The 61,939-nt window shown below is 48.5% G+C and overlaps 1 protein-coding gene across 11 annotated transcripts; it reads left to right on the forward strand.

Moving 5' to 3' along the window:
- Window positions 1–15,616: 15,616 nt before the first annotated feature.
- TBC1D9B (TBC1 domain family member 9B) lies at window positions 15,617–59,803 on the forward strand. 11 transcript variants are annotated; one of them, XR_003430707.1, is made up of 22 exons: window positions 15,617–15,796; window positions 18,812–18,922; window positions 23,151–23,269; window positions 27,798–28,026; window positions 29,069–29,327; window positions 30,825–31,032; window positions 33,518–33,730; window positions 43,509–43,670; window positions 43,982–44,132; window positions 44,616–44,830; window positions 46,601–46,718; window positions 47,871–48,156; window positions 49,887–50,016; window positions 50,147–50,245; window positions 51,020–51,088; window positions 52,096–52,336; window positions 52,751–52,816; window positions 54,493–54,564; window positions 54,828–54,878; window positions 56,647–56,752; window positions 57,290–57,396; window positions 58,502–58,614. XR_003430707.1 is itself a non-coding variant. In XM_027096473.1 (22 exons), the coding sequence occupies exons 1-22, from the start codon at window positions 15,679–15,681 to the stop codon at window positions 59,189–59,191; spliced, it is 3,774 nt and encodes a 1,257-aa protein (XP_026952274.1). In that variant the 5' UTR covers window positions 15,617–15,678; the 3' UTR covers window positions 59,192–59,803. The 11 variants fall into 11 exon arrangements, 9 of the variants coding, with proteins under 9 accessions (XP_026952274.1, XP_026952281.1, XP_026952282.1 ...); XR_003430706.1 differs by having other exon boundaries at window positions 56,647–56,738; window positions 57,258–57,396; XM_027096473.1 differs by having other exon boundaries at window positions 56,647–56,706; window positions 58,502–59,803.
- The last annotated feature ends 2,136 nt before the right edge of the window (window positions 59,804–61,939 follow it).

The following is a 61,939-nucleotide window of genomic DNA, read 5'->3' on the forward strand; positions in this document are numbered from 1 at the left end:
AACCTCTGCTGATCAAGAAAAAAGACCCAAATGACCCATAAGAAGAACAAAAAAGAGGACATCAGTACAGAGCTTACATACATTAAAAATAAGAATAATAAAGTTCATAAAAGCAGAAAGTAAAATGGTAGTCACCAGGGATCAGAAGGAGGGGGGGAAATGGAAATTGTTGTTTAATGGGTATAGATTTCAGATTTGCAAGGTGAAAAAGTTCTTCAGATGTTTCACAACAATGTGAATATACTTAACACTACTCAACTATACACTTAAAAATGGTTAAGATGGCAAATTTTATGTTATGTTTTTTACTATAATAAAAAAATTAATAATAAGAGTATTATGACAGCTTTGTGTTAAGAATCTCTGAAATTTAAATGAAAATGGACAAATTCCTTGAAAAATACTAATTACCAAAATTGACACAGAAGAAACAGGAAATCTGAATTCTCCTACATCTAAGTAATAAATTAAAGTCATATTTTAAAATCTTCCCTCAAAGAAAAACTCTAGGGGTAGGAGATTAACAGGTACAAACTACTATGTATAAAATAAGCAAGATACAAGGATATAGTGTACAGCACAGGGAATATAGCCAAATTTTATAATAATTTTAAATGGAGTATAATCTATAAAAATATTGAATCACTATGCTGTATACCTGAAACTAATGTAACATTATAGATATTATATTATTAATGTTATAACATCAACTATAATTTTTTAAATAATTAATTAATTTAAAAAAAATTTTTAAACTCTAGGCCTAGGTGGTTTCACTGATGAATTGTTTATAACATCTAAGGAAGAAATAAAACAGTCTTACACAAATTTGTCCAGAGAAGAGAAAAAGAGGAATACTTCCAAGTCCTTCACTGAGAGCAGCATAACACTAACACCAAATCATGACAAAGACATTACAAAAAGGAAAATTACAAGTTAATTTACTATATGAATATAGATACAAATATTCTAAATAAAATATTAGCTAAATGAATCTGACAATATATAAGTAGGAAAAATTACAGCCAAGTTAGATTTGTTAAAAAATGCAAGGTTGAAAATCAGTGCGATTCAACACATTAACAGAATGAAAGTGAAAAGTCGTATTTTTATCTTAATAGATACAGAAAAGACATTTGCTGTAATTCAGCACCCATTCTTCCTTATCTAATAGTGAGTATTTTCAAAACTACAGCAAACATCATACTAAATAATGAAATATTTAAAACTTTTCCCTAAGATTGGAAATCAAGATACCTCCTGTGATTTCTCCAACATTTTATTGGCAGTCTTAGCCAATATGAAAAGGCAAGAAAAAGAAATAGATGTAAGGATTGGAAAGGAAGAAATAAAACTGTCACTATTTACAAACAACATAGTAGTATATGTAAAAACTCCAAAAGACTCCACAAATCAGCTCTTAAAATGAATAAGTAAATTTAGCAAGGTCAATTTTCTTTCTATATGCCAACAATAAGCAATTAAAAATGAAATTTTTTAAAAGATACCATTTACAAAAGCATCAAATATACATCAAATACTGAGGAATAAATCTAAAAGAATATGTGCAAGATTTCTACACAGAGAACTATAAAGCATTGAGAGAAATTAAAGATGACTGAAATAAATGAATATACCAGGTTGATAGGTTATAAGACTCAATATTATAAAGATGTTAATTCTCCCCAAATTGACCACTGCAGGTTCAAACAGACCCCAGTAGGGGGGTGTGTGTGTGTGTGTGTGTGTGTGTGTGTGTGTGTGTGTGTGTAAAATTTGACAAGCTGATTGTAAAATTTACATGGAAATTTAAAAGGCCAAAAATAACAAGACAATCTTGAAGAATGATGAAGTGGAGGAATTACTGAACTCGATATTAAGACTTTTTATAAAGGTACAGTAATTAAGATTGTGAGGTATTGATACAAGGATGGACAAATAGCTGAATAGAACAGAATATGGTCCTAAAACGACCATGCATTTATGAACACTTGAATCATACAAAGGTATCACTGTACCATAGTGAGTATAAGGATGGTCTTTTCAATAAGTGGTGCTGCATCAACTGAATATCTGTAAAGAAAGAATGAATCTTGATTCCTACTTCACACCATACTCAAAAATGAATTTGAAGTGGAGCATAGACCTAAATATGAATGGTAGAACAATGAAGCTTCTGAAAGATAAAGTAGAATATCTTCAAAACCTTGGGATAGGCAGTTTCTTAAACAGGACTCAGAAGAGCACTAACCATAAAATAAAAGATAGATAAATTGGTCCACACTAAAATTAAGAAATTCTGTTCATCACAATACACTATTTTAGAAGAAAACCTATAATACTTATAGCAAAGTAATAACTAATACATATATTACTTACATAATGTCATAAGTAATACTTACGACAAAGGACTCATACTCAGAATAAAGAAGGAAAAGACTGACAACCTGATAGAAAAATGAGCAAAAGAAATAAATACATGTTTCAGGATGAGCAAGATGTATAAACAGCCTAAAAACATATTAAAAAGTGCTCATCCTTTTTAGACATCAGGGGATGTAAGTTAAAACCACAATGAAATACCATTATATACCCACCAGAAGTGCAAAAATTTAAAAGTCAGAAAATATCAACAATTATTGTAGATATAGAACAACTGGAATTCTTATCCACTGGTGGGGGTAAAAATTGTTACAGCCACTTTGGAAAACTGCCAGTATCTGCCAAAACTGCCAGTATATGCATACCCTAAGACCCAACAATTTCACCCCTAGTTTACCTAAGAGAATTGCATACACATGTACAAAAAAGAAACACAAGAATATTCCTAACAGCAATATTCATAATAGCTCCAAAATGGAAACAAAGCAAACGTCCATCAATAGAAGATTGGATAAATAAATTGTGGGGTAGTCATACAATGGAATATCATGCAGCAGTGAAAATGAACAAACTACTGCTATATTCAATGACATGGATGAATGTCACAACATAATATTGTCTGAAAGAATCCAGACACAAAAGAAGATATACTCTGTTTCTATTTATGTAAAATTGAAAATAGGCAAAACTAAACCATGGTCTGAAAAGTTTGGATTGTGGTTTCCTTTGGAGGAGAAGAGAGGGCCTAGTGACTGGGATCAATAGAGGTCCTTGTGGGGTGCTTGTAGTGTTCTAGTTCTTGATCCAGTGATTTCATGGGTGTGTTCTCTTTGTAAAAATTCACTGAGCTGTATACTTATACTTTGTGCACATCTGTATATAGGTTATACCTCAAGAGTTCACTTAATAACATTACATAGCCAATAACAAAAATAATAATAATCAGTTAATCAGTAAATAGGATGTTTCCAGGTGTTGAAAAATATGCTGTGCTTTCTTGGCAAAGCCAGCATCATGCCTTTCTCTGAAATTCAGCTGCTTGTGTGTTCCTCTCTTGATATTATATTTTTCTCAAGTAAACTGGTTAATAGCTGGGTAGATTACTGAGTAAATTCTGACCCATTATTTATTACCAAAGATTTAGTGTCAGCTGATCAGTACACTAACACAAAAACTTAGGTCATTTCCACTTCTGGCAGCTTTAGTTCTTCCTGCAGAGCAGGAAGCCTCTTCTTTTGCTGGGTTTCTTTTGTTTGTTTGGTTTGGTTTTTAAATCTTTAACCCTGGGACTTCCCTGATGGCACAGTAGATAAGACTCTGCCCAATTCAGGGGGCCCAGGTTGGATCCCTGGTCAGGGAACTAGATCCCACATGCGTGCCGCAACTAAGAGTTCACATGCCACAACTAAGGAGCCCACATGCCACAACTAAGGAGCTTGTGAGCCACAACTAAGGAGCCCTGGAGCCACAACTAAGGAGCCTGCCTGCTGCAACTAAGACCCTGTGCAACCAAATTTAAAAAAAAATCTTTAACCCTTTAGCCCTGTTGGACTATGCAGATTCCTCTGAGGGTTGAGACTCAGCTGTCAGAGATCAAAGATCCCATCTTTTACTTGGGACTCCTCTAAGAGGTCTGCTTATACAGATGGTAAGCATCTTTGAATTCATCCCAGTTTTTTAAATGCAGAAGTTTTTAATATAGGAAAGTTAAACAAGAAAATAGAAATGGTCCTACTACTCATACTAGTGCATGAAATGCTTTCATTTAATACTTGTCTATACTCCTTATAACAGCCTTCCTCTCCTCCCTGCCCATCATATCATTTGAACAATAAGAACAAAGTTACAGAACTTATAATACCTGATTTCAAGATTTAAAAAGCTGTAGTAATCAAGACAGTGTTATATTAGTGTAAAGATAGACAAACGAATTGCTGGAATAATGCCCAGAAAAAGACCATACACATTGATCAATGGATTTTCAACCAAAGTGCCAAGGCAATTCTGTTGGGAAAGGATAATCTTATAAACAAATGATGCTGGAACAATTAAATATCCATAGGCAAAAGCTGAACTTCAACCTTTATTTCTCACCATATACAAAAATGTATTTGAAGTGGATCATCTAAATGTAAGAGCTAAAAATATAAAACATGAACACATAGGAGAAAATTTTAATGACCTTGGATTTGGCTAATATTTTTTTATTCAGACACAAAAAGCACAAACTATAAAAGGAAAAATCAATAAATTGGATTTTATCAAAATTCAAAACTTTTTCCTTTTCAAAGGGCATTGTTATAAAAATTAAAAGGCAAGCTACAGACCAGGAGAAAATATTTGCAAAACATATATCTGACAAAGGACTTGTTTCTAGAATTTTTTTCAAAAAAATCTTACAAGTCAATAATAGGAAGACAACTCAATTTTTTTAGTGGGCAAAAGATTTGAACAAAAGCCTTCACAAAAGAAGGCTAATAAGCACAGGAAAAGATGCCAAATATCAGAGAAATGCAAACTAAAACCACAATGAGATACTACTACACTCCTACTAGAATGACTGAAATGTAAAAAATTGACCATGTAAATGCCGACGAGGAGCCAAGGAACTGGAGTTCTCATTCACTGCTGGTGGGGTACAACCATTTTTGAAAAGTAAACATACTTTTCCAGTGATTCCACTCCTAGGTACCTACCAGAGAGAAAGGAAGGCACATGTCCACACTCAGACTTGTACACAGATGTTCATAGCAGCTTTTTATTTGTAAAAGCCAATAAATTACCATATGATTCCACTTAAATCAAATTCTAGAAAGATGCAAATTAATCTGTGGTCTACCTGGAGAGATAGGAGTAGAGTTGGAGAAGTGCAAGAATTATCAGAGACACCAGGAAACTTTTGAAGGTGATGGAGGTGTCCACTATCTTGATTCAGGTGATGGCTTCAGGGGTGCATACATATGTCCAAACTTGTCGAACTGTACACCTTAAATATGTGCATTTTGTTGTATTTTGTTGTATTTCACATATACTTCAATAAGGCTGTAAAAACAAACAGTTGTTCAGAAAAGGAAGGACCAGAGTAAGCATGGCTCAGCTCTGAATAGCACAAATAGTCAAATAATGTAGACACAATCTTTTAAATCTTTTTTTTAATTTATTAATTTATTTGTTTGGCTGTGTTGGGTCTTCGTTGCTGCCTGCGGGCTTCCTCTAGTTGCAGCAAGCAGGGGCTACTCTTCGTTGCAGTGCAAGGGCTTCTCATTGTGGTGGCTTCTCTGGTTGCGGAGCACGGGCTATAGGTGCGCGGGCGTCAATAGTTGTGGCACGTGGGCTCAGTAGTTGTGGCTTGCCGGCTCTAGAGCACAGGCTCAGTAGTTGTGGTGCACGGGCTTAGTTGCTCCACAGCATGTGGGATCTTCCTGGACCAGGGCTCAAACCCGTGTCCCCTGCATTGGCAGGCAGATTCTTAACCACTGCGCCACAAGGGAAGCCCTAAATCTTTCTTTAAATTGAAGTATAGTTGATTTTCAATGTTGTGTTAGTTTCTGGTATGATTCAGATATATATATGGATATATAGGTATGTATCTATATATATACTTTTTTATATTCTTTTCCATTATAGTTTATTATAAGATATTGAATATAGTTCCTTGTGCTATACAGTAGGACCTTGTTGTTAACACTGAATTTTTTAATCAAAATATAGTTATATTGGGGCAATGGAAAATATGTGTGGATGTGGTAGAGGGGAGGGGAAAAATCCTCATTTTCCATAGGAGGAGTGTAGTAGATAAAGTCTAAGACTGAAACAATTAGGAAGGATCAACACAGGCATATTATTTAGGGACATGGATCAGCGCAAAGTGGCTGTCTGAGAAAGGAGGACTGGAGATTACTGGTCTTAACATGTGTAGAATTAACAATGTAAATGAACTTTGATATAAATAAAAACTTCTTAATGCATTATCAGAGCTTCAAAGTCACATCTGTCAGTCTGCTCAGCTGATGACTCTGTGCCCACCCTACCCCCACCATCGGGCTCAGCCCAGAACAGGTGCTCAAACAGGAGGTTTGACAGTTCTCCACGTGACCGTGTGTCCCCAGACAGAAGTCTTCAAATGTATAAGTGGAATCTTTTTCTCTTAAGAAAAAGACAGGCAGCTTTTGCTTGAAGAACTCCAGTGGTTAATCTCTTGGGGATCCAAGCACTGGAATTTATGTGTTTAAAGTGTGCTTACACTGAGGGATGCCTGTATTCTTTTCATGATAAGAGCCCAAAATGGAGATATTTGAGAAAATGTGATCGTTTGAAGTAGTCTGTGTTCTTTCCTTCAAGCCATGTGGGGAGTATAGGCCTGACGACCTATTAAGTCTGTTTTTCTTGTTCCTTTTTTAGGCGGTCACTTCTTTCATCGGAACTCTCTGTCCCCTCGGAGCCTGGTGTATGAAAGTGAATTCTCCACAATCGAACCTTCTTTGGACATGTATGATGAGAACAAAACCTGATTTTTAAAAATGGGCTGTCACCTCTTTTGTGATTTGATTTATGATCACCTTTCTTATTTTGTATTCTTCTGTCAGTGTCCATTTTGGAAGAATGGCAGTGCTTTCCAAGCACAGGTTGGGGCTTAGGGTTAAATTGCCAAGTTCCCCCAAGGTGAGGCTTTGAGGACAACGTTATTGCCCAGGTAGCCTCATGGCACCGAAAACCTACCCAAAGCTAGCCACTGAGTATGGGCCCCAGCAAGCCTGGCTGTTTCCAGAGAAGAGGCGGGGCCCAGGGGTTAATGTTGCATTGCCAACGTGTCTCTGAATAATCACATGCTATTCTGTGTTGGGGTGCCGCTGGGGGTTTTTAAATACCTTTTGTGCCCCCCACTTATAATGCATACTAAAGCCTGCAGGCACTGCTTCTTACTGATGTAGGGCACAAATTGCTGCTCCTTGGCCCCCTCTGTATTTTCCTGTCTCTTACTTTACTTCCTGTTAAAGGACCTCTTTCTAAAGGTTCCTAAGAGAAAGCCTTGCCTTTTGTCCCTCCTCTGAGACTGACCCAGCGCACTGCAGTGGAGCTGCAGGCTGTGCAGGATGGGCAGTTGTCTGTGTTGTTGCCAGCGTCCCTCATAGAGCATGACATAAGGTGACAAGTGCTTATGTGACCACTGAAACACTGAAGGCCCTGTCCCTGAGGCCAGTGGACTTGTCTTCTTGGCAACTGCTGAGGTGTATGGGGAGATAGTGCCCAGGAGGCCAGCTGGGCATGGTGATCCCCAGGTGACGGCCAGTGGTTGTCAAAATCAGAATGTTCTGAGTGCTTTCTTGAGAAAACCAAACCACCTCCTTGCTGTTAGATACCATATAAGCACCCGTCTTCAGTCTTCACACATCCAGCCCAGTCCCCTCCCACCAGCCTCAGCTTCAGCATGAAGCAGGCACAGGAGCTTACAGGAAAGCCTTGGTAGCCAACGTGGCAGACATGAGGGACACACATGCTCTTCCCACATGCCTGGGATGACGTCAAGTTAACATCGCAAGAAACATGTATCTTAAGAGTAATCCCAACACAGAACCACAGTGAGTAAATTTATAAAAATTACGCATCCTTTTTGCTTAAGGACACATCATAGTTCAGCCTGTTCCTCCCATCGATATAAGCTATGGAGAGATGTAAATGTAAATCCTCACATCCTTGTATGAGAGTGGAAACTTCAGTTCCATATGCCTAGATCCAGCAGCAAGCCATGCAGAGTTGCCCTGTGATTTGTATTGACTCTGTAGGACAGAGTTTGAAGTGAACACTTGCCATTTTTCGTGTGCAGCTGGCTTCTCCTCTTGTGATGTGTTGCTAAGATGCCTCAGACACAGTTGTGCCTGGAACAAAACCCCTCAGAGAACCAGGGAGTGACGTCACCTCCGAGTGACCAGCAGCATGTTATTATCATTTGAGGCTGGAACAGTGCAGAGTTTTAAGGTTGTAGCAGCTTTTTCTTTTTACCTTTAACCAAGGGCTTTTGTTTGGTTTTCCTTTGTACTATAGTCTTTGTACTGTAAAAATATTTTTGATAAACAGTTCCAAGAGAACACTATTCAGAAAGACAGGTTTGTCCCACTGGCTTTACAGTGAGAGAATATGTCTCAAGGAGATTAGAACTCAGTCTGCCAGAGGTTCCAGACACTCACCTGCGTTTATCTTTGGTTTGGCTCACCTGAGAGAGAAAATGGCTTAGTTCTGACTATGTCGACCCTACCATGACCTTGTTTTCCTGAACCAGAACTCAGATCCGAATGGAGTGTTTTCTTCTGATTAGTAAAATCTTATAAAAGCATATACAGGGGCTTCCCTGGTGGCGCAGTGGTTAAGAATGCACCCGCCAATGCAGGGGGCACGGGTTTGAGCCCTGGGCTGGGAAGATCCCACATGCCACAGAGCAACTAAGCCCGTGCGCCACAACTACTGAGCCCACGCACCTAGAGCCCGCGAGCCACAACTACTGAGCCCGCTTGCCACAACTACTGAAGCCCGCGTGCCTAGAGCCCGTGCTCCACAACAAGAGAAGCCACTGCAATGAGAAGCCTGCGCACCACAATGAAGAGTAGCCCCCGCTCGCCGCAACTAGAGAAAGCCCAGGCGCAGCAACGAAGACCCAAGGCAGCCATAAATAAATAAATAAAACAAATACTACATTTCATATATATTTTAAAAAAAAAGCATATACATTAAATTTCACTCCAGATATTACTGAAAAGAAGTGAAATTACTTGAGATGAAATTAAATATTCAGGTGCCTAAAAGTCCACCTATTAATATAATATTTGAATTTCTGGTAAATCTAGGCACACATTCACTGTCAAATAACCAAGGAGGCATTTCTGACAGGGGAATTCTCTCAGCATAGTGCTTTAGATCCCAGCTCAACACCCTTTTCCTAAAAATTGGGGCCACTTTCCTGCTCAGCTAGAGAATGTCCTGCCTTTGTCAGGAGAGGCAGTAACTTCTCTGGGGAGGTCATATACTCCAGGAATAGCGAGGGTAGCATTTTTCATCCCAAACAACAGAGCTTTGCTGTCTGCTGAGCCGAGGGGAAAGCCTCGGCCCAGCCGCCCCCAGGACCCTGGCAGGGGATAGGGCACCAGGGCTGCTTGTCCTGTGAGCTTTGTGAGAAGGCATTTCTCACCGTGGGCAGTCCTGCCCGTGAGAAGCTTGCGGTGCGGGGAGCCGAGTGCCTTGGCCATGTGGCAAAGTTGGGGTGTGGAGAGATGCTTCTGCCCTGTATGAGTATCTCAGTTGTTGCAAGTCTTCCGGCTGCAGTGATCATTAGCCAGGAATAATATGATAACCTCTGATTGTTTTTTGTAGGCTTTGGGGGGAAGGGGGTGGGGAGTACTATTTGAAGAGTGGAAGGGGCAGAGGAGTGAGCTTCTTACACCATAAACCCTCTGTCCCTCCAGTGGACTGCTCTGAGCTGGGCCTGACTCCAGCCTCTTCCTCCTGGCAAGGCCTCTACCTTGTCTCCAAGCTGAGCTGGGTACAGAACCAGCAGGCACCACAGGACGAGGGTGGAGCAGGGTCCGGAGCAGCCAGAACCGTCAGCTGATCTGCGAGGAATTCGGTTGTGACAGTTAAAATGCAAACGCTTACAATTTGGTGATTTTTAACTTCCTAAGGGAAGAACTGCCCATAGCCCTCCTTTCCTGTTATTTTCAGGAGAGCAGAGAGGCGGCTGGCCAGATAACAGCCAAACTGTCCGCAGTACAAGGGTCGGGCTTGGTGGTGTGAGTGGGCAGCATGTCTGTCCAGGGCTGCCTGCCTCTACCGCCTCAGGGGAAGACACGTTCCACCACCAGGTGGTTAATACCCCCTGACAAAGTCTGGTGAGTCCCACTTTTGAAGAAAGGCTCCATCTCCTGGTCCCTCCTCAGCCCTGTCTCAGAGGAACATCATGAAGCACTTCCCTGAACACCGGTTTGAACTGATGCATGCAACAGCCTAGCTTCCGAAAGATGCGGCCGCAAAGGGTTTAAGCAAAATAGGATTACTAAATTTGACTAACTTGATATTTCCTGTGGACTTCATAAGCTCTTCTCCTATTTTTATTATCCCTCACATCCAGTTCTTTCCTTGATCTACATGTTAAATGAAACTGGTTTTAATTGAAGAAAAATCAAAATGTTATCTTGCTTGCTGTTCACCTTTATTATCTAGGCAGTGGTTCTGCTGTAGGAAAACAAGGAGATGGTGTTAATGTCAGGTCACCTTGACAATGGTTGCTGCTCATAAATGTCGTGAAACAAAAGCACTATTTCCAGGAAGCAGCATTTAGAAGGAAAAAAGTAGTAAGTTCTCACTATGTACCAAACACACATACAGGGAGTTAAGTTGAATCCAGTGATTATTAAAATTTTAGCTGTTATGGGAACTGGCACATTAACAACCAACTGGGATATAAGCCCAAATGAAATGATGGTGAATGGTGAAGAGGGGGTTTCAGGGCATAGATGGAAGGGCACGGTGCAGCACAGGGACCCCACCAACAGGACCTGTGGTTGCCGAGGATGCTACACCCCCAGTGAAGACAGGCCAAGAGAAGCTGAGACCAGCAAGGCCGTGGGTTGTTACAAGTGGGATGCATCTAGTGTTGCCTTTTCTTTTGGCTTTGTTGGTAAATCATTCCAAAGTCCATTTGGAAAAGGATGAAATGAATGTCGAGTATACAGGTTCATTTGACATCTGTAGATGGTTAAGATCCTTTCAGCAGGACTGGAAAATGCCTTAAAGATTTTGCTTCATAACATCAGAGAAAATTCAGAAAGAAGGATACAGAAGTAAGGTGCCTGTGTTTCCTTCGTGGAACTGTGCTTTTTTTTTTACTGTCTTGCAAAGCAGCAGGAAAAGCAAAGCATGCCAGTTCCCACAACCAGGGAGAAGGGTTTCTCCCACAGGGGCCGTGTCCCCAACTGGCCAGGTTCTATCACTCCTCTGGGAGTCAAGTCAGGAGGTTTGCCCTCTTTCTTAGGGGTGCCCTGAAAGATCCCAAAAGACTGAGCCTTGAAGAAGAGAGTCCAGTGGGTCCTCACCAGACATAGGGTAAAAGCAGTCACCTGTGTTCTCCAGAGCTGCGTCCCACCAGCCTTCAGTGACCACGGAGGGGAGGCGATGCCAACGGTCTCGACTGCTAAAAGGACACGTCTGCCCAAGACTTGGTTCTAATGGTCTCACAAGGCCCTGGTGGGGGGGCCCAGTCCGTAACCTGGGACTTATCTGGGGTTTTACCTCTTGCAGTTCCACCATAGCTCAAGCCATTTTTTTCTTCACTCTGATTTGGGGAAGAGGGAAGATAATTTATGACAAACAAAAAACAGAGAAACGTTGAACTTCATACAAACTTGAGAATTAAAGTTTCATAAGGATTCAGTGCAGTTGGAGTCACTCATACCTGTCCCAGGCTTTCCTGGTCCCTCCCACTGACTCTTACACATACACATACACAAAAAAATGGAGGTTTGACGTGACACAGACCCAGTTTGGCAGCCTGAAAGGAGTGACTTTCTCAGAAACAACAGGCCTGGGGAAGCATTGCTGGTGGCTCAGAGGCAGCTGCCAGAGCATGCATGCTGAAGCCAAGGCTGGCGTCCAGCTCAGCTGTAAACACCTTTACAAACCACACACATTCTTCTGTGGAAAAGCCAAGAGCTGGAGGATGTCATTAGCACATTTTTCTCAGCTGCAGTGGGCCCTTGATCCCCTGGGACACAGCTTCTAGGGTCCCCCCCTCGTTTAATGCTGGGCTGAAACGGCTTATTTGTCACCAGTCCATTTGGGCAGGTGTGTGTGTAAGGAAGGGTCATGCCGGTCATCTGGCAAGTCTGACTGGCCTTCATCAGCTCCTTATCCCTCAGCTGATTATCACCCTCTCTCTCCAGCTCTCTTTACAGCTATTAGTTACAGATGAATGTTCTGAGCTATTTTTTACAAATTTAACCCAACACAAAGTGAACTCTAATTTGCTCTTAGAATTATCCTTCATCCATAATTTGGTCCAAGGATATTTACACTATGTGATATTAAAGGAGTTTTCTAGTGACTCGGAGGTACTGAGCCAAGATGTTTGTGGAATACAAAAGATGTGGGATAGGTAAACTATCACACCTCAGGCCATATCTTTCCCAGGTGAGTAAGCTGTTCCTAAGCAGAAAGGCTAACTGCCTACTGCTTACTGCCACTGCATCCCACGTGGACCAGGTCAGTAGGTGCGGCCCGTGCCAGAGTCCTAGCTCCTTTGCTGGGTGCCCAGCCTGAGATGACATGTGCCATCCTAGAGAGAAGTGGAGAGGGCACTATGTCTGTTCATCCCCTAGAAGCCCAGGCCTGTCTTGCTGACCCAGCTGGATGAGGGGTACCCTCGGACCATGCTTGGGGCCAGAATCTGGTGTCTTAAGCTGAGAATGGAAAGCAGGGTCTACTTCTGAGCAGCAATGGCTCTGGCTAAGGAAACTTGACCAGTGTGATTACAGAAACAGGAAAAGACTCCAAGCTAGGACATGCTATTTGGAATATGGGGAACACCATCACCTAATAGAACAATCCTGTTCCTGTACAAGAGAAGGAGTTGGTCCAAGTCCTAGGCCACATATGTCACAATTGTTTTTTTACCTTCAGTAGCTTTTATACTCATATCAAAGTTACTGCTTTCATATTTAGGTCACTCAAAGAGTTCCTCTTACTCTGGGTTCCTGCTAACTATGCACAACATCTCAGAGGGTGAGTTACAAAACTATTTTTCTAACTGTAGCAAAGGTAATTTGGGGTGGGGGAGGCTTGGGATATACCTAAATGTAGCTAATGACATTGTCCACCTTGAGGGATGAAAGGGAAACTGCACTTAAATTTAATTCACCATTGGATAGCTCGTGCCGTAAAGAACACACATCAAATATCCAAGAAGCAAAATTGATCATTAGCTTAATTTGGGAGCTCACTATAGGGGGGTTACTTTGTCTAGAACACAGGCACCTGCAAGTAGAATGTGAGCTGGCTTCTTGGCAATCAGATCTTAGCCCTTTGAAATGTATGGTTGATGTAAGTATAATTAAGTAGTAAACTTGTATGGTATATACCTATATTCCAATAGTGTATACCTGTATGTGTGGGATTTGCTAATATAACCATTTCAATAAAAACCTATTGAAAAAGATGCATTGGCCACATGGAGTACTGTTGGTGGTAACCTGTATCAGTGAAGACTCCTGGTTGCAAATGTCAGAAACCCCAACCCAAACTGGCTTAAGCCAAAGAGAAGTATGGTGTCTCACAAAAGCTTAAATGCCATGGGTATGCTTACGTCACTTATAGCATGGTTTGGCCCTCAGACACTGACACCAGGACACATTTGCTAGCCTTGCTTCCTCCAAGTAAACTGCATTCTCAGGCTCAGAGAGGTCATAGCCCCATCAGCACAAGAGCTGGTTTACTTCCCCAGGAGACCAGAATGGCATCTCCTTGACCCTGATTGGCTTGGTTGGAAGCACATGGACATCACCGAACCACTATGGTCACAGAGGTAGAATGTGCCATTAGCTAAGGCCAACATGGGCTCTACTTCTGCAGCCCAGGAGTGCATTCAGCTTCACCTGAAAGATAGGAGCTGAGAGTTGTAAGGTGTGGTTGCCACAGCAAAATCATGATGCTGCACAGGAAGAAAAGGATGTTGGGGCAAAAACAGCCAATGTCCAATACATGTAGAATAGAGTTGGAACCTTAAAGGTCTGGACATTAATATTACCTCTGCCACTTATTAGTATGAAATTGGCAAATCACTTCACCTGTCTGGATTTCAGTTTTATCTCTTTAATATGGATCTTAAAATATCTACCTCGTAGGGTAAATGAGTGGGGATTGGATTTAAAATAATGAAAGTAGGCTTAATATCATATATCCAATAACAGTCTAGTATCTGGAATATATAAATAACTCTTACAGTTCAACAATCAAAACGACAGCCAGGGTTTCCTTGGTGGCGCAGTGGTTAAGAATCTGCCTGCCAATACAGGGAACACGGGTTCTGAGACCTGGTCCAGGAAGATCCACATGCAGCAGAGCAACTAAGCCCGTGTGCCACAACTACTGAGCCTGTGCTCTAGAGCCCGCGAGCCACAACTACTGAAGCCCGCTCGCCACAACTACTGAAGCCCGCTCGCCTAGAGCCCGTGCTCCGCAACCAGAGAAGCCACCACAATGAGAAGCCCGCGCACTGCAGCGGAGTAGCCCCCACTCAACGCAATTAGAGATAAGCCCATGCAGCAACAAAGACCCAACCAGCCAAAAATAAATAAATTTATTTTAAAAAAAAACACCTTAAGCCTCCAGGGATGATTCTAAAGTGCCCCCTTCCCTCTGGCCTCCTTCCGGATTCTGGCGGCCTCAGGCCAGATCCTGCATCCCAATTAGCCCTGGATATTCTGGATTCATGCCTATTGCCCCAGACGGCATTTAACTGCTCTCTCGTTCACTCAAAAGGGTCAATGTTTGGACTGTGAGGCGGTCGACCCCTACAGGCCAGCACTGGGAGAGCAGGGATCCACATCCCCAGCCTCCCTTTGCTGCCCGCCCCATACCCGTTCAGAAGCCCCTGCTGGCCCCAGGGCAGGCCCTGTCCCCGACCCCAAGACCACTCAGCCTCAGTGATCCCATCTATAAAGTGAGGGACTGCACTGGTTTCTGAAGACCCTGCCAGCCTCAGAGCTTCCTGACAACCTGTCCTGGACTCCCGGAGGTTCTCTTTGTCTTAGGCCCAAGTGCCAAAATTGAGTTACCAAAATCGACTAACCCTTTTCCAGCCACCCTTTCCAATGTTAACACGCACTGGCTTGCCCTGCACAATCAGCCAAAACTGTATCTCCAAATGCTGTTTCTCTACATTTTCCCCGCAAACCCTGGATGGGTTTTTACAAAAGGCCAGAAGCCCTGCTATCTGTGGACCATGGACTCAACCATTCCGGCCAGAGGCGCGTGGCCCCGGCACCTGGCCGCTCCTCCTAGATGAGGCTGCAGCGCAGGGGCCTGCAGCGAGAAGGGCGAAAGTGAAGCGGACACGGCCGGGCTAAGCCGGCCTGTGGCCCGAGCACTGGGCGGGTGGGCGGGGCCGGGTGGGGAGAGCGAAGGGCCCGCTGGTCCCGGCGGCCGCAAGGGGGCGCCGCCCGCTCGCCTCGCCCCGCCCCGCCCGCTCGGCTCCGCGCGGCGACTACCGCGGCGCTTCCGCCTGGCCGGCCACGGCCCGGTGTGAACGGCGCCGCGATGTGGCTGGCCCCGGAGGAGGTGCTGGTGGCCAACGCGCTGTGGGTGACGGAGCGGGCCAACCCCTTCTTCGTGCTACAGCGGCGCCGGGGCCACGGCAAGGGCGGCGGCCTTACGGGTGAGAGGCGCGCGGCGACCGGGCCTGTGGGCGTCGCCGCGGGGCGGGCGAGGAGGGGGCGCCGGGCGGCGGGGCCCAGGACTAGCGGCCCAGGACTAGCGGCCCAGGACAGGCCCAGCCTCGGCGCGTCACTGCGGACGCGCACGTCAGCGCGTGCGGCGGGGGCCTGGGGGCGCGAGGCCGGCACTGAGTGGGGGGTGGGAGGTAGGAACGCGAACGGCGCGTGGGAGGCAGGGACGGGGTGGGGTGGTGCGAGGTGAGGACGGGGCCAGGGACTCGAGGAAGACAGATGTGCTCGCGTTAGGAGGCGGATGGGGAGACTTCGGTCAACCAGGGCAGCCAGGAGAAGGCTGGAGGCGGCCTCTGCCCGGACTCGCTGCCCGTGAGCTTCCCGGTGCTTAGCGGAGGCGTGTGCCGCTTCCTGGAAGGGGATTTCACAGCTGAAAGTCTGCGAAATCTTCTGGTCTTCTGCTTCAGTTTCTCCAAGTGCCTCCAAGGAGGGGTCAAGTGATACAAGCATTCGTTTTCTTTTGCCTCCTTCATTCCCAACTCACCAAAGAATTGCCTTTTCAGCAAGATCAGAGTTCTCCCAGCTGCTGCTGGCCTCAGCCCCCATCCCTCCAGCTTCTCCTCACCCACCTTTCCTGCTTCTTGGTGCGTTGGAGCTGCAGACCGAGGCTTAGCCGAATCACCAGTATATGTGTTCCGGTGAACCAGCCAAGGTGCCTCTTTGCCCGTCTGGGTACTACACAGGACTAGACTAGACCGGCACCGCCTGGAGTGTGTGGCATTTGGGATCCAGGGGATGCCTACTGGGCATTCCCTCTACAGGGGTTGTCCAAGGTCCCTCATGCTCCAGGACCTGCCCCAGGCACTCCCAAGCAGACCTGGGTCAGTCTTAGGGCCAGACCAGTGCCTGCGCTCCTCGGGTGGCCCATTGTTGCCATTTAGGACCTCAGGCCCAATGTTGACAGGTCTTCCAGTTATCAAGAGATTTTCTGTGAAATGTCCTAATTTTAAACATTAGCAGCTAATGCAGTCCTACCAGATGCAGATAGAAGCTTCCCATAGGAGACCTCTTCCGTCAGTCTTTCCTGGGCCACACCTCCTGATGTGGAAGAGACTGTACCATTCCCAAGAAACCTGTTCCTTTTGGTGCCTTGAGCTCTTTCCCAAAGGCCTCTAGAATCACAGGAGCCAGTGCTGGACCTGCCTCCTGGACTAGACTGTTCAGTGGAGGTTAGACAGCAGCCCCTCTGGAGAGACTGACCAGTGGTCAACCTTGAAGCCCAAGTAGAAAAGCAATGCTTGGGCGACCAGTATCTTTGGTTGCAGCAGCATACCGTTGTGTCAGATTTCAGGGCTTGTTCTGTGCTCTGTTTCTCCACAGATCATCTCAGCAGGTGGGTGGGTCCCTCTGTGCTCTGCTTTCCTGTACAGAGAAGGCCCTTTCTACCATACTCATCTCTCCATGTCCCCCAAGGCAGAGCTCCCCAGGTCCCCCCTGATAACCACACCTTGAACTCTCTGCTCCAGCTAGGTTTGGTGAGTCCTGGCATGGCCTCTGGCATGACCTTCCCTGTGCCATCATGGACGTAATGGCTTCCTGACCACTGTCTCCCTGGGGGAGGAACAGTTAGTGATGTGGTTTTATTCAAGCTGTCTTTTAAAAACAGATACCAACCTAGATTCTTCATTGAAGAATGTGATGAGATGGCCTGCCCATTAAAAAGTTTTCAAGTCTTGCAGTATGGATATGCCAACAGTATAGGAATTAAAATAAAATTTCTGAGACCAGAAGAGAAACCTCAACACAAACAGTAAAAAGCAGTTTATTCCAAACACTGATAAGGCTTGAATATGCCGCTTTAACTGCAATTTAGAGAGGCATTTTAGAACATTTCAGTAAAACAGGTGAGAGATTACAGACTCCTGACTTGGATGTATGTGAAGAGTACCTTCTTTTGTAACTGGTTATTTTATTTATTAGAGACTGGAGGGGGAAAAATCAAATTAAAAATGGAATATGAAACAGAAATGTTAAAATCGAGCAATAAAATCAATAGAAATTATTCTGATATCAACAGGAAAATGGTAACAAAATATTTTCAGATCATACCAAAAGTAGCTCTTCATGAAAAGCAAAAAATAAGTTTCAAATAGGAACAATGGACAGGCTTTTATGTAGCTGGATAATTCAATAAATAAAGAAGAATGAATCGGATAGTGGTAAAAGGTAGACATTTTCTCTAATTTATTGGGGAAATAGTGACATTGACAAATGTCAATGACATTGTGATGAGAAGGAAAACTTGAAATGCCCTAAAATGCTTCAGTTCAGAGGTGGAAAAAAAAAAAAAAAAAACAGAATCGGTGTTTTCCTAAATTGGACAATTCTAAAAATTTGCATGTTCTTTTTATTCATGACTTTTGAAGCTACATTATCTTCCTGTTGTTGATGTGGAAAATGATGTTACAAAATCGTTGTCTTATGAAGAAGGCATCAGAGTACACAGCCAAAAAGGCCGCACATGTCAGAGAAACATGTCTTAAGAGATGTGTCTGGCAGTTAATAAAACATACTGTATTATTTTTTTGGATTTTGTGATATTTGTAGTATTGTTGTTTTTAATTGTCATTGTTGTACTTTCTTATTCTGAAGAAATACTTGTTTTCAAACCTGATTTTGTATTTTTCTTGAAGAGGGCCTCCCAGATCATCTAAGCTTTGGGCCCCATAAAACCTGAATCTGCCCCTGCCTGCAAGTATTTCTGAGTCAGGAGGACAAGCAGAAGCTTCCAGGAAGAAGTGGGAGGGGAGTTTTTGATAGGGATCAGACACTGGCTGAAGGCCTTTGAGGAAAAAGAAGTAATTTAACGGACCAGGGTAATGTAAGGTGTTTCACCCTCTTGGCTGGGGCTTTGGGGGCACTGCTACCCTCATGGCTGCCTCCAGCCAGGCCCAGCTCTCAGCCCAACCCTCCCTCACCCTCCCCTCTCTCTGCCCTGTTGCCAGGTCTTCTCGTGGGCACCCTGGATGTGGTGCTGGACTCCAGTGCCCGGGTGGCCCCTTACCGCATCCTGCACCAGACCCAGGACTCGCAGGTCTACTGGACAGTGGCGTGCGGTAGGTGCCCTGAATCACAAGGGGTGCTGGGCAGGGCCTGCCCCAGAGAGGGAGGGGACGCAGGCTGCATTCCTGCATTGGACATGGCCCACTGAGAACCTGATGCTGCCCCTTGTTCAGACAGCACAGCCCAGGCCAGCATCCAGCTTAGGAAGGCAGCTCAGCTGTGCACAGATGCAGGGCAAGAGGACATGGGCCCCATGAAGCCCTGCGTGCCTCTCTGAGGGCTTGGCTTTGGGCAGTGTCCATGTTCTCCTGCTAACCTTTTCTCAAGGCGGATACAGCTTATCAGTATTCATGGACTACATATTTTTTTAATTCACCTACTCACTAAAAGTTATCTATAAACCCCAAAATCAGTACTTGTGGTACTTTTGGGGTCATTTGTGGACATCTGTGGAAATGTGTGTCTGCAGAGCAATGAAAAATTTGAGTCACCAGACACACAGGTTCCCAGCTGAGGTGGAACAAGGCATCCTTCTGCCTTCTTGTTTCAGCTCTCAAACCATAAACATGTCTCCTTTTAGAAGTTTAAGCACCATGCTTCTCACATTTTGTGTTATCTGTTGGTGACTTTGCTGTTTAAAATGGCCCCAGGTATAATGCTGAAGTGCTGTGTGGTGTTTTTAAGCGCGGGAAGCTGTGATGTGCCTTATGGAGAAAATACAAGTTAGATGAGCTTCCTTCAGGCATGAGTTGCAGTGCTTCTGGCTGTCAGTTCAATGCTAGGGTATTAAAAATATATATTAAATGAGGTGTCTTTAAGCAGAAAGACATATAAGACAAAGTAGTGTATTGATCGGTTGGTGAAAATGTTGTGACCAGAGGCTCGCACGAACTTAGCCCTGTAGCTCCCCTGGGAGCAGTACTGGCAAATTCAGTGTTCCAGAAGACTTTGTAGAACATAACCACTGTGAATAACGAGAATCGCTGGTAGTTGTCCTTCTCAGAGGACACACCCACCCTCCCAAGAGTCCAGGAGGAAGTCCCCTTTCAGCCTGGCTGAGGTCCCTGGGATAAAACAGCAGTCATAGCTGGCACTCAGACAGCACTTCCTGCATGCCAGACATGTGAACCTCCCAACAACTCCAGAAGGTGGAACTTTGATTTTCCCCATTTTGAAGATGAGGAAACTGGGCCCAGAGGGGTTAAGTAACCCTCCCAAAGTCACACAGAACCACAGATCAGTCCCAGAGCACCTGTTCGTGTCCACTGTGCTGAATATCTCTCTCTGCTAGAAGCCACAGTGTCACTGTCCCCCAGGATAGTGGTTTTCCTTGGAGACCTGAGAAGTGATGGGAGTGTTCACAGCTGGACTCCAGCTTGGGGGGGTGGGGGGAGAGGTCAAGGGGTGAAGGCACCAGGGTGCCCAGAGTGGGGCACTGGCAGGAGAGAGGCTTCCTATGTGGTAGGGCCCAGGGCAGTTGGTGTGTGCCTGGGCTAAGATGAGACGCTTCACTCTAAAATGGGCCCTTGAGATGTTCATCTTTGTCTCAAGGTGTTCCTTCTCAGGAGAAGGGCAGTGGTAGTGAGAGCAGCCTCTCTGTGGGGAGAGAGGAGTATGGCTACTTCGTGGGGCCTTGTGGGAACCCCACTGGTGGCATCAGGGCCTGCTGCTGGGGAGGGACCCAGATGCACTGTGGAGCCCCTGCCCTGGTCAGACCCCTGTGCTCATCTGCTCGTGCCTCTCTGTTTTTACCCACCACCTCTCTTCAGCTCTCCAAAAGCAGACACCTACTGACACCTGCCACTGAATCTCCACTCCTTAGACTGCCGTTAAAGGACTTCTCAGGGTCTGCCTGCCTCCATTTCTGTCTTCCTTCCCCCACCAGCTCACACCTGGCCTTCGGCCAGACAAGACACTTGCAGGGCATGAAGTTCTTAACTGTACCTGTCCTGGCTGGTGTACCTACAGCGTCGCCCCATGTCTACTTTACTTCCTCCTGCTCTGTTGAGTACCAACGCAGATGTCACATCCAATGGAAAACCTTCCCAGATTCCCCGGACTCATGTACCTACCCTTCTCCCTCCTCTAGACTTGCCGTGTCTCCACCAGCACTTTTGCATTGAAGGCTCACTGGCTCTCCCACTAGGCCAGCAATTCCTTGAGGGTGTGGGCAGGTTCTGCAGCTGGGCAGCCTGGATTAGCGTTATGGTGTGGGCACTTCCCAGCTAGGTGACCTTGGGCAACATACTCAACCTCTCTGTGCCTCAGCTTCATCCTATAAAATGAAAATAACTGTACCTGTCTCCAAGGTGCTCTAAGAATCAAATAAGATAATCCATAAAAAGTTTTGGAAAACAGAAATAGCACTTAATAATTTAATTAGCTATTATATTTTTTATTCCCAGTACCTAGCATAGAGATGACATAGTTTCAGTGTTTACTTAGTGCTAAATGAAGATTGAGTTGCTTTTAACTAATAATTATTTTAAGTGAATATATGTAAATATTTATAATTAAAGTGCAGACAGATCCACACAGGCATTGTGGACAAAATTCCTCTGTTTTAGCCTGCTGGGAACATGTGTGTAAGAGGGTTGCATCACATGCAAACTCAACTTCCAAATTCAAATGTGGGTTCTTAGCAAAAAGAGCAAGAAAGAAAGAACTCACTTCACCTAACAACTAGACCTTGGCCTCTGTGCACTAGAGAAAGGAGGCCATAATAGATATACAAAGAAAAATGAAAAAAAAATAATTTATGGATGATTTAGGAACTTCCAGAGGTAATTTCTATTTATAGTTACCTATTGTTATGATTATCACTGTTGTATGATTCTGGGTTTAATCTTTTTCACATGGGCATCCTCCCACAGACCATGGAAGAGGGTCTTTCTGTGGAATCGCTTGTTAGGGTGGTGAGCCTCTTGGGTAAATGTAAAGAAACAAACAAATCAACCCTAACCAAGTCAGGCTGGACTGTGACATGTGACAGAGCAATGAGCAGATGCCTGGGCCAGAGGAGATGACAGGGACCAACTCAGCCTGGCCAGGGCGGGGTCAGAGCTGAGTCTTCAGCTGATGGAAAAGTTGTAGCCAGGTAGTGAAGGATGGGGTGACCAGGGATCGGGCGCCCAGCAAAAAACGTCTGTGGTCCACAGTCATGTCGGACTCACCTCTTTGCTAACGCTCCCTCCATGCCGAGTGTGTGGGCCTGCCGTGGTCACAGAAGCAACTGGGCCTTCTGGGTGCTTACAGTCCACAGACTGTCCCACACTAGGCTGCTGAAAAGGAAGCAGAGCTTTCACTCCTTTTCTTATTCTTGTGTTAATTCATTCAGAGAAGAGTTCTTAAGTGCAAAAACCCCATGCCAGACACATGAAAAACCCCAAAAAGTGGGGTGCCAGAGGGGCAGGGGAAGCCAGGCCTGGAAGGGACTTCCCTCATCCCTTCAATTTTCCTCCTGGGGCCCCTTTTCCCAATTCCCTGATAGAGGCAGAGAAAACAGCTGCCTCACTCTTTGGGAGTGGCAATGGGCCGCCTCTCTGAGTTCTCCCATTTCCACTGGGCCTACAGTGCCCACAAGAACCCCTCCCTGAGGAGGGCAGGGACCCCCTCCTAGGTGGGGCAGACACTGGGGGCCAGCCAGACACTGAAAGGTCAGACAGGGGTTCCTGGAAGAGACGGGATCCAGGCTGGGATGTGAACTGGGATGAGGAGGAGGAGGCAAAGACCTGGGTGGGGCATCTGGCTTCAGAGAGAGGGATGAGCACCTCTGGCCCAGCAGGAGACCAGCCAGCCAGGGGCCTGGAGTCCTACAGGAAGCTCCAGCTGCCATCTGTGGATGCCTACATTCTCAGGAGAGCCACAGTCACCTATACCAAGTCTGACTGTGTCTGGCTAATCAGCTGTACATGGAAGACCACATTAAGTCCTTTTATCTCGAAGAAAAGTAAGTAAGCAAACCTGCAAATGTATAGACTATTTCTGGTAGGGCACAGAGGAAACTAGCAGTCACTCTTACTCTGGGCATTAGAGGGAAGTTGAGGCTTTATTTTCCTCATGACTCTGTAATTCTATTGGAATTTTTTTATTTTGTGTTTTTATCAGGACCATTTATGACTTTTGTCATACACATGAAGAAGGAAAGAGTAAGCAGCTCAAAGGTTGTAGTCACTTTGGTATAGCAAATTAGGTCAGCCATTTTAATCTCTCTTGAGTTTATATTTAAGGCCTGGTGATTTTATGATTTTCCTTTTCTTTATGCCACCAAACCTCTCCTAGGTTCTTCCCGCAAAGAGATCACAAAACACTGGGAATGGCTGGAAAATAACTTACTCCAGACACTGTCCATCTTTGACACTGAGGAAGACATCACCACCTTCGTCAAGGGCAAGATACACGTAAGATTCACTTTCCACTACTGGTTCTCCCTCTCTTCTCTGGGCTACCAGTGTTCACCTTTGTCATCTTCTATAACTTTCAGAGAACACCGTGTAGTTCTTTCCCCCATTAAACAGAGATGGAAACGAAGGGTTTGATCTTCTTTTAGTGTTGAAAGGGGCAGTTGAACTCATTGTATGCAGGCCCCATCTACTGGCCAGCCACCGGAGTTTAAGCTTAGCTGGGAGTTTCCATTCCCTGCAAAGGGCCTCAGAGCAAATATGCAGATACACAACTCTGATAGCCAGTTCCTTGGCCAACAGAGGAAGAAGTTGGAAATGACAGGATAATTTTAGGTATATTTCTATTATAAAACTAACATTACTTCAAAATGCACAGACACTTTGACCCAGCAAGTCCATTCCTTGGAATTTACCCTACAGTGTATTCATATGTCCAGAATGACGTATGTATCAGGATGTTCCCTGCAACACTGTTAGCAAAAAGGCTGGAAACAATGCCTCCCAGTCCCATGGTAAGAGGGGAAGCAGCTGTTCTTTCCTCTGCAAATTGAGAGGGCTCATACTTGCTAACATAGCATTTACTGAGTATTTTCTTTATGAGTACTGTGCTGAGCACTGTATATTCAGGGGACTTGGTCAGTCATATGTGGTATTCTTAGTAGAATATTTTACAGCTAGCAAAATAATTATGAAGATTGTAGCAATGTGTGAAAACATCACAGTGATGTTTAGATTGTTTCCTCTTTAGTGAATAATTACATAATGAGCATTTATCTGAGTTATCTGTGTGTGTGTGTGTGTGTGTGTGTGTGTGTGTGTCTTTTTCTTTCTGTTGGATTATTGCCTTGGATTAGATTCCTCAGAGAGGTGTTACCAGGTCAAAGTTTCATGATGCAAACTTACTTTGGGCAAGCCCTTGTGACTTCATTATACCAGAACCTCCTAGACCTGGGCAGATGGCACCAAGAGTTCCTCAGCAGTTCTCTGTGTACCTTGGGGTTCAGGGTGGGACCTGTGTTGCCTTTCTAGTTCCAGGAAAATAGACAAAGAGAGCAGAGGCAAGTCTTCACTCTCCTAATGAGCCAGCTGGGCAATAATAATAATAACAGCAACATTATGGAATGTTTCCTTTATGCCAGGCCCAAACAAACTAACCAACAGAACAGAATAAAGTTCTAGATGAGTCAAAGGAAAAAATGGAAATTAGAAAATATTGAGGGAATCCCCAGGCCATCCAGTGGTTAGGACTTGGCACTTTCACTGCTGGGGCCCAGGTTCAATCCCTGGTCAGGGAACTAAGATCCTGTAAGATGCGAGGCCACAAAAAAAAAAACAAAAAAACTGAGAACTGGGAAATTATGGAAATACTACTGTTTATCAGAATTTGTGAGATGTAGCAAAAGCAGGACACAGGAGGAAATTTAAAGCCTTACATTTTCTGTTTTATAATGTGAGGAAAAGAAGAAAGTGTGGTAATTAATGAGCCAGGTGTCCAATTCAGTAAGTTAGAACGCCAGAGAAACCAGGAAATTAGAAAGAAGGAAATACAGTTATCACAAAAAAATTACTATTCGCTGAAGACTCAGATTATAGTTAGCATTTTTTTAGCAATAAAGTATTTTTTAATTAAGATAGCTACCTTATTTTTTTAGACATAACGCTATTGCGTATTTAATATACCACAGTATAGTGTAGACTTAAGTTCTATATGCACTGGGAAACCAAAAAATTTGTGTGACTTGCTTTAGTGTGACATTTGCTTTATTGCTATGGTTCAGAACCAAACCTGCAATATCTTCAGGGTATGCCTGTAACAAAGGGAAGAAGTTAATTCCTTAGAAAATAAAGGAATGATACAGAAGAGCAACAGGTCCAAAAACAGATGTAAAATATAAACAAACCTGTGGCAAAAGTGATCCAGGACAAAAGAGAGAAACCTCAAATAAGTAATGTTGGGAATGAAATATGATAGCATCTATTTAAAATGCAAAGTTAGAGGCTTCCCTGGTGGCACAGTGGTTAAGAATCCACCTGACAGTGCAGGGGACACGGGTTCAAGCCCTGGTCCGGAATGATCCCACATGCTGCGGAGCAGCTAAGCCTGTGTGCCACAACTACTGAGCCTGTGCTCTAGAGCACATGAGCCACAACTACTGAGCCCACATGCCACAATACTGAAGCCCGTGCGCCTAGAGCCCATGCTCTGCAACAAGAGAAGCCACTGCAATGAGAAGCCTGCACACCACAACAAAGAGAGTAGCCCCCGCTTGCCACGACTAGAGAAAGCCCACGTGCAGCAACGAAGACCCAATGCAGCCAAAAATAAGTAAAATTTTAAAATAAAAATTAAAAAAATAAATAAATAAATCAGGGTTAAGAAAAAAGAGAGTAGGGGGACTTCCCTGGTGGTCCAGTGGTTAAGACTTCACCTTCCAATGCAGTGGGTGTGGGTTCGATCCCTGGTCCAGGAGCTAAGATCCCACATGCCTCGTGGCCACAAAACCAAAACATAAAACAGAAGCAATATTGTAACAAATTCAATAAAGACCTTAAAAATGGTCCACATCAAAAAAATCTTTAAAAAAAGAGAGAGAAAGAGAATGCCATAAACAGCTTTAAGCCCATAAATAGTAAGAAGTGAGACAAGATGGACACTCTTAAAATAATATGTTTTAGTTTCCAGTTGCTACTGTAACAAGTTACCATAAACTTAGTGGTTTAAAATAACACAAGTTCCTTTTCTTACAGTTCTGGAGGTCAGAAGTCTGAAATGAATCTCACAGGCTAAAATCAAGGAATTGGCAAGGCTGACTCCTGGAGGCTCTAAGGGGAGAATCTGTTTCCTTGCCTTTTCCAGCTTTCAGGAGCTTCGTATCCGTGATTCTTGGCCCTTACCTTTCTCTTGAATGCCAGCAGCATGGCCTCTTTAGTCAACCAGTCAGTCTCTCAACCCTTCTGGGGATTGGGATGTAAACATCTTTGGGGGGGGCTATTATTTGGTCTACCACATAATAGAACTTAAACTGAGACTCACAAAGAAATAGCAAACTTGAATATGCTTAAAACTATTAAAGAAATTGAATCAGTAATTTAAAATCTGCCCAGTGATTTTTACAGTCCACTTGTATCAGCAAACAAACAAAATCCCAGTCCTGTGGGCCAGGCCGTTCATTCCCATTGGCGAGGACCATTACTCCTGAGTAGAGGCCAGCGGACAATGCAGAGGAAAATGCAAAGCAGAGTGTCAGCCCCTCTGCTCCCTGCTTGGGGGTCTCCCAGGTGCAGCTGAAGGAGTGGGGAAAGGGGACTGCCAACTGAGACCCAGGAAGGTGGCCTGAGGGACAGGGTGCCGTGATGGCCCACAGGCTGTCTGGGGCCCACCTTTCCACTGGTGGGGCCCCTTTCCCAACCTCCCAGTAGGTGCATTTGAGGGAAGCAGAAGACAAGGGCAGGGCCTTAGTAACAAGAAGGGTGCTTTGCCAGAGCCTCTTTCCCAGACATAGAGCTAGTTCCTGCAGTAGTGTTCTGGGGAGGCACCAGAGGCAGCTTGAGAGAGAGAAGAGGTTGGAGTTGCAGCTACAGTGGTACTGGCTATACTGAGATGGAGTTGCATCTTACCTTTGGGTCTTCACCCAAACTCCTGGCTGTTCTCCCTGCTCATGGTTACAGGAATTCGAGGCTGCCAGGAGGCTCAGCAGAAGCAGCAATCTGGCCCACAGCAGTTGCCTTGAATTACTTTAGCTTATCAAGTCATCATCCTCCTGGAAAATCTGCATGTACATTTTGAGCCAAATGCACTAAGAACCTGTTTTACCCCAGGAGGTTTGGGGTTGGCTTTGTGGCCCAGGGTGATGTCTCTGGGCACCCTGAGCCCAGTGAAGATGCTGGTGGGATACAACATAGATATGCCCTGAGTTGGTTGGCCCTGTGGCTGATCTCTGGACCCTGAACTGGGTAGGTCCTGAGCTGGGTGGGTCCTGCAGCTGGTCTGTGGGCCTTGAGCGCGGGCAAGAGGCAGAAGCCCCCTGGTATGTGGGGGGGGAGTATCAAGTACAGAAGATCCTCCAAGACATTGTCACAAGAAATGCACGTCACAGAACAGTGCCACAGCAAGTTCCCATTTGGGCAAAGAAAGAGGGGAAAGAGCAGATTGCATGTATTTGCTTAAAGGTGCATCAGTGCCAGCCTGTCTGGGAGGAAACCAACAAAGTGGCTACAACAGCAGAGGAGATGGAGACTCCCTTCTCACTGAACACACTTTTTTACTACTTGCATTTTTTTACCATGTTTATGTATTATATTTTTCAGATATTTACGTTAAAATAGCTAAAATGTAAATTTAAAAATTCCCTTCTCTGATCCAGTAGAGATAATAGCTCAGGGAGTTACGGGAAATTGCCCAGCATCTGTCTGGCCAGAGCAGACGACAGGCCTACCTGCTTGTGGCCCTTGGGCCAGCGACCAAGAGTCCTGGGTCCCACCACTTGAGTTCCCTGCGGGAACCAGTCCCCTTGTCCTCCTACAGGGCATCATCGCAGAAGAGAACAAGAACCTGCAGCCCCAGGGAGATGAGGACCCTGGGAAATTCAAGGAGGCCGAGCTGAAAATGCGGAAGCAGTTTGGGATGCCCGAGGGAGAGAAGCTGGTCAACTACTACTCCTGCAGCTACTGGAAGGGCCGCGTGCCCCGGCAGGGCTGGCTCTACCTGACCGTCAACCACCTGTGCTTCTACTCCTTCCTGCTGGGCAAGGAGGGTGAGTGCAGGCAGCAGGAGTGCCCCCTGTGTCCCCCCTAGCCCCAGTCCCCCAGCTGGCCCTGTCATCCTCAGGGCATCCTCCTCTGCCCTCACCCTCGACCTCGCCTCTATAAAGTGTACCGCCTCCCCAGACTGTCGAAGTTCCTGAGGGCTGTCCCTCCTCGGCCCCCGGATATTCTGTCCCCACATACCCACCAGAGAGTCTCCCCAGAACCTAGTGGCCCATGACCAGAACTCCAGACTTGAACCAGGCATCACCGGGCTCTTGGGGGCTCCTGTCATGTATACATCAACTAGCACAGTTCTTCACGTAGTGACTTTCTGCACAGGGCCTCCCCTCTTTCAAGTAGAGTGCCGGGCACCCATCATCCCTGAGCGGCTCCAGGTTACATGGTGCCTTGGACGTGTGCCCCTGCAGCCACCTGCTGCAGGTCCCTCCCCACAGGAAGCCCTGGCCTCAGGACAAAAGGCAGACTCCCAGCCAGTGAACTCTGCTGCATGTCGCCCCCAGAAAGAGCCCCCAGGGCTTTAGCTGCTCTCAGTGTGGCCTTTCCTGGGCCCAGCAAGGCCGGCTCCCAGCCATGCACACACACCTGTCACAACCTCCCCTGCCTTTCTCCCACCTTTGCATCTTCTCATCAGGCAGGGGCCAGCATCCTCTCTGTACTGGTCACACCATGTTGTGACTTGTTCCCACAGCAGTGCACTCCCACTAGGTGGGGCTTCTCAAGTCCAGGGTCTCAGCTAGCTCACCTCTGTTTGTTCATTCATCTCATCCTTTAGCCATTTGGTGGGCAAACCCAGGAGATTCTCGGGGCTGGGCACTGGGTTGGCCCAGGATGGCCCAGTCCCTCCTCGTGGAGCTGGTGTCCCAGCATAGCTAGGCTCAGGCATGGGGCCTGGGGGTGGGGAACGGGCAGGCAGTAGATGCTGCCCGCTCCCCCACATGGGTTCCAGGGCCAGGCAGGAGTCAGGAGCCTGCCTGCCCAGCCCTCCAGCTGGTTTGACCTGATGGTGTGTCTGTCCCCTCTGGTGTCCAGTGAGCCTGGTGGTGCAGTGGGTGGACGTCACACGGCTGGAGAAGAATGCCACGCTGCTCTTCCCTGAGAGCATCCGTGTGGACACCCGGGACCAGGAGCTCTTCTTCTCCATGTTCCTCAACATCAGCGAGACCTTCAAGCTCATGGAGCAGCTGGCCAACCTTGCCATGCGGCAGCTACTGGACAGCGAGGGCTTCCTGGAAGACAAAGCACTGCCCAGGCCCCCCCGGCCGCACAGCAACATCTCGGCTCTGAAGCGGTGCGTTGTGCCTCCCCCACCCCCAGCAGGTGCCCTCCTCACCCTTCACAGGCTCCCTGCGTGTAAAGGGGGCCAGGTGAAGGGGTGGTTTTCGATAGTGGGGAGGGCACCAGGAGATTCACAGAGGCGTCGTCCTGAAAAACCTACCGCTGACGCTGACGTGGAGGGAGTTCTTCATGTATTACTTCTCAAAGCCCTGGGGTGGGGAGGCTCTCACAGGCTCCTTGGTCTCAGACAGGAAGCTGAGGCACAGGGAGGTAGAGCAGCTTGCCCCAGACCCCAGTGCCTTAGCTCTAAGTGAGCAGTGGAGCCCAGCACAGGCGCCCCACCACGTCAGCCAGGGCATCCCCAGAGGCCTCTTCAGGAAGGCTTCAGAATCCCAGCTCAGGGTACACCGCCTCCATCCCGCCATGATTGACAGCTCTTCTCAGGACCCCTGGGCCCTGACCCCAGGCCCCAGGAGACAGCCCTGCACAGGTCTGAGGTCTCTGCCACCCTGTCTGTGGGAATTGGTAGACAGAGGAACGATTCACTAGGGCTGGCCCCTCCAGAGCACTCTGTTCTCGCTCTTCCGTTGCAGCTTAGGGGAAACCTGTAGGCCAGCCAGGAGCTCAGATATTCCCTGAGCCCCTGGGGCCCACAGCCAGATTCACACCTGTGTGTGCAGAGACTGTGGCCTAGGCCCAGACTCTTGGGTGCACCTTCAGGACCAGAATGCTGTCCAAGGATATTACTTTCCTGATGCGAGTGACATGGTGGCTTTCAGAACCTTCCAGAAAGAAAATGAGTAGGGCCGGACTTGATAGTCTCTGGCATTGTCCATCGAGGTGTGCCTGCCAGGCCGAGCTCAGGCTGCTAGCGGCCCCCATGGGGCTGGGAAGAGAGAGATGTTTACGAGGACAGGGCCACCGCGGGGGCGAGGAACAGGCTACCGGGCCCCTGCCTCACACAGCCATCGGACTGGCGAGTGTACATTTCCGTTAAGCAACAGCACCCTGTGTATTTTTCTTTTGGCTGCACCACGTGACATGTGGAATCTTAGTTCCCCTACCAGGGATCGAACCCATGCCCCCTGCAGTGGAAGCATGGAGTCTTAACCACTGGACCGCTGGGGAAATCCCAGCACCCTGTGTTTTAGTCTTGACTCCACACCTGCCTGTCGGGAGGCCTTGTCTGAGTTTCTAGGTGGGGCTGGTCTTCCTAGTGAGAAGCAGCAGGGCGGGTGCAGGCACCCTCTGGGCACCACCCACCCTCAGTACCGAGCATGCTGTTTGTTGACCACTCCTCTGCTGGTCATACGGATGTCCACATTTTACTACTTGACCATTCAGTGTGCATGTGTTATTGAACTCTGAGATCCCTGGGCACAACTTGCTCACAGGAGGACCCCTACGAGCCTGAGTCCAACGTGGAAACCGAGGGCATGAGGCCGCCTTGTGAGTGTGCTAGCCCCAACTCTTGTCTGCTTTTCTATCTCCCCCACCTTGGTTTCACCAGAGACCTGGACGCTCGAGCCAAGAACGAGTGCTACTGTGCCACGTTCCGGCTGCCCGGGGACGAGCGCCTGGACGGCCACACAGGCTGCACCCTGTGGACCCCATTCAACAAGCTGCACATCCCTGGCCAGATGTTTATCTCCAGCAACTACATCTGCTTTGCCAGCAAGGAAGAGGATGCTTGCCACCTCATCATACCCCTGCGGGAGGTGAGCCCTAGGTCCTTGCCAGCTCTTCCCTCTCTTACCAGGGCACGTGGCCAGGTCCCCAGCCCAGGAAGCCCCTCAGGATTTAGTGATGTAAGTACAGAGGGCACATGGTGGTTCATGTGCTCCCCGAGCACCTGTCCTGTACCAGGCCCTGGCGGGAGTGGGTGCACTGGATGCCCCCTCAGGGATCAACCTCACCTGGTGAGGAGATACGGTGGGCTTTGGCCTGCCAGCACAGCTCACAGTGGGACATACGAAAACCTCAACAAGGACCCACACCTCCCTGGTCAGAGCCCAGTGGCCTCCTGCAGGTGAGTGTCCCCTAGTCCTGCCTCCTTGGGCCTTGCAGTTAGACTTTGGCAAAGCCCTGCTTTGGCTGGGCTTGGAGGACTCTGATCCCACCCCAGCCCCGTGTTACTCTCAGGGGCCACCTCACTGTTCCTCTCCTGACACCTGCCTTGGCTGTGGCTCAGGCTCTAGCAGAGTCATCGGAAGTCAGCCCTTTCAGGAGTGGGGTCAACTGTCACCTGTCAAGGGTGGGGTTAGCTCTCACCTATCAGAGTTATTTTTTCTCCAGTTTCTTGGGCTTCCACAGTGACTCTGGTAGAAACAAGGCCATTTGTCCTGTGCTGCCGTGAAGGTGTAGACAGTGAGGGAGAGCCATCCACCCCTCCAAGGCCTCCTTTTCCTCATGGCCCAACAGGGCATACTGGCTGTTTAATTGAGGTTTAAGTGAGGTTCTTAAGCTATAAGCTAAAACACAGTATTTTGTTTCTATTTAAAATGTAGAGCAGTGGGACCTCCCTGGCCTTTGTACAAATCCCTGAAGTTGCAGGTATTGTTGCAAACAGGTGTGAGGTAGTGTGCTGCCTCAGTTTCCCCAAGGGAAGTCAGAGGCAAAGGACTTAAAGGAGCCACAGCTCCAGGCTCAGGGACTCAGAGCTGGCCCCTGACCCCTCGCTCTCCTTTGGCACTAGGTCTGTGGATTTGTCCTGGGTGCTGTACTGATCTGACCCTGAGCCCTGGGGGCTGGCTACAGGGTCATGTTAGGCCCAGCTCCATTTCTCCTGATGAGTCCTGACATTCCTGATGGCAGAGAGCTCTGGCTGAGCCAGGAAGCTCTTGGGATGGGGCTCTGCAGCTGGTCCTGATGGAGGCCCCTGCCCAGCACTGACCTCAGTATCCTAGCCAGGGGGCTTCACAGGGGCTCCTCACTCATGCCAGCCACACTCATGTGTCCACTGGGCTCTTGAATTTGCACTCCCAAATCTCATCCTCGCCTCTGGAAGTGACACCCCTTCCATCCGTTTGCTGAGGTGGAAAGCGGGAGCCATCCTTGATTCTGACCTGGCCTCATTCCCACATCCTGACCATGGCATGTCCTGTCAGTTTGCTCTCCAGAGCATGTCCCTTCCTCTCTACAGCCACCATCTAAGACAAGCTGTCTCCTTGGCTCACCTCAGCAGTACCTTGTCTCCACCTAAGGCTTGAGGACCTATCCTTTAGATCCCATCCTTCCACAGCAGCCAACATAATTTAAAAATCTGCTCACCCTGGGTAGAATCCTCCGGTATCTTCTGTGATTAGAAGAATCTCCAGTTGCCACACACAGACATGCAGGCGCACACACACACACACACACACACACACACACACAGACACACACACACAGGCGCGCACACACACACACACACACACACACACACACACACACACACACAGCCCACCCCTTCTCACTCTGCCCCAGCTTCTCCGGTCTTTCTTTGTCCATCACGCCAGTCCAGCCCCCTCCTCAGGGTGGTTGCTGGCCTCTCCCCTAGCTCTTCGTCTGGCTGCACCGGGTCTCAGCTCAGTTACTGCCTCCCCAGAGGTGCCTTCAACAGGAAGCAGCCCAGCGGCCTCCCAGCTTGCCCTGTGGCCCCCACCAGCCCTGGTGACCGTGTTCATTAGCCTGCATGTCCATTGTTTGTACCCACCCCAGGCTGCAGGCCCTGCCCCCTAAAAGCCTATCCTATGCCCTGCACACTTGTACTGCTCTGTTCACACACCTCACAGTCAGAACTGGGCCCAGGACGCACATCAGGAAGTGCTGAGGGAATGAGTGCTCAGGAGGGCTTGCAGGCAGGGCTGCTCACTGTGCTTTAGGGCAGGGACATGACTGTCCATCTTGGGGAAGCTGATCAGGGCCAGCAGCTGGGCTCAGGCTTTACATTCTGTGTCACCATCCTGTTGATGGTCCTGCAAGGCTGATATGTTCACACCCATCAACAGCTGAAAAAATGAGGCTCAGACATGCATGTAACTCACACAGCAGCAAGCGGTAGAGTCAGAATATGAATCGGCCAGGCCTGGAGAGCCCCTCGTCCACTCCCTGCCCCATGCCTGAGAGAAGACGACCTAAGCCCACCATGCTCTCAGCTTCACAAAACCATCTGGCTTTACATCCCAAGATACAGACCCCCAAATGGTGTTTTTGTCTTCTCAGGTGACCATTGTGGAAAAAGCTGATAGCTCCAGTGTCCTGCCCAGCCCTCTGTCCATTAGCACTAAGAGCAAAATGACCTTCCTGTTTGCCAACCTGAAAGACCGCGATTTCTTGGTTCAGAGGATCTCTGACTTCCTCCAGAAAATGCCATCCAAGCCGCCAGGCAACAGCAGAGCGGGGAGGAAAGCCAGCATTGTGGACTCAGCCCCAGAGGTGAGAGGGCCCTTCAGAGCAGTGGGGTGGGGGTCCGGGCCAGGAGAAGAGCCCAGGCAGCCCTGTGGTACCTGCCTTGGGCCTTGGGTGGGGAGGGTCCCCGCTTGGTGCAGGGTGGAAAACCTAACCCAGCCCCAGTCTCAGGTGTCCTGGCCACACACGCGATGCCTAGGGTCACAGCCCTCTCTGTACGCCGAGACGTGCCCCAGTCCTCCTGAGCGTCACCCCTGCCTGCCTCAAGTCCTATTCCACATAAGAAGCCTTCTCTGCCTGGCCCAGCCACCCTCATCTCTGTCCCTTATGAACTCTGCTGCACTGAGAGCCCTCTGTTTAGGCCTGTCCAGCTTGTGTTTATTTACCTGTTGGGAGATTGATTTCTCCCATCAATCTTTCTTACAGGGTTACCTTTTACTGCAATCTTTTTACTATACCAACAATATTAACAATAATTCTTTAACATCAAAAACTTGTATTTACATTTCCCCAGATGCACATGTTCTTTTTACAATTTAGTCATTTGGATTGAGGTACACATAGGTCATACACATGTTACAGTGGGTTGGTATAATCCCTTTTTATCTATAGGTTTCTACTCCTCCCTCTCTCTCTCTCTCTCTTTCTTTCTCTCTCTTTCTTTTCTTTTCTTTTCTTGCAGTATTTTGTTGAAGGAATTGGGTCATTTGTGCTATAGAGTTTCTCGCAGTCTGGTGTTTGCTGATTGCATCTCTTGGAAACGCTTAACGGATTCTTTTGTGCCCTGGTTCTTGTAAGTTGGTGGTTTAGTAATGAGATCCAGCTTAGATTTGGATTCAATTGTTTGTGTTGGGGAGTGGGGGGCAGGTCCACTTGTAGGCAGGATTGAGGTGCTGTGTACTTCCACCAACAGGTATGCAATACCTGATTATGTGCTGTTACCAGTCATTGACAAGCATTGCCTAGATAATTCATTAGGTAACTCATTAGGATTGCAAATGGGGGCACTCTAATTCTATCATTCCTTCTGTTCATTAGCTGGAGTATTTCCATATAGAGAAATTTACCCTCAACAACTATTTGGTTACCATGAGGCACAGTTCATATAGAAAAGGCAGAATAAATCTTTTTTTTATTTACCAGTTGTTAAAATGATGAATTTGGTTTTCAAATATCCTCAAAATATGACCAATTCAGTTCTTTATGTTTACTTTTTAGTATAATTATGAACTTACAGATTTAAGCAACTTGATGTGTTTCAGTCCATGACAGTTATTATCCTCATTCCATCTGTGACCAGAGGAAGCTTATTCAGGTGACATCTGAGTCCTTTTGACATCACCCTGGCCATGTTTGATCACTCCCTTGCTTCTTGGTATCTTGGACAAGATGTGTGTGCTATTAACAATCTGGATTTGTGAAAACACTTCATGATTAGAAGAGTCCATATAAAAATCCACATATCTGGCTGCTCTGGAAAAATCAGGGGCCCTGACATTACAGGGCCCACATTCCCACTGAGTGGCATTGGAGCTGAGTGGTGGCATGTACACTTCAGCTCCCCAGAACCCCACCTGGTCTGGCCCATGAAAGCCTTTAAATTTTTCACCCCTGTAATCGATGCTCAGTCAACTATTAAATAGATAAGGAATGGAAGGGAAGGGCGTGGGCAGAATCAGTGTGCAGTGGAGACATTAAGAAAGGTTTCTTAGAGGAGGTTGGGCTTGATCTGGGATTTCAAGAAACAGTGAGGTTGGATTGGATGAAAAGAGATGTGAGCAGGAATGTTGAGCTGCCTTCTCAAGGCACAGTGCAACAAATGACAGGGCCTGACCAGCCAGTGTAAGCTTGGCCCAGTGGCCCCTTCCAAGCACCTGCCCTTCGTTCACCCAACACATTTTGTTGCATTCCCAGTAGGTGCCAGGAACTCTTCTAGGCACTAGGAATAGAGCAGATTAGACAAAATTCATGCCCTCTTAGAGCTTATATTCTAGTGAGAGAGACTGTCCATAAGCAAATAAACATACAATATGTCAGGTGGCAATAAGGGCCAAGGATAAAAATAAAACAGGGTGAAAGGATCAGGATTGCTAGGGGAAGCGGGGGGCTCTGATCAAGTGGTACTTGAAGGAAGTAAGGGAACAGCCCTAAGGTATCTGGGGAAAGGGTATTCGAGGCAGAGGGAATGGCAGGTGCTAAGGCCTGGAGGCAGGATTGAGCTTGGTACAGGCTGCTGAGATGAGTGGAGACAGGGTGCAGGTAATGAAATTAGAGAGGGAGTGGGAAGCCAGGTCATGTAGTGTCCGTAGGCCCTTGGGAGTACTTAGCTTTGACTCTGAGTGAGATGGGAGCCAGTGGAGAGTTTGACCAGAGTAGGGACACAGTCTGTTTATGTTTTAGTAGAATTTCTATGGCTGTCATATTGAGAATGGAATAGAGGTGTAGCTGCCCAGTACAGTAGCCACACGTGACTATTGAGCACTTGAAAGGCAACCACACTGAAATGTGCTGTAAGCATAAACTACACACCAGAGGTGGAAGATTCAGTGTGAAAAAGAGAATGTAAAATAGCTTGATTTTTTTAATATTGATTCCATGTTGAAATGATAATACTTTTACTATATTAAATAAAATATATTATTAAAGTTAACCTCACAATTTCTTTTATGTTTTTTAATGTGGCTACTAGAAAATTTTAAATTATGTGTGTGGCTCTCATTATATTTCTCTAGAACAGAGCTGGACTAGAGAGTGACGAGAATAGAAGCAGAGATGAGTTGGAAGGCTCTAACAGTTTTCAGGACACAAGATGATAGAGCCTTGGTCAAGGGTGGTAGCAGTGGAGTTGGTGAGAAGTGGTTAAATTCAGGATACATATATATATTTGTGTGCTTATGTGTGTGTGTGTGTGTGTGGTAAAATACATATAACATAAAATTTACCATCTTAACCATTTGTAAGTATACAGTTCAGTAGTATCAAGTATATTCACACTGTTATGCAGCCATTACCACCATCCATCTCCAAAGCTTTTTTCATCTTGGAAACTGAAACTCTGTACTCATTAAGTACTAACTCCTCATTTCCCACCCTCAAGCCCCTACCCCCAGGCCCCAGCAATCACCGTTCTACTTTCTGTATCTATGAATTTGACTACTCCAGGTACCTCATATAAGGGGAGTCATACAGTAATGTGATCGGCTTTTGTGATCGGCTTATTTCACTTAGCATAATGTCCTCAAGGTTCATCTTCATTATAGAATCTGTCAGAATTTCCTTCCTTTTTAAGGCTGAATACATTAGTGTGTGTGTGTGTGTGTGTGTGTGTGTGTGTGTGTGTGTGTGTGTATACATATGCCACATTTTGTGTTCATGGATTGGAAAACTTCATATTGTTAAGATGTTAGTATTACCCAAAGTGATCTATAGATTCAGGGCAATCCATTCATCTTTTAATGGACGTTTCAGTTACTGTCACCTTTTGGCTGTTGTGAATAATGCTGCTATGAACATGGGTGTTCAAATATCTCTTCAGACCCTACTTTCAGTTATTTGGGGGTATGTACCCAGAAGTGGAATTGCTGCGTCATCTGGTAAATCAGTGTTTAATATTTTGAGGAATTGCCATAACATCTTCCACAGTGGCTAGACCATTGTACACTCCTATCAGCAATGCATAAGGGTTCCAGTTTTTCCCCATCCATTCCAACACTGTTATTTTCTGTTATTTTTTACAATAACCATTCTAATGGATATGAAGTGGTATCTCATTGTGGTTTTGATTTGCATTTCCCCAGTGATTAGTGACATTGGGCATCTTTTCACATCTTATTGGCCATTTGTATATCTTCTTTGGAGAAATGTCTATTCAAGTCCTTTGCCTATTTCTTTTAATCGGGTTGTTTGTTTTTGTTGTCATGTTGTAGAACTTCTGGATATTAACCTCTTATCAGATACATGATTTGTAAATATTTTCCCCAATTCCATGGATTGCCTTCTCATTCTGATTGAGGATGATTGTGTCCTTTGATGTACATAAGTTTTAAATTTTTATGTAGTCCAATTTATTTTTCTTTTATTGTGCTTTTGATGTCATATCAAAGAAATAGTTGCCATACGCTTTTCTTTTCTTCTATGTCTATGTTTTGTTCTAAGAATTTTGTAGTTTTAGCTCTTACATTTAGGTCTTTGATCCATTTTGAGTTAATTTTGTAAATGGTATGAGATAGGTGTCCAATGTCCATGACCATTTTACATGTGGATATCCAGTTTTCCAATGCCATTTGTTGTACAAAAAACTATCTGTTCCCCGTTGAATGGTCTTGGCACCCTTGTCAAAAATCAGTTGAACGTATGTATTGCAAGATTTATTTCTGGGCTCTCAATTCTATTCCATTGGTCTGTATCCTTACGCCAGTACTATACTGTTTTAACTACTCTAGCTTTATAGTAAATTTTTAAATCAGGAAATTTGAGACCTCCAACTTTGTTCTTTTTCCAAGCTTGTTTTGGCTATTTGGGGTCCCTTGAAATTCCATCTGAATTTTAGGATAGATTTTTTTATTTCTGCAAAAATGTCATTGGGATTTTAATAGCAATTGCCCTGAATCTATAGATCACTTTGGGTAATATTAACATCTTAACAATATGAAGTTTTCCAATCCATGAACACAAAATGTCTTTCCATTTGTTTGCATCTTTAATTTCTTTCATCAGCATTTTCTAGTTTCCAGCATACAGCATCTGGTCTTTCACCTACTTGGCTAAGTTTATCCCTAAGTATTTTATTCTTTTTGATGCTATTGTAAATAAAATCATTTTCGTAATTTCCTTTTCAGATTGTTCAGTGTTAGTGTACAGGATATAATTCGAAGGTAGATCTGAGAGAACTGACGAATTAGATGGAGGGTATGGGATAAAGAAGGGTTTACAAAAAGATGACCCTATAGTTTTTGGCCTGAGCAGCTTAGAGAATAGAATCACCATTTAATGACATGAGGAACAGCAGTTTTGGAAGGAGCAGTCAAGAGTTCAGTTTGGATCTGAGGTCAAGTATCATAAGAACTAAGAATTGACTACTGGAGATGGCAAGTAGAGGTCACGGTGGCCTTTTCAAGAGTTGTTCAGTGGAAGAACAGGAAGAAAAGCCCGGTGGAGTGGCCTTCAACGGGGATAAGCTGTTGGTTATTGGGGTAGCTTTTTAAACCTTACCAAATTTTCCATTAAAATGCACAAAGCAACTTTAAGAGTAAAAATAAAAGCCCACAGACAACAGCTTTAACAAAGCCAGGTGAAAGGGTATCTTACAAACCCCAGACTACAAGTAGGTGAGGCCAGACCACCAACTGCAGCATTATTCTACAGATACAGAATCAGCAGCTGTGCTGTGGTAGTGGAGGGAAGAGAAAAAGGGTTCTGACAGTCCCAAGAGCCAAGGAATCCAGAAATCACCAAAAATACTTCCCCACACACACCCTCCTCAAAAGAGACTACCCACTGAACAGAAACCTCAGCAACTGACTAAGAGAAACCACCGGTGAAACTGCAGGCATATTTCTCAGGCTCCAGCTCACAGATGAGTTAACCAACAACACAAAACATGGGAATCCACTGACGAGCTAAGGGAAGATCAGAGAATGCTAGGACAAATCTAAAACACCCAACAAAAACTCCCTTCCAAAAGGAAAGAGCCCTCCCTGAGGAAAAAAGAGCTGGAACTGAGCAGGGCAGGAATACTGAGGGGTAAAGAGAGAGAAGCTTCTGACACTAGAGGAGACAGATCAGGAAGTCCTGGAGGGGGGCTCCATAGAGAGACTGCACCAGAAGACAGACCCCCAACCGTACAGTGCAAACAGCTACCCCATACATACAACATCCTCCTGTAAGTACAGAAAAAAAAAAAAAATTTGGGGGGGGGCAACCAGTCAAGAAGGACCAAGTCATTTATGAAGGAATGAAAATCAGAGAGGCATCAGGCTTTTTTTTTTTTTTTTTTTTTTTTTTTGCGCGGTACACAGGCCTCTCACTGTTGTGGCCTCTCCCGTTGCAGAGCACAGGCTCCGGACGCGCAAGCTCAGCGGCCATGGCTCGCGGGCCCAGCCGCTCCGCGGCATGTGGGATCTTCCCAGACCGGGGCACGAACCTGTGTCCCCTGCATCGGCAGGCAGACTCTCAACCACTGCGCCACCAGGGAAGCCCAGGCATCAGACATTTTGATAGCAAAATTTTATACAAATAGAGTAACATTTTGTAAGATATACAGTAAAAAAGCTGTGACCCTAGGATTTTCTGTCTGGCAAACTGATGTTCAGGTATCAAAACCACAGACCGTCAGGAGCATGCAGGAATTCACAGAAGCTATCAGCTTTTGAGGCATCTAATAGTGAACAACCTCAGACAACCAAGAAATGACGGAAGAGGCTTTGGCAGAAGGTCTGGTGGGAGCATTGAATGTATCTAGCTGTAGAAATAGGACTAGATAACAAGGATAAAGGTGACAAGTCATGTGTAATTTTATATGCTCTGAATACATAGAGTACAATGAAAACATGAGAAAAGAAGGTATGGAAAGTAGAATAAGCTCACTGACTGCCTTATTAAGTAAGAGCAAGGTATATCACTTTCAATTATATGTCGGCAGGGAAAGGAGTGGAGGGGGAAGATCAGGGCTACTTGCTAATTTTAGTATTGCCCCTAGGAGGGAGTCCAGTGTATTAAAAAGAGGGGACCCAGGGTACTATATAAAGACATTAGTATAAAGGTAACTGTTAGAACATAAACATACATTTTCTGACACTTTCTCAAGAAAAAATTGGAAAGAGAGGGAAAGGATACAGTGAGTTTAGGCAACTCTTTCCAGAAACTTTGTAGAAAGGCCAGCTGAGAATCACAGGGGTCCCTTCAGGGTGTGACTTTGTAATTGGAGTGTGACGTATATACTCTAAAGTGCATGGATCCTAAGTGCACAACTTGATGCACTTTCGCAAAAGTGGACATAACATGTGAGCACCACCCAGTTGAAGAACGGGGAGGGCTTGTAGGGACAACAGCATGATTCTATGCTGATGGTAATTAATCCAGTGGAGAGGGGCCAGTTGACAGAAGAAGGTCCTGGAGGCGAGAGCGGTAGGATCTTGGGCTCGAGTCGGGGGAGAGTTGGGCCTGGCATGCGTGGCCACAGTTGTGGGAAGGTGGACCGGTGGGGGTGACCGTGGATGGCTGTCCGATTGCTCCTGCTTCTGCTTGCTCAGTTCAGTAGTTGGCAGTAGGAAGTGAGGAAGATGGATGGTTTGGGAGGTTTGCACTGGAAAAATGTGTGAGACAGTTACCAAGAGGAAGGAGAGGGAGACTGGATTCCCAGGCAGTATGGGTCTGTGAGCTCACCATCACCCCAGGAACCTGTCTGTAACGAAGGATGGTTATTGCTGAGGTCACATCCTCGAGTCAATCTCCTTTCCGGCACTGAGGTTTCTGATTCTCTGCAGTGCTCTGTGGCCTGCAAGTCCATCTGTGTCCTTGTTCCTGCAGGGAACCTCGAGCCAGAAGCAGACTCTCTGCATCAGGATGCTTGGGGTCTGGACTGGGGTCATGTCCCTGGATTCGGGCAGTTTGTCATGAAAATGTATTTTAGTTGATCTAAAATCCATTTTGAAAACACCAGCCAGGGGCAGAGGGGCAGGCTGTGGATATGAACTTAGCAGAGTTCTCTTTTTTTTTTTCCTTTTTATTAAAAACAGTTCTACTGAGGTAAATTTGATATACAATATGCTGTACATATTGAAATAGCACAGCTTGATGAGTTTAGCATGTGTTCCCTGTGAAGTCATCACAGCTGTGGTACAGGTTCTCATGTGGAACACAGAGAGGGTGAAAGTCTCGGGGGAGGCGTCCAGCACCCCTGCTTGACCACAGCCAGTGGGATCAGAGCTGACAGGCACAAGGGCAGAAACTCAGCTCAGACCGGAGCACGCAGAAGGGGAGCTCACTGGCCCACGAAGCCAAGAAGTCCACACAGTTGGCCGCCTATCATCAGAGCTGGGCTGTCTCCACTGGATGAGTGTCATCCCCGGGGCGTGTGTGGCACCAGCATGGTGGTGCAGCCCCTGCACCCTCCGTGGCTCATCCTGACATTCCCTGCAGAGTGGCTGACACAGTACCCGAAGTCCCCGCAGGCATGGGAAATGCTAATTAGCTTGTGGCCACCACCGCAAACCTCAGTGGATTCCACAAAGTGTGGGTCCAAGAGTGGAGAGAGATGTGTTGCGCCCAAAAAAAATTGGAAGCCACTGCTGGCAGAAGGAGAAGTGGATTCAAGGGAGCCAGTGACCAGTGTCCACCCAAGAGCGGTGTTGTTCCTGCTGGTGGGCACTTGGGGAGCGAGCTGAGAGGAGGACAGACAGAGTGGGCACTGACTCTGTTCCACCTGACCCCCGGGCTAGGGAACAAACTCCCTGCCCAGGCCATTGCCCACGGCAGTGAGCTCACCTTGAAGTCAGGTGCCTGCAGGTAGAACACAATCCACAAGCAGGGGCAGTTGCCTGGTGTCACCCACACTGTACCTGAAGGGTACTAAGGTTCCAGAAAGCCAGGGGAAGAACCCTGAATGTTAGGGCTTCCTTTTAGACCTTTGTCCTTGATGCCCCCCTTTTCTTCTCCCAGCCCCATATTGCCCCCAAGTATGTTCCCAGAACCACCCAGCATCCATTTCTCTTGCTATTTGGCCGTCCGTGCAATGGGAAAGCAGATTCCCAGGTTCCTACACTGGAGAATGGCCTACAGCCCTACCAGAGCCCTGTTTATGGTTAGAGATGGCCCACAGGTGGGGACCCCCTCCCCACACACCTAGTTCTAGGCATATGTCTAGAACTTTATTTTCACCTCCCAAAGCCCCAAAGCCTTGTTGCAAGTGTGGCGGACTGCTAAGGAGAACCCGGTTTTGAGCTGCACAAGTGTCCGGAAAGAGGTGGTGTGGCCCAAGAGATGTGTGGCCACTGTAGACCACACCACACACCAGGCAAGTGGCCCAGAGAGAGGGAGCCTTGCGGACAGCCACCAGCCCTCAGAGTGCCTGGGGGCCCCTTCTTCTTTGAGGGGCCCTTGAGGGTACAGTGGACAGGTAGCCTGAGGGAGGGAGGAGAGGAAAGAGGACTCCTTCCCTCACTCAGCTGTCACTGAGGGCACCCGCAGGAGGCATGTCCTCAATTAGGACTCTGTCAGTCTGAAAAGGGTGAGGCAAGCTGTCAGCCTCGGGACGTACTGGGTGAGCAGGCCTGATGTCACCCTGCCTCTGCTCCACTTTCCCCTCCATGCTTGGGCTCCAGTGGGGGCCCCAGTGCTCTTTCCCAGCACTCCCCACTTGAGCCAATCACTGTGTCCAGGGGCCCCATGGGGCAGCGCTACAATGGTGGGACCCAAGAACAGTCCGGGCAGACGCCACCAGCAGCTGTCCCTACAGGGCTCGGCAGGGTCTGCACCCCAGAGGCTGGAGCAAGAAAGGCATCACAGGGAGCACCCATGAGTGCTGCCAGTCAAGCCCTTGTAGGGGACACAGAGTTCAGGAAGGGGCACGTGGAGCTGTCTCCTTGCGGTTTCTTCTCTCCTGGCCCTGACCTCACAGAGAGGGCCTGACAGGATGAGCACCAGAACCTGTCCCTGGTGAAGGAGGACAACACAGGTGTGTGTCTGGCCAGAGAGGATGTAGGGCTGAGCCACAGCATGGCCTCCTGCTCTTTCGCACACGGCCACCCCGCAGGCAGTGGGGCAGTTCACTCGCTCAGTGCTTTCCTTCCCATGTTGTATTTCCCAGTCTTCCCCAGCTCCTCAGGAGGTGTCAGAACAGCCTGCCAGCCCGACCTCACCCCTCGGTGGCCTCCAGGGGTCCCATGCACAGGAGGCTCCAACCGCTTCCCAGGGCCTGCTCAAACTCTTCCAGAGAAACACGCCCATGGAGGACCTGGGAGCCAAGGGGGTAAGCCCAGACTCGGGGCTCCACCACCATGCAGGCCAGATAGGGGGAAGGGCAGGGCCAGTCTGCGGCCCTTGGGTGACGATGTGCAGTGCCCAGGGACACCCTGAGTGACCTGTTCAGAAGTGCTGGTCATGGGCTTCAGGCCTCTGCAGGGGGTCCCGTGTCCCTGACGCCCGAGGGTGATGCCGTGCACAGCCCAGCCTGGGCTCGTGGCATTTTCGCCACAAGCCCTTGGAGGAGAGGTGGAGGGCCTGACACCTGCCTCAGCACTCAGGTCGCATTCACAGCCCCCCTGTCTGCTGTTCCCCCAGGCCAAGGAGAAGATGAAAGAGGAGTCGTGGCACATCCACTTTTTTGAGTACGGGCGCGGCATGTGCATGTACCGCACCGCCAGGACGCGGGAGCTGGTGCTGAAGGGCATCCCCGAGAGCCTCCGGGGGGAGCTGTGGCTCCTCTTCTCTGGTGAGCTGCCCTGGCCTCACGGCCCCACAGCCTCAGCCTCCATGACCCCCAGTTGGCCTCCTGAGTTGGCCAGGCAGGAACCACCAGCCTTTAGAGGGCGAGAACATGTCTCTCAGCTGTAATGAAGCTCATGTGTGCCAGGAGGGGCATTCCGGGGAGCAGAAACCAGTGAGGCGGTGCCTTCCCACCAGCAGTGGAAGGCAAACAGGCCTCCTGAGGCCTTCTTTCCTTGGGTCAGGCTCTGACAACATTCACACCCTTGGCCACTTGGATGGTTTCAGGAGGGCAAGTCAGCCATTTGAACTTGGGTGGGGTGACTCCTCTCAGAAGCAATCATGAGGGAAACTCTGCCTGGCACCTCTTAGTTGGCCCCAAAGTGCCACTACTCTTCTGCAGTGCATTGACGTCTCCACCCTGCCCTGTTGCCCTCGAAGTCCCGGGAGGGGAGGAGGAGGGAGACAGCTACCAGCTGTGTCTCCACAGGGGCCTGGAATGAGATGGTGACTCACCCTGGCTACTATGCTGAGCTGGTGGAGAAGTCCACAGGGAAGTACAGCCTGGCCACGGAGGAGATCGAGCGAGACCTCCACCGCTCCATGCCCGAGCACCCTGCCTTCCAGAATGAGCTCGGGATCGCTGCACTCCGCCGGGTGCTGACTGCCTACGCTTTCCGAAACCCCACCATTGGCTACTGCCAGGTACAGGGGCTTAGCAGGGTCCAGAGACAGCATCTCCCACCAGAAGCTCACAGGAGCACCTCCACATGGCTCTGGGCCTAAGTGATGGCCCCACACACCTGTGACTGTTCCCCCCTGTGCCCTGTTCCCCCCCCCCAGGAAGATCCTAATCACAGAAAAAGATGAAATTAGAAGCAGTGTTCATCGCTCACCTTATCCCCTTGCCACGTATGTGCTTCTGGTCTGGGTCCTGAGGCGTTTGATTGTTTTGTGTGTGTGGTAAAATACACATAACATAAAACTTGCCATCTTAATCATTTTAAGTTTACAGTTCAGTGGCATTAGGTATATCATTGTACAACCATCACCACTATCCATCTCCAGAACTCTTCTTCATCTTGCAAAATGGAAACTGTACCCATTAAACAGCTCCCCTGCTTACCCCTGGCAACCACCATTATCTTTTCTGTCTCTATGATTTTGACTAAGTACCTCATATAAGCATCATACAGTATTGTCTTTTTGTGACTAGCTTATTTCATTTGCATAATGTTCTCAAGTTTCATCTATGTTGTAGCATGTGTCAAAATTTCCTTCCTTTTTAAGGCTGAAGAATATTCCGTTGTATGTATACAGCGTGTTTTGTTTATCCATTCATCATCCATGGCCACTTGGGTTGCTTCCACATTTTGGCTGTTGTGAATAGTGCTGCTATGAGCATAGGTGTACAATATCCAAACCCAGTTCTTTTGGGCATTATACCCAGAAGTGGAATTGCTGGATCATATATTTAATTTTTTGAATTATGAGAGTTGTCATAGCATTTTCCACACGAGCTGCACCATTCTTCATTCCTACCCACAATACACAAAGGCTATAGTTTCTCGCCACCCTCACCAACACTGGTTATTTTCTGGTTTTTTGATAGTAGCCATCCTAATGGTATGAGGTGGCATCTCACTGCAGTTGTTTTTTTTGGGGTTTTTTTTTTGCGGTACGTGGGCCTCTCACTGTTGTGGCCTCTCCCGTTGCGGAGCACAGGCTTCAGACGCGCAGGCTCAGCAGCCATGGCTCACGGGCCCAGCCGCTCCGCGGCATGTGGGATCTTCCCGGACCGGGGCATGAACCCGTGTCCCCTGCATCAGCAGGCGGACTCTCAACCACTGCGCCACCAGGAAAGCCCCTCACTGCAGTTTTGATTTGCATTTCCAGGGGCATTTGATTTTAAATCTAGTGGGCATTTTCATGGCCAGGTCAGATGGCTTTCTGTTTCCCTATGACTACCTCTGGATTTCAGAGAAATCACTTTTCTGTAGGACCAGTGTTCTGCAGGACATATTGCCAGTGCATGGAAAACCAGTGTGCTGGCTCTAAATCATTTTTAAGATAATTTGCCACCATTGATGCTTTTTCTTACAAGCCTTGGTATCAGCTCAGGCTGTGCATGGTCACTACTTTGCCATGGCCTCCCTGCAGCCATGTGGCCATTGCATGCAGCTCACTCACACATCCTTCTGGCCCTGTGCTGCACCTGTGACACCAGACACCACCCCGAAGAAGGCCTCGCCTTCTCGGGTGTCCGAATGCCTGCAGGCCCAATTTGAGGAACTTGGTTGACCGTTTTGGTCAAATTGATTTCCTGCAAATTGTCTTTTGGCAAATTGCCCAGAGTTGGGTGGAAGAGTTTGTTGTTGCCAGGCCTGCTGGTAGAGGAGGATGCATAGGCCACTTGGTGGGTGGGGAGGGGGGGGACAGCTCCATGACACCCCCTACCTGTCTCTGTGCCCCTAGGCCATGAACATCGTCACCTCAGTGCTCCTTCTCTATGGCAGCGAGGAGGAGGCATTCTGGCTGCTGGTGGCCCTCTGTGAACGCATGCTGCCCGACTACTACAACACCAGGGTGGTTGGTGAGTGCCTGAGACTGGCAGCTCCCTGTGGGGGTGGCTGGCCTCCCTGGGCCAGGTCTACATTCAGCACATCCCACAGGTGAGCTCCTGGAGGCCTCGCAGCCTTGCCCCAGGCTGCAGACAGTCACAGGTTCTGCTCCATAGATTAGGAAGCTGCTAAATCTTCACACAGCTGAAAAGTAGAGAGCCAAACACAGACCCCAACCGTCTCTCCCAGACTATGCGATTCCCTAGGAGTTGCCGGCAGTGAGAGAAGAAGTTAGCTTGGGGCCTAAATTCACATCCATCTAACTCTTCTTAAACATTTTTATTGTGGAAAATTTCCAGTATCACAGCTAGAGCATATAGTATGCCCCCATATCAACTGTTAGGAACTCACAGCCAGTAGAATCTGTGTTATTAAATGGAAGTGCACTTGCAAATATATTTAATTACATATATAATTAAGTCTGTTATTCTAAAATGTCCTTCCCTTACTGTTTGCTTTTGGGGGTTTCCACTCTTGGGGTCCTTTAGAATTGCATCTGTTCACAAGCTTCAGGTCAGTACACACACAAGCTACTGAGATCACTGTTTACTTCTTTTTTTGGTTTGGTTTGATTTTTTTGTTTGTTTTTGTTTTTTTTTTTAATTTTTCTTATTATTTTATTTATTTTTAACATCTTTATTGGAGTATAATTGGTTTACAATCGTGTGTTAGTTTCTGCTTTATAACAAAGTGAATCGGTTATACATATACATGTATCCCCATATCTCTTCCCTCTTACGTCTCCCTCCCTCCCACCCTCCCTATCCCAGCCCTCTAGGTGGTCACAAAGCACCGAGCTGATCTCCCTGTGCTATGCAGCTGCTCACTGTTTACTTTTGATGCCCTAGAGAGAAATTAGTATTTCCCAAGAATAAAATCCAAGTATAGTGGAAGAAATCATTCTTTTCACACAGCGATTTGGAAGTAGTAGAAAGGAAACTTACATAATTTTTTCCGTTCTTGTTTTCTCCACTCCACCTGCCCCCCTCCAGCCCTCAGTTGTAAGCAGAGCTGGCTGGGGACCAGGTGAGCTTCTTGCAACTCAGACCCTGGGGTCCCACATGAGGGCCTGCCTGAGTCAGGGGTGTGAGCTCACCATTCAGACTCCTTCGTTCTCTCCCTAGGGGCCCTGGTGGACCAAGGCATCTTCGAAGAGCTCACGAGAGACTTCCTGCCCCAGCTCTCCGAGAAGATGCAGGACCTGGGGGTGATTCCCAGCATCTCGCTCTCCTGGTTCCTGACCCTCTTTCTCAGCGTCATGCCCTTTGAGAGCGCTGCGGTCATTGTTGACTGCTTCTTCTACGAGGGCATCAAGGTGATCCTGCAGGTGGCCTTGGCCATCCTGGATGCCAACATGGAGCAGCTACTGGGCTGCAGCGACGAGGGCGAGGCCATGACCGTCCTGGGCAGGTGACTGAGCTGGCCTCCCTCCTCCTGCTGGGGAGCTGGCCAGCACTGACTGCAGCACCCCACCCCTCCCCAGCCCTATGTGCTTCTTGGTCAGCATCCTGGGACTGTACCTACCAAGTGCCCAGACAGGGCTAGACCTGGGGATACTTCAGGGGGGCGGAGAGAGCCTCCTTTCTGGAAGGAGACAGAACAGTACTGGAGTAGTAATAAGTGCTGGGAGAAGGTAAAACAGGTAGTGGGCCAGAGCACACTGGACTGGAGGGCTTGGTGGGCAGGAGGCAGCTGGAACAGCAGGGCCTCCCTCCTCTAGCGAAGGTTGGGTGTCTGTTATTCCCACAAAGCACTCCTGGTCGTGCCTTTCCCAGCTCAGTAGCATCACTGTCGCCCCGTCACCTAGACAAGGGCCCATGTTGGGCCTACTGTAGCTGCTGAATGAGCTGATATCCACCAGGCACGCCTAAGGCCCAGGGTCATCCTGGCTGCCTTGTCCTCCCTCAGTCCCCGCATCCCATCCTCATGGACTCTCTCTGGGGTCCAGCCCCTCCCCTCAACCCCTACAGCCTCAGGGCAGACCCATGACACCCCTGCCAAGGGCCCTGTGTCTGCATCGTCACAGTTTTCCTTGTTCCAGTCTCATCCACCAGCATCCCACAGGGCTCTTCCTGATCAGAATCTGACCCTGTTCCTCCCTTGGGATATGGGAACTCCCTGTGCCACTGGTGGTTTTCTGGACAAAGGATCTAAGTCCCCTAGCCTGGCCTTCAAGACCTTTATAACCAGGTGCCTTCCTAGGGGGTGCTTACTGTGGCCCAGGCCCTGAGCTCTATACAGCCTTGCCAGCCCACGTGCATGTATTTGCCCAGCCTGGAATGCTCCTGGCCACCCGGGACAGCCAGGGACGCTGCCACCTGCCTGCCGAGCCAGCCCAGTGCTGACTGGGAACCTGTAAGGGTCCCAGGCTGGCAGAGTTGTTGCTTCTCTGCTATGGGCCATGCTAGCTCTTTGTCCTCAGTGATGACAAGATACTCAGCCCATGGCCAGAGTCGGCAAGTGGTTTTCATGCCCATCTCCCACACCAGACAGATGGGGCCCCTCCTTAGCAGCAGGGCCTGACCAGGAATGGTGCCGGAGCCAGTGGGTGTGTCCCACCTGAGTGTCAGGCCCAGCCAGAGAGCCTGGGAGAGTGTGAGGTCCTGGTTGGCCTAGTCCAGCCAAAGTCAGGCCCTGTCCCGAGGCTGTGTTCCTCGGACACCCCCACAGCAGGGCTCCTCCCTCGCCTTCCTCCTGGGACACTCCTTTGGTCCCTGATTCTTCCTGGCCAGTCAGGGAGTCCTCACATCTGGCCCAGTGACACGCCAGATGGAGGAAGCGTGTCATCCCTCCAGCTGGGACAAACCTCTCTCCTGGTTTGGTAGGGTCTGGACTTGTAAAGGTGCCCCCCGCCGTGAGACCCCAGTGGACAGCCTAGCTTTCTCAGAGTTAGTGCTCAAGCCTCTCAACTGCCTCCAGGGGGCATCCCTGATTTGCCAGGGTACCCATCCCTGATTTGCCTCTCCCCCTCCTCCCTGCAGTGGCTCATCTTTCTCTCTCCTGGAGGATGCCCGGCCCTCAGCACACTCACTCATTGATTGGGAGTCTGGGCAATTAGGTCTCTCCACATCACTTAGCCATGGGTAAGACACCCCTGTCACCTGTGGGTGATCTAGATTTCTGTCCTTTAATCCTTACAGATACCTGGATAATGTGGTCAATAAGCAGAGTGTCTCTCCTCCTATCCCACACCTCCATGCCCTGCTGACGAGTGGAGATGACCCTCCTGAAGAGGTGGACATCTTCGACCTCCTGAAAGTGTCATATGAGGTCAGCACTCACTGTGGGCTTCTTGGCCAGACCACTCCCTTGGGCCGTGTGGGTGCAGTTGGCCATGGTGGGTGGCTGTCCTCTGCTCTGTGGTTCCACCTTATCTCACTGAATCACCTCTGACTGGTAGAAATTCAGCAGCCTGAGGGCCGAGGACATTGAACAGATGCGGTTTAAACAGAGGCTGAAAGTGATCCAGTCCTTGGAGGATACGGCCAAGAGGAGTGTGGTACGGATGGGCCCGGGCTCCCATGGCCCCAGGGTGCAGGCTGGGAGCTAGGGTGGGGTTGGTGACCAAGTGGGCTGCTCCTGCCGAGCCATCTCCAGACTTCCCTGAGGAGCAGGGTGCAGGGTCCCCTAGCACTGTCTTGTGTGGGACTGGAATCCAGGAGTGAAGGGGCAAATTTAGGGAAGTGGGGAGAGGGCTGGTCACAATTTTCTGCTTGTGGATTGGTCACAGGGAAGCTTCTCTGATGCCTCAATGCCTAAAGGCTAAGCATGATCCCACTCTGGACTGAGCCCTCAGGCCTGGCTTTAACCCCTGCCCCTGGGTAGCAACACTCAGCCACCCAGCCCTCCATCCACTCAGCCCGCTGACCTCTGCTGCAAGCCTTTGTCCTCCTGTCTCTGGAGGGAGAAGTAACTGCGAAGTTCTAGGTCACCTTCCAAAGTGCCAGTGCCAGGGCCTTTCAAGGGATCCAGATAGCAGTGTCTTGATCACCGCCCCTCACCCTGTGTCCCTGACTGGGTGTTCAGAACAGAAAGGCACCCCCAGTGCCCACCAGGAAGGAGCTCAGGGAGTGTGAATTGAGTGACAGGATGGGTGATGAAGGGTAGGAGTGTAGACCACGCTTTCTTTCCTGAATGGACTACCCTCATGTGCTCGGCCAGCTGGCAACACCAAGAGGGCAGTTCGTGTCTTCGCCCTCATCCACATGGGGATTCTCTCAAAGAGCAGGAACTTGAGAATTCATTAATACATCCTGTTTCTCTTTCTTTCTAGGTTCGAGCTATACCTGGGGACATTGGTTTCTCAATTGAAGAGCTGGAGGACCTTTACATGGTGTTTAAGGTGACAGCCAAGAGCAAGGGAGGACCACTATCCCATCCTAGTCCCCTAAATTCATCCTCAGGGTAGCAGCCTCCTGCCAGGAGATAAATAGGTTTAAAAGCATCCTCAGATGCAGTTACTACAAAGTTCACATGGTAGAATTTAATCCTTCTTGGAGTTTAGGCAGGACACTCTTTTAAGTGGAAGAAAATCCACTCAAGTCAGCTTATATAAAAGGGAATGCATTGGCTCATGAAACTGAAAAAGTCTAGGAATGTACAGCTTCAGGCATGACTGGATCTAGGTGTTCCAACATCCTGGCAAGCTCCCCTACCTCAGATATCACCTGGACTGCTCTTCCTACGGAGTGGCAGGACTGTTGTCAGCATCTCCAAGGTCATCCTGTCCGCTCAGTAACCCCAGTGAAAAGAAAATTTTTCTTTCCAAGTGGTTTTAGCAAAAAGCCTAGGGTTAATTGTTGGAATGACTCAAGTTAGGTGCTGTGGCTACAGGAGGGTGTTTGCTGCTGACCCAAAACTGGGCCACATGCCCACCCCATGGCCTGAGGGTGGGACAAGAGGGGCTCTCCAGGAAAAGTTCAGGTGCTGTTAACAGAAGAAGGGGAAAGGGTGTGAAGAGCAGGCAGAAACAGCCATGTCTACAATGCCTTTCTGATCTCATTGTCGGGTCCCATCTGCCCCTCCAGCTGCCTCTGGTTCAACCCCCAAGATAACCACCCTGCTATGGCCTTAAGGTCAGAGCAGTCCAGCCAGTGCTGCCTCTCACTCGCTGTGGCCGCCGTGGCTGGCAGTCCTAGGGCCCTGTCTTGACTCACACGGCTATAAACTAGGGACTGATGGTACCAACGCAGGAGGTTCTGCGAGATGCTCTGTGTAGCCCAGTGCTCACTATCCAGGACTCTGCAGACTTGGATGGAGGAGGAGGGTGAACACACCAACCAGCCTGGTAATCCTAAGCACCCAGGGGCCAGGAGGCCAGGCCATCTCACCAGGCTATGCTCCCTGCAGGCCAAGCAGCTGGCGAGTCAGTACTGGGGGAGCAGCCGCCCTGCAGCTGTGCGTCGGGACCCCAGCCTGCCCTACCTGGAGCAGTACCGCATCGACACGAACCAGTTCCAGGAACTCTTTGCCAGCCTGACACCCTGGGCCTGTGGCTCCCACACATCCGTGCTGGCGGGGCGCATGTTTCGGCTCCTGGATGAAAATAAGGACTCGCTGATCAACTTCAAGGAGTTCGTGACAGGGATAAGTGAGTGGCTCCAGGGCCTGCAGGGGCCTTTCCGTGCCCACGCCCTTTCTGAGGAAGCCTCCAGATGCCAGCCCTGGCCAGTCTTCCCACTGCAGCGAGCTGAGGGCAGCCTGGAGCCCTTGACCCTTGATAAAGGAAGTGCAGTTTTCCCACTGGAGATACATGGAGATCCAATGGGAGCCCTCCCTCCCCTCCCCTCCCTCAGTCCACTGCTGGAGGCCGGGTCTGCAGGTCCCAGAGAAGGGGCAAGCCGGAGGCCTGGTGCTCACCCCCAGGGTCCTCTCCAGGAGAGAGTCAGGTGGTGAGGAGGGTCCCACCAGAACCCATTGGAAGGGGAGGTATTCGAATGTGGACTGGCTGTGGGACTCTTGTGCCCTTTTGCCAGCGTGCCTCCTTGCTGGCCTTCCTCCACAGGTAGGATGTACCATGGGGACCTGACAGAGAAGCTCAAGGTGCTCTACAAGCTGCACTTGCCTCCAGGTGAGAGCCTTCTGTCCCACTCCCCAGCAGGGGCTTCTCATGTGTCCAGAGCTGGAGGTGCAGCATTCCATGGCACAGGCCTCTGTGGAGTTCTGGGCCTTGCAGCAGCTAGGGTCCCAACATAGTGGAGGCTCGCCCGTCCTGACAGAGAGTGGAGGAGCCAGAGCATGGGGGCTGAGGCCCAGCCCAATCTTGGTCTGAGAGCAGGGCCATGACCTGAGTGACCTGGGAGGGAATGTGTGGGAGTCTCAGGGAGGAGTCTGCCCACAGGCAAAGGCCCAGATGGAGCACTATGCCACTCAACTAGAACACCCCCTCGTGAGGGGGACTCACAGGAGTGGATATTCAGGTTTGAATCTCTTGTGTTCATTAGCTTATCCTTAAGTCTCTCAAGGGTTCCTGTTTCTCACCAGAGGAGCGGCGTGGGGGTGCCAAGGCCAGGGAGCCCTGTTGTATGGCTGCTCTCCTCTGGCTTCTCTATCAGTGCCGGGCCTGCTGGGACACTGACAGTGGGTCGTCCGCAGTAGCTGGTCCCAAAGCAGGGGCTCTTGCTGCTTCATGAGCCTAGCTCACCTGGCTCAGCAGGGGTGGCCACTCAGAGTTGTCCAAGTGCAGTGGGGGAGGCCTTCCCCATTTTCACAGGAGGGAATTGAGACGGGCTGGTGAAAATTTGGCCCCAGGGGTTCTGCTCTGGGGTGGAGCTGTCCTGGGTTCCTGCTGTTGTTCATGACCTGCCCCTGGGAGTCAGCAGCTGCCTCAGAGTTAGCCTGAGTGATTTTTCATCCCAGAGGCTCTCACTTGATTGGCCTGGGGCGGGGTCCAGACTGTAGTTTTAAAGCTTCCCCCAGGGTTGTTCTCTGCATCCAGAGTTGGAGAGACAACTGCTCCTGACACAGATATTCTCACCTTTGGCTGGTTGTTCCCTGTAACGCAACAAGGAACACTTGCATGGAAAGACTGGTATAGGCCACCTCTCATTCTGCTGAGAGAGAGGCCTGGGCTGGGCAGGCCCCACTGTGCCGAGAGCCTGTCCATGAGGGCACATGCGGCCAGCGCTGCCACTTCCAAGCCACCCCCTGCCCGCCTTGCTTCATCTAGGGCTCTAGTGGCGACCCACACCTGCCACCTCCCCTTGTGCCACACACTGTTAAAACTCGCTCACTTCCTCCCCCTCTGTACAATGGGGAGAATAAGCCCCCTGCACAGAACCAAGTGGATCCGACACCCCAGAGACTACTTTATCGCAAAACGAGGCAGGCCAGTATGTGCTGGTGTGGAACAATGCCCAAGTGTATAAAGTGAGAACAAGTCACTTGTGCCTGGCCCGTCCCTGCATATGTACCTGCAGGAGCATAAAACATCCCAAAAGAATCCTCTGGGCCGCATCATCGTGGGGTAGGAGAAAGGATGGCCGCTCAACCAACTCCCAGCTGCACTGACTGGATTTTTATCTGGGATATGTATATATTACATTTTCAAACACAATGCACGAGTCAACCAGAATCAGTCGTCAGCTGTTACCACTGTGACCATCCACCATATTGGTGGGGCTGGGAGCTGTGGAGCACACAGTGGCAGTTGCAGGGAGGGCCTTTGTCCAGGACTCAGGGAGATTTCGTTTGGTGAGAATCATGTTGTTCCCTCCTGCCCTCACTCTTCTTTTGCTCCGAGCACAGCCCTGAGCCCAGAGGAGGCTGAGTCAGCCCTGGAAGCGACCCATTATTTCACTGAGAACAGCTCCTCAGAAGGTGAGCACTCTGTATACCACTGGCCTCGGACCCTGTGCCAAGCAACACTGCTGTGGGGCGCATGCAGGTGGCCTACGGCCCTCCATGGGCTCGGGGAGTGTGCTGCGTGGGGAGGTGCAGAGTGAGAGCCAGGGGAAGCTGCCTCACTCTCTAGGGCCAGGCCCCCCGGTGGTGTTCTCACTCCTGTTTCTCTTGTCTCTGCCTTCCCGGACCCGGGCTTCTCCCTCCCTCTGCCTCTGCTCCTCCTCTGCTGTCCCTTCCAGCATCTCCTCTGGCCTCCGACCTGGACCTTTTCCTGCCCTGGGAGGCTCAAGGTCAGTGCCTGGGGGGCAGGGGCGCCCCCTTTGCACTTGGCTTCCCCAGGGCCTTGGGTTTTATCTCCTGAACGCTCCCCTGCATGGTCAGGAGGCCTGGAAGCTCTTAGTTCCAGAGACGCCTCCTGTGTGGCTAAGTTCCGAGGAGGACCCAGAGCCAGCCGTGGACTGGGGTGGAGAGGGGCAGCTGCTATGCTTGCGTGAGGGCAGTAAATGAGGACACACAGTATAGTGGGTGTTGCACAGGCACTAGGGTGTCACCTCCCCAGGCACGTGCAGAAAGTATTCTGTCATCATGGTCATAGGAAAAACACAAAATGCTATCATTGCAAAGCTGTCATTGTGAAACAGACAAAGCACAGATGAGCAGAGGTGGAGGAGAGTGGTAGATGCTTTCTTTGGAAACATTTTCATGTTCCACACAACTTTTTTGTTGGGGAAAAATACGTATGTTGAGTGCCTATTAGAAGTCATCCCTGTGCTACACTTAAAACCTGTTGGGAGTACTGGGTACAGGGTGATGGGGCATTCTGGGCCTGGGATTTGGCAATCAAGCTGGTGGTATGTAATACACCTAGAAAACCAACCAAAACACTGCCCTATAATTTCTCATGGGGGATAGGTAATAATACACCAAGGATAATACACACTCAAAAGTGAAAGTAAAAGGTACTATCAAGATATTATCGGGCTTCCCTGGTGGCGCAGTGGTTGGGAGTCCGCCTGCTGATGCAGGGGACACAGGTTCATGCCCCGGTCCGGGAGGATCCCACGTGCCGCGAAGCGGCTGGGCCCGTGGGCCGTGGCTGCTGGGCCTGCGCGTCCGGAGCCTGTGCTCCGCAACGGGAGAGGCCACAGCAGTGAGAGGCCCATGTACTGCAAAAAAAAAAAAAAGATATTATCAAGACACCCAAAGCAATCTTGTTGACAGTGCCAAAGTCTTACTTAACTTGACTATGAAGCTTGAGGACCTTGATTTCAAGTATACAAACTAAAGAAACAGATGTATCTTCTGTTATACTCGAGCAAATCAAGGATGCTTTAGGCTTGTCCCAGGCACTTCCAGGAGATGCCAGGGACTCGGGGTACAGATCCCTGTCCTCAGACCTCACATAGCCTCCAGGCAGCAGTCCGTTCCCTGGTGAGAAGCCTGAGCCTGGAGCGCTGCGCCCTTCCCTGCCACCACATAGCTGCCAAGGGCCATTCAGAGCTGGGACGCTGCCGTTCCACCTGAGGTCCCCCCACCGGCCACATTCTCTCAGGGAACAGGTCTGCAAAAGCTGGGCAGCCTGCTCACCCCAAGTTTATGGTCACCATAAGGAGCACGGTGTATGCAGACTCCAGCAAACATGTCACTTTAAGAAATACAGTGCTGAGTGCAGGATTCACGTACATAAAATTCCTCATCAGCTAGTGTGGCAGTTGCAGGTTGAATTGGTAATTAGGACTCCCCTGAGTTTGACCTTTATCAGCAGAAACTATAGAAATCATTGGTCTCAGACTTCTTGCCCATAACGTGCGCCATCTTTCACTTAAGAACTGTGGTATGACTTGTATTCTTTTGAAAAGAGGATGTGAGGGTTCAGTGGCTCTGTGGTTCGGGTGGAGTGAGACAGCCCTTCTCAGAGAAGGCAGAGAAGAAGCAGCATCCAGGGCCAGGTCCGCTTCCGCAGGAGAGCACAGACTAGACCGACCACTCAAGGACCTTAGTGGTTTGGAGTCATAACAGAAGAATGTTCTTGTTCTTTTTATTCATCCCATTGTCCAGAAGCACTACAGCAGGAAGAGCAAGAGGGAGCTGGAAATGACATCCAAGAAAAAAGAAGAGGTGTATATATAGGCCAACATCTGCTGATGCTGGTAGAGGTCTCAGGGTGGGTGGGGTCTGGTTGCCCTGTCACTGCAGAAGAGCCCCGTACCCTGGGGAGATGGCAGATGCATGCCTGACACCACAGCTCTCCTTGAGGTGAATGCCCAGCCCATCAGCTGTGCAGCTGTCATCAGCCCCAGGCCTGAATCTCCTGTAGCTGTGAACACCCCCAGCCATCACCGCCTCCCTCTGGGGGTGCCTGCTTCCTGCCAGGACTCCTCTAGGTGCCCAGCTGGCCTCTCCTTCTCATGCCACCCTCTCTTCAGCCTCCACATGGTTCTGTCACCATCTTGGGGAAGACAGATTGGGGCTATCCTCATCAGCTTAGCTCAGACCTACTTCAGCATAACTTGGGAGACCCATGAGTGTTCTAGGGTATTTTTTCCATCACCACCTCCCCAAATGCCGGGGTGTTTTGTAATAGGGCCCAGGTAACTCCATGCCAGACAATACTTAAACCCACTTACCCCCTGCTACCAGCCCCCAGCCCTCTTTCTCTCATTTGACAGATGGAGATTAATTTTTTTCTCCCAACTCGCAGAGGAGAAGGGAACCAGCCCTCCTGACTATCGGCACTACCTTCGAATGTGGGCCAAGGAGAAAGAGGTTCAGAAGGAGACGATTAAGGATCTTCCCAAGATGAACCAGGTAGGCCCAGTCAGAACACGCAACAGATGTTTCTGGAAAATTCTGACCAAGGCTGAGCCCTCCCACCCGGCACCTCACCACCGTCCCAGCACCCCCTGGAATGTAGGGATTCTCCTGCCTACCTTTAGAACCTCTAGTCAGGCAGCAGTCAGGGACTATTCTAGTAGGACAAGGGGTCAGTTGCTTCAGGGCCTTGTCCAGAACACTCTGCTGGTGATGACTTGCTTTGGTTTAATTGGTATCCGTGAACCAGAGGAGCACTGGGGAAGGTTAGCCTCAAAAGGCAGAGACTTAAACCACCATTTATGAGACAACATCACAGCACTTCTGCTCCCTCCCATGCCCCGCTCGGAGCTGTGCACACACAGGCCCACTCAACCCACCACCCAATGTTTGTTTGCTGGTCTCTGCGTCAGGACCGTGGCATCTTGCCAAGGGTCTTACAGCCAGGACCACAGACATCTAACCAAAGGCAGCTGTTGAGCTGTAGCCTGACCACGGTCTGCTGTGCCCGAAGGGGAACCTTGCAATCTGGGTGCTCTCTCATCCACGGCCTGAAGAATGGGGTGCCCGTGGAGGGAGGTTTCATCCCATTCTCAGGCCAGGAAGCCTAAATATGGTTTCAGGACCTGGAACCTGACCTCTTCACCCTTCTCAACCAACCCAAGTTACCTTACCTTGTCATCACTCTCTAAAGAGCTTCATAAAGGAGAGTTGGAGGCGCTTCTGATTAAAGATATAAAAAACTCAATGTGATTCTAAAACACAGTGAAGAAGTACTTGTAGTCACTGGGTTTAGAAAGGTATGATAGAAATAGGTCTGTCTCTGCTAACAGAATGGACATAGAGACAGGGAGAGACTCCAAATGTTCCTATATGTGCTGAAAGAATGGCAGCTGGAAAAGAAAGCCCTTTCCCTCTCTGCACCTCAGTGTCCTAATCTGTGAAATGGACATAATCAAGACACAGGTGTACGGAGACAACTAATGGGACAACACCCTCACACCAATCATAATGGCCAGCACTGTGAGTCTGGATGATCTGAGGGCAATCTGACCCATTCCTTACCATCTCCCTGCCCTTTTTCTGTTTTTCCCCTTAAAAGGAGCAGTTCATAGAGCTGTGCAAGACGCTTTACAACATGTTCAGCGAAGACCCCATGGAGCAGGACTTGTACCACGCTATCGCCACGGTGGCCAGCCTGCTGCTCCGCATTGGGGAAGTGGGGAGGAGGTTCTCTGCATGGTCGGGCAGAGGAGAGTCCAGGGACAGTGCCCCTGAGGAGGGCGAGCCGCCAGCCCCACACCCCCCTCAAGACGTGGCCCAGGAGCTTCAGCCGCCAGCTGCAGGGGACCCCCAGGCCAAAGCGGGTGGAGACACCCACCTTGGGAAAGCACCGCAGGAGAGCCAGGTGGTGGGCGAAGGGGGCGGCGGCGAGGGGCGGGGCTCCCCCCCCCAGCCTCTGTCTGACGATGAAACCAAAGATGACATGTCCATGTCCTCGTACTCAGTGGTCAGCACGGGCTCCCTGCAGTGTGAGGACCTGGCTGATGACACAGTGCTGGTGGGTGGGGAGGCCCACAGCCCCGTGGCCACCACTCACAGTGGGGGTGCCGTTGATACAGACTGGTGCATCTCCTTCGAGCAGATCCTGGCCTCCATCCTGACGGAGTCCGTGCTGGTGAACTTCTTTGAGAAGAGGGTAGACATTGGACTCAAGATCAAGGACCAGAGGAAGGTGGAGAGACAGTTTAGCACCTCCAGTGACCATGAGCAGTCTGCAGTTTTGGGCTGAGGGCTCCAAGGCCTGGGGGCTGGCCTCTCTCTCCTCCCTCCCTCCCGTTCTGTTTTCTCTTGAAGGACACACCCCTCCAGTTCTCCCCAGAAGCAGTGAGTTGTAAATGGAAAGAAGGCTGAACAGTCGCAGTTGGGACCTAGGCAGGGGCTCCCCACCCCCTCGTTCTGCCTTGGACCTCCTGGCCCCTGCATAGTGTCAGGGGCTCTCTGATCTGCCCTTGCTTGCCCTGCACTGTGGCCAGGCCACACCCTGTCCTCCACCTCCTCTTCTGCAGCTGCGTGCTCCGGGGGCTTTCCTGCCACTTGGCGCCAGGTAGGGGGGGTCGAGTGCCTATTGGGCACCAAAGTGGTGAGAACTTCGAGATGCTCTCCAGAAGCCCCTGAGCCTGAGCTTCTGGCTGGGGGACATGGGCAGAAAGCATCTGCTGCACCAGGGTGGGTGCCGCCTGCACAGGCGTTACTCTCAATTCTCTTTCAGCTCGTCATCCTCACCATTAACCTTAAAAGCATATCCCTCAGGTCCTGATATATTTCCTTGTATTCATTTCAGTTGGCTAAAAATCACACTATGCTCAATGCCTTAATAAATCCCTGAAAGAACTAAAAACTACACTGTGTATAGAGAATTAATGTGACCCTCAACCACTGCTTTGGCCTCCTGGCTTCTCCCCAGGCAGGTATGGGGCCCAGGCCATATTCCAGAGGTTCCCAACACTTAGTCTCTCACAGGAGGTGGGGGTTCAAGACCCCTAGGGAGGATGGGGACATGGAAGCTGCTGATGCAGGCTGGGCAGGGCCTGTGAAGACCTGCACCAGCAGAGGAAACCTGCTCCGCAGGTATAAACAGCCTGGGTCCAGATGCAGGACATGTGTGCTCAGGCCTGGGCTGCAGCAAGCCTTTGGGTTCAGAAAGCAGACTGTGGGGACACGGGCAACAGGCTGAGCCATGAGGACCCCTTAGCTTTGCAGCAGGAGCTGATCATCATGTCCAGCGTTTGCCCCCAACACAGGACCACTCTTATTTGTACTAAAAGATAACATCTCTGTGGCTGTTGTTTGGTTTTAAACTTAATAGCTTTATTGAGGCAAAACTTACATACCATAAAATTCACTTGTTTTAAGTTATTATTCAATGATTTTTTAGTAAACTTAGAGTTGTGCAAACATCACCACAATTGAACTTTAGAGTATTTCCATCACCCCAGAAAGATCCCTCCTGCCCATGTGCTGCCAATCTGTGTACCCTCCCCCAGCTCCAGGGAACCACCAATCTATTTTCTATCTCTTTAGATTTTATGGATGGTTTTAAAATAATCTCCGTGATTTTACCTTTACAACTGCTGAGTCACTTCTCGATAAATGCAGCAAAACAACATCAAGGAAACGGAACAGCTGTTTTCTTTCTTAATGACAACAACAACAAAAAGTAATTTCCTTTCTAGTATTTACACAAACTGACTACATGCTTTGTCATAAATTAATTTCAAAGAATTTATTGCTAGAAAGCCTACATTCTTGGGACTTCCCTGGTGGTCCAGTGGTAAAGAATCCGCCTTACAATGCAAGAGATGTGGGTTTGATCCCCAGTCAGGGAGCTAAGATCCCACATGCTGCGGGGCAACTAAGCCTGCCACCACAACTACTGAGCTTGCATACCTCAACTAGAGAGCCTGTGTGCTGCAAACTACAGAGCCCACGTGCTCTGAAGCCCGCGCATCCTGGAGCCCGCAGGCCACAACAAGAGAAGAGAAAACCCGCAGGCCATACTAGAGAGATGCCAACGCGCCGCAACGAGAGATCCCGCATACCTCAACGAAGATCCTGTGCTCCACAACTAAGACCTGATGCAGCCGGAAAAAAAGACTATGTTCTTGGTCATAATAAAATTAAGTAAAGATACACGTAAGAATTACACAAAATTGGCAGAGTCAAATTGATTGTAATCAATTAGATTTAAATGACTTGGAATTTTAAAATATTTATTTGGCTGCATCGGGTCTTAGTTGTGGCACGTGGGATCTTCTTTGGGACATGCGGGATCTTTCGTTACAGAGCGCGGGCTGTTCGTCGCGGCGCACGGGCTCAGTAATTGCAGCATGCAGACTTAGTTGCCCTGTGGCATGTGCGATCTTAGTTCCCCGACCAGGGATCAAACCCTTGTCCCCTGCATTGGAAGGCAGATTCTTAACCACTGGACCACCACCAGGGAAGTCCTGGAATTTAAATAAATGTTTTATATGCCATGTAGAAGTATAAATTTGAGAATATACCAAAGAAAGTAAACAACATAAAAGAGGACACTATCCTTTTTACGTGATAAAAGAAGGTACAAAAATGTACAATAAAATAGTACTTTCATCCATTAATTATTTAACCTCGCATGATAAAATGTTTAACAAGAGCAGTAACACTAAATAATAAATGGATAATAAAGTTTTAAATATATTTGTGTTCTGTAAGTAAACATAATTGTATATTTTAAAACTCCTTACCAAGTGATATGTTGTACCAAACCATTCAAGTCATTCTTATAATTTCCAAGAAAAAAAATACGTATATGAATTTTTAAAGGATTACAGAAAGGAGGAAAAAACAGAAAAGTAGAAAAACAATTTTTCCTTGTATTTAAGACTACTAATTATTTTGGTGTTTTTCCCCTATATTTGTCTTTTTCAAAGTTGAACTCATACCACGTGTGAAATTTTTATTCTTCTCTTTTCATTAACCACAAAACATTCTTTGTAGT

The sequence above is a fragment of the Aethalodelphis obliquidens genome, unplaced genomic scaffold (genome assembly GCF_003676395.1).
Source record: "Aethalodelphis obliquidens isolate GAN/ISIS:26980383/991018 unplaced genomic scaffold, ASM367639v1 scaffold102, whole genome shotgun sequence".
In the NCBI taxonomy this organism is placed as follows: domain Eukaryota; kingdom Metazoa; phylum Chordata; class Mammalia; order Artiodactyla; family Delphinidae; genus Aethalodelphis; species Aethalodelphis obliquidens.

What these genes read in the sequence shown, in the direction of transcription:
- TBC1D9B (XM_027096473.1), top strand. Translation starts at nt 15,679, where the DNA reads ATGTGGCTGGCCCCGGAGGAGGTGCTGGTGGCCAACGCGCTGTGGGTG. An exon ending in CAAGCTGCACTTGCCTCCAG is followed by an intron (nt 52,817 to 54,492) that starts GTGAGAGCCTTC and finishes CTCCGAGCACAG; the next exon opens with CCCTGAGCCCAGAGGAGGCT. An exon ending in CCTGCCCTGGGAGGCTCAAG is followed by an intron (nt 54,879 to 56,646) that starts GTCAGTGCCTGG and finishes CCCATTGTCCAG; the next exon opens with AAGCACTACAGCAGGAAGAG.